General features: G+C 37.5%; 2 pseudogenes across 1 annotated transcript; one reads left to right on the top strand and one right to left on the bottom strand.

Annotated features, from left to right (window-relative positions):
- Positions 1-21,880: 21,880 nt before the first annotated feature.
- Positions 21,881-28,681, bottom strand: LOC144374620 (AT-rich interactive domain-containing protein 1A pseudogene; annotated as a pseudogene).
- A 143-nt stretch (positions 28,682-28,824) lies between these two features.
- Positions 28,825-65,863, top strand: LOC144374621 (activating signal cointegrator 1 complex subunit 3-like; annotated as a pseudogene). The gene is made up of 9 exons (XR_013433975.1): positions 28,825-29,079; positions 37,647-37,784; positions 41,728-41,827; positions 45,508-45,765; positions 55,099-55,250; positions 57,157-57,298; positions 60,466-60,675; positions 63,056-63,230; positions 63,326-65,863. The product of XR_013433975.1 is annotated as an activating signal cointegrator 1 complex subunit 3-like (transcript).
- The last annotated feature ends 6,226 nt before the right edge of the window (positions 65,864-72,089 follow it).

Below are 72,089 nucleotides of genomic sequence, written 5' to 3'. Positions count from 1 at the left end.
TCCTCACCACCACATATAACTAAATAATATAAAGGTATTGTGTCCGCCTACAACTAAAAGTGTATATATATATATATATATATATATATATATTAAAATTTTTTAAAAGAAAGCTAGTTCAGTAATATTGTCAGAAAAGAAACAATTAAAGCCAAAAAGGAATAAAAATGCATTGTAACAAAAAACTGAAGCATCAAGAAACTCTAACAATTATGAATTATATGAAACTAACAACCTACCTAAAGAAATATAAAATAAATAAAAATTGCTCATTATGAAGAGAGATCAGTAAAATCACAAGCATAGAAGTTTATAATATAAAAGAAATTATACCTACTGTTATTACTTCACCAAAACTACAAACTAACCATGGTACTCATCCCCTATCATTATAATCAAATCAGTGTGTTAAGATTGAGCCTAAACTGTGTGTACCACTAGTGTCCAGCCATGTCTGGACATATCTGGTAGGGAAAGAAATGGAAAGTGTGTGCTCTTGAAGACCAGAGAAATGTACTGGGAGAAAAAACTGCTCCAGGTGATCCTGGTGCTGCCAACTTGACCATGTCCATTTTGGTCTCTTAAAAAAATAGGTGACTAGGATTCAAGCTTTATGTCTGTCCTGAGGCTAAACTACCAGCTCAGAGTCCCATAAGCCTTCATCTGTGGAGTCCTATGGAGAAGTAGCTCTAGTTGCAGGGATGATATTAAAAATAGGTAGCACCTTGTGTGTTGTGACTAGACAAAACAGGCACCTCTGTTTTGTGGTACTTCGTCAGGACGTGCTAGATGGTTTCTGTACTGGGGCACACCTGATGGATTTCAGCCTGTCCACAAGCTCTCCTTTGACACTTCTAGGAGGACAGGGGAGCTCTGATTCCCCTTTGACAGAGTTGAACACACAAAGGGGGGAACTCTGCCTATTCTGACAAATGGGATTGCAGTGCTTGTGGGAGAGGGACCAGCAGCACCAACCAAAAGTAGCAGCGGGCTAGTTATGGGCTTCTGTTCTTCTCTTTCCAGAGATATCATTTCCAGAGAGAAAAACTACAAGACCTCTCCCCAAGACCATTGTAGTCTATTGGTAGTCACCAGGATGGATGAAGTACACACTATGAATGAAGTATATGCTGTCAGGGGAGCTCAGAGCAGGTGCCTTTGACTCCTAACTTACACCAGTGCAGGTGAGGAGTAGATAAGAGCTAGTAAACAGAACCCTTGGACCATCACTAGCTTTCTGATCGGGTGGCTGACGGTCCCCTCACGAAGAAAATGCACAAGAAAAGCGTCATGGCTAGAAGAAGGACCAGCAGGTGTTAGTAGAAGGAATATAGCGGGAGGAGATGGTAAATGTAACACTTTCACTTCACTTTTAGCCATCCTTGGGCCAGAAGGATCATTTCAGTGCATGGTGGTCTGAGGGACTGAAGTTCAGAGAATTGGTAACTTGCCTGAGTCGCTAGGACTGAAATCTCAACGCAGTACCACTTGCATTAGCTCGCCTCCCGCAGGCAGCTGCCCCAACCTAGGAAAGGGAAAGTCCAGTCCTTGTCATTGCCAGAGAGTTCTGATTGCTATTTACTTTCTCATCTATTTCATATTATGATAATGTTTTCCTGGAATTGGATGATATAATACTAGAAATTGAAGATGTTTATTCGCAACAAAGATTACATATGCAGGCTTCCTGTCATAGCCTAGGGAAGTTGCTCACATCATTCATGATTTCCAGTCTTCTCTGAATATGATAATGTTTATTTTAGGAAATCTGGTTTTGCTGCTGATCTTCCAAAGGAAGGTAGGCAGAGGGGGGTGGCGGTGATATACCCTTTGGGTATTTATTGAGCCTGGAGTCCTCCCCAAATTAGCTTGCTGGGAAGTATTGCATGTGATGAATGATACAGTATTTAAATGATGCTGTAGACATTTTTCTTTGTAATAAAGCAAATTATTCTAACAAAACTATTTTGTTTCATTTCTTCATGCAAAATTCATGTTTGAATTCCATCTAGGCCCTAAAACTTTAAATTTTCAGAACAAGTTTTGTGCATTATTAAATTTATACACCACTACATTATGCTTTTGAAACTGATTATACAATCTAATTAATTCAGAATATTAACTACAATTTCTGTAAAATGAATAGGGTAATGTTGATGGGGGTGATGTGTATAGATCCAAGCATCTCTTCCCCTCTTCATAGCATCCCAATTATATGTATACCAAAAACTGTGTCTCTGAAGTCCCCCATCCAGTAGCTTCTATCTGAGGTACAGCCAAGACCAAAAGTCAAGTTTTGTTGATGTTATTGATGTTGTTTGTACTGGGGATTGAACCCAGGGTCACTTTACCCTGGGATACATCCCTGATCCTTTTTTTATTTTTTTATTTTGAGATAAGGTCTTGCTAAGTTGCTGAGGCTGACCTCAAACTTTCAAACCTCCTGCCTCAGACTCCTGAGTTGCTGGGATTATAGTTGTGTACCACTATGCCCAAAACTTGAGTTTAAATACTTCCAGGTAGATTTAAAAAAAAAAAACTTAAAAATTTGCACTTCACTCCTAGGCAAACCCTGCCAACTCTCTGCCAAAAGTTAAAACCCTGACTGGGATATAGCTCAGTTGGTAGAGTGCTTGCCTTACATGTACAAAGCCTTGGGTTCAATCCCCAGCACCACCACCGCCAAAAAAATAAATTAAAAAGCTAAACCCCTGGATTTTTTTGTTTGCTTGTTATACTTTTTTTTTAACTAGGATTTTCACAAGAGTCACATGATTACTAAATCCAAAGCAGATAAAATGTCCAATTAAAAGTGTGATGAGAGTAATGTAGACGCCAAGGAACCACCTCCCTAAGAGAAGTAAAAAGAATGTATTCACAACCATGGACAGAGAATAAAAGGGCCAAAGCTCCAGGTGGTAGTCCAGGACCATCTGGTGGGGTTGCCAGGCTGGCCTCAGGTCCCTGGAGACCCACCAGAAATGATCAAAATCATTTATACCCTTTACTAATGAAGTTAGTGAAACAGCACACAGTGTATTTTGGTAGACCCTCCATAAAAATTAAAACATTAAATAAAAAAACCTAAGGAACAGACACCATTTTTAATTTTTTCCCCTCTTACCTCACTCCTCCATTAGAAATATTACAACATTCCAAATCTAAAAGACCATTTTGGTTATCTAGAAAACAGACTGACTTACAGTATTCCATTTCCTCATCATGTAAAACAAGGAAAGATGTTCTATATCATGATCCAATTCCCTTTCTTCAGTTTAAAATAAAGGGCCATATCTGGAGTACTTGATATCAACCATGTTGATATCAAGTACTCCAGATGTCTCACGGTCCCACCAGCCTCTGGATACAAATGAAGTTAAATTTCCATCAATAATCCAAAAGGGGGCTGGGTTGTGGCTCAGAGGTAGAGTGCTCACCTACCATGCATGAGGCACTGGGTCCGATCCTCAGCACCACATAAAAATTAAAAAATTAAAAAAAAATAATCCAAAAGTTCTGTTCTCAGCACTGTCCCCATCATGGCAGGGCAAAGGCACACCCCATCCAACATTGTCCTTTCATATTCCACTGTGACCCTGCCAGCCAGGAGAAGGCTTCCTCCGAAGTCACACAGCCTCCAGCCCCTTGGCTTACCAAATGCCCCAGACCCTTGTGATCTGGCCATGCTGGATGTCTAGCTGAAGTGGGAGAGGGCATCCACCATCACCGTGTTCCAGAAACATCACTGTTCATGCCTCAAGTCCTACCAAGTACATTTAAGAAAACTACGTTGTCTTCAGGCCCACCAAAGAAACAGACACCATTTTTAATTCTTTCCTCTCTTACCCCGCCCTCATGTGCTCCCCCCCATCACAGAAAGAAGCACAGGTTCTTGAAGCTGCCAGCCAGGGCTTAGCAGACAGACTCAACTGAATCTGGCTGGGATTATTCTAGAACATCAAGTACTATAATGGATATTTTTAAGTTCTTGGGGGAAAAAATACCAGAATTACATGGAGCATTGATTTTTAAAAAATACCAGTGTTTTTAAAAAGTAGTTTTGCATTCTTATCAAGAGGAGCACGCCTCTCCCGCCTCTCTGAAGTTGCTCAGTGCTTGCTTTTTGAGGGAAGAGTGTCCTTTTGTGGAGGGTTACTATTTTATCTGTCACCTTGGCATCAAGCCTTCCCCTATAACTGGGTTTTGACATGTAAAGCGGGAGTCAGCCTTCAAGTCTTTCCCACATGGATGGATGTCATAGCCCCAGCAGGACTTGTCAAAACAACTACCTGGTGTCCCCTGCTTTGCAATGAGGATTTCCTCACAGTCCAGTGTCACACATCAGTTGTGGGCCCTTGTTTTCTATACTTTTAAAGATCATTTTTACTTTTAATTAACAAATATAATTATGTGTATTTATAGGGAACAATGTAATGCTTTGACATATATTTACAGTGTGGACTGATTAAATCAGTCCAATTAATATATCTGTCACCCCACATACTTATTTTATTGTGGTAAAAATGTTTTAAACCTACACTTTTAACAATTTGAAATACACAGTGTGTTTCTGTTTGTTACAGTCACTCTCTGTGCAGTAGACCACTACAGCCTTAGGCTACCTTGTTCTCTTGGTAAGAATCTACCTTCTCCCTGTCCACACCCACTGCCCACCTCCGGCCTCTACTCTCTACTTATGTGAGTTCAACTCTTTAGAGTCCTCACATAAATGAGACCATGTAGTATTTGTCTTTGGACTGGCTTATTTCATTCAGCATAGTGTCTGTACATTCATCCATGTCACAGGGAACAGGTTTCAACTGTGTATCTTTATTCACTACGTTTTCTTGATCTGCTGATGGACATTCAGATTGCTTCCCTATCTTAGCTATTGTGAATAAACGTATAAACAGAAGAGGGATTGTTGAGTCCTATGGCAATTCTACCTCTAGTGGTCTGAGGAACCCCCATACCGTTTTCAATAATGGTTATATTAATTTACATTCACCAAATTGCACACAAGAGATCCTGCCCAGCCACACCCCACCAATATGTTTTGTCTTTTTGATAGTAGCCAAGCCAACGTGTGAGATGATATCTCACTGTGATTTTTCTCTGCATGTCACTGATTATTAGTGATGATAAACATTTTTTTCATATCTATCTGTTGACCATTTGTATGTCTTCTTTTGAGAACAGTCTGTTTAGGGTCTTTGCTTATTTTTCAGTTGGTTTATTTCTCTTGCTGTTGAGTTGTTGAAGTTTCCTGTGTGTCTGTTAGCCCTTATCAGACATAGGGTTTGCAAACTGCAGACCTTTTTAGCTCCATGCATCCCCTTTGCCTGTCCTTTTGTTGGAAAGAGAAGAAGAGAGATAAGAAATGGAATGCTTGCCTAAGCCGATGTTGTGCAGGATTCCCCTCTACTGTCTTCCAGGTGTTGTGGAGGGTCCCCTCTACTGTCTTCCAGCTGTTCTATGGTTCGGTTCCCATCTGGCAGAACGATGAGTCTACTATTGAAACTCTATTGAATTTTTCTGTTCTGCCATTATATTCTCCAGCTTCAGGGTTTCTGTATTTTTTCCTATTTATGATATCAGCTTTTTTTATAAAACTTCTAATTTTGTTAATTCATTGTTTTCCTGATTTTATTTAGTTATTTATCTGTGTCATCTTGCATTTCATTGAGCTTCTTTAAGATATTTATTTTGAATTCTTTTTTGGTTAATTTGTTTATTTCCATTTCTTTGTAGTCAGTGATTGGAGTTTTGAGTTTCTTTTGGTGGTCTCATGGTTGTGTGATTTTTCATTATGCATGTAGCCTTGCATTGGTTTCTGTGCATTTGAAGGATCATGTCCTCCTCTCAGTCTTTAAAGATTGTTTTCTGCAAGTACAGGTTTCCCTTTAGTCTCTGGGCTAACGGAATCACCCATAGGATCACAATTGAGTGGGGTTTGATCCAGGTCATGTGGTGACAACAGACCATAGTTGGCAGGCCTATTCCCAGGGTCTCTAGGGGTACAGGTGCTATCTTGTGCCCGAGGAGATTGTTGTGTCTCTAGGAGTTTGATCTGTGGGGCAGGTGCTGAGATAATGGTCCCCGTGATGTTCACTGACTATGGACCCATTACCAAGTGTGCTGATGGATCTGGCTTCCTCTAGGTCTCTGGAATAGCTCATTGGATGGGACCCTGGGCTGGCTATACTGCCAGTGATCATGACTGAGTTGGGCTGGAACTGAGACACAGGGAGATCATGTGGCTGGCTGTGAGCTGCAGTTTGCTGCCACTGCCCAGTGTCCAGAGCATATCCTGCCACTTATCACTAGCCAGAGGAAAGATCAAAACTCAAAATTCAAGGTGTGTTTTGTACTGAATGTGTACAACTGTTGTAGCATCATAAAGTTGAAAAATCATAAGTCATCATAAATCAGAAACCGTCAATGATGATAAACTTGGCATAGAGGAAGCAGATAAATGAAGAATAGTGATGGGGTGAAAGCTGCTCAATAGCTTCCAAAGAAATTCTAATCTTTGGTATAGAAATAGAAGTATTTGCATTGAGATTAGAAGTTTTCTGAGCTGCTCAGAGCCCTGAAACTCAGAGAGGTGTCCCATATTCATTCCCAGCAGCTGAGGAACTCATGTGATGTCACGCTGCCTCCCATACCTGCTAGAAGAGCAACACAGAAATAGCTGTTCTCGCAGTTCATTTCTTAGGTAAAGAGTGAAAAAGAAACTCGGCTTTCTAGACCTTGTCCCAGGGCTGTGAATCTAGGAGTGATTAGATGCATCATGTGTCCCTTTTGGGAATGTCAGTCGTGGGGAGAGATGGAGATAATCAAACACATGTGTAAATTGGATTGTTACAGATAGTGAACATTTTTATGAATAAAACCAAGCACAGTGATGTAATGGAGAAGGATGGGGGTACCTGGGGAGTTGTTTTGTTGGGGTCCCTGAAGGAAAGCCTTCTGAGAAAGGGGTGGCACCAACACCATCCACCCTGCTGAACCCCTTTGTCACAGTGGGTCACCTTGTCCTTCATGTCTGGTGAATCTGGAGTACCCAGGGCTGAGCCTGACACCAGAGAGGCTCCTGAGCACGTGCTAGATGTCATGACAGGAAGTGCGTGACAATAAAAGGCCTTATTTAAAAATGACAGGTCAGTGGAAGAGAAATCAACAGTAATGACACAGTCTGCTAAAGGTCACCAGGCCTGCTTTGCCAAAGGAGATCCCTTCATAAAGACTGCTACAGGATGTCATTTTAACTTCAGAACTCTCTGAGACATATGCCAGGAATCAGGGATGACTCTTGATGAATTAGGATCCTGTGGTCACCCAGGTAGTAAATGGTCTCTTCCTAATGAGCAGCAGGTGACCCACACGTGTTGTGTTGTCAGTGACGAGTGTGGTACTTCTGTGAAGTGCTGGTGCTCATGTCACTGACACGGCAGCCTGGACTGGCTCCCAAGTGAGTGCTTTTGTATCCTTGCAGTGGTCCAGGGGAAAAGAAAATGCAGATCACATTCACATTTACAGATGGGGAAAGAGACTTCGAGAAATTCTATCTTGATGAACATCATCAGCTACAACAAGTAGAAAACTGGTGCTTTTAATCTAGGGTCAAGCGCTTGGAGTCTTTACTCTCATGGATTTTCATTTAGCCAAATATTTTTTCAAAGATTCATACCTGGTTGCTTTACTTTTTAAAATAATTATATTGGTTTCCTTTTTTCCAAAATATGAGCTTTTTATTGTATAAGATTTAGAAAATACACAAAAGAACAAAACAGGAAAGAGCTCAATGTATGAATAATTTAATTTTTTTCTATAAATTTACCAAGATGATATGTTTTTATTTTCAATAAAGTGTAAAGAAAGATTCAGATTAAATCTATTTTTAGTTAAGTAATAATAATTCATACTTCAAATTAGAATGCCCATGATGTAATTTCAAGCAAGATAGCATGAGGAATGTTTTCCCTATTATTTACTTTTTATGTTAATTAATCTTAATTTCACCAACTGCTGCATATTTTATCCAAAAAGAGATGTAGAGATTAGAATATGGACTGGATTTCTAGAAAAGATTGTCAGGTATCCCTGTGTGCTGTATTTCCTTAACTGTGTTCTCAGTCTACCTGTGTGTGCTGTGCCCCTGAGCAGTGTGCTACTCAGTAACACTGGAGCAATGGCAGCTCCTTAAGCAGCACTAGAGGTCCAGGCTCTCCTTGGTGCTGATATCCCTTATCTCATTTAAATATACCAAGAAAACTTGGTAGGTACTTTAATCATCTCACGTTTACTGATGTAGAAATAGGGGCCCAGGGAAGCTAACTAATTTTCCATAATCAAACAAGTGAAAGGGACAAAGCCAAGATTTCAACTCATGAGTATCATGCAGGACTCATGCCTTCTTTTAGAACTTGATAGTGAGCAAGAAGCAACCCTGTTTAGAAAGTCCTTTCCAACAGCAGCCAGGTAAAGGTGAAAAATGGGATAGAAAATAATGAGCACGATACACCTTGGATTTTAAACTATTTTTTCTTCTTTCAACAAATTAGAATAAGTGGTGCATCTGTAATAGAGGGGACTGTTAGAAAAATCTGTTTTACTCACAGTTCCCTACTAACCCAGACCATCAGAGATATGAACTTACAACTTAATTCTGGACTGAAACTAATTTTATTTAGAAGTATCAGATGAGACAATTGTAGCAACCTGACCAACACTAAAATTTGTTGTGACTGCCTGTGTTATCACCTTGTGGTCTGTGAGTCTTATAGAGGAAGTGATGGCTACAGTCTTCTCCCAATGTTTTGTTATATATATATATATATACACACATATATACATACACACATACACAATGTTTTATTGTTTCATATGTTTCATCTTAGTTGTAAAGGTTTTCTTAGTGGAAAGAATGTATACATATGGTCACATATAGTCATATTTGTATGTGTGTGAAAAATGTGTGTGTGTGTGTGTGTATTATAGTTATACCTACCAGTGGGGTTCATTTTGATGTATTCATAAATGCATATAATTTGTATGATTTAAACTACCCAATGCTTCCCTTTTCTTACCCACACCTTCCCTCTTCTTCTTTCTCGACTCTATTCTTTTTCTTCTATTTATTTATTATTTTTAATTGGTGCATTATAATAGTATATAAAGTGGAATTCATTGTGATATAGAGATGCATAACACAGAAATTTGCAGAATTCCAGATGTTTGGTGAAAAGCAAATGTTCCTGTTTACCAAGTAATGAAGCACCAGTGGATTATGTAGAGCCATGAACCTGACAGTATTCCACACCAGATTACTGAAAATAGTCTTTGCAAAAACTCAGAAAGGGAGATGCTATTATAAGGAGCCATGGATTTCAATACAAGTAAATTAAATGAAATAAGATTTAGCTACTTAATCTATCAACATGAATTGAAAAAGCCCTCTGACCTATTTTTTAAGATTTTTTTTAATACCATAAGGTCTACCCTGTCATAGGGTCCTTACCTTGCAGTGGTTTTTAATACATTCACTGAGCTGCTCATGTTGACCCTTATTTTCTCTCTGTGTGTTCAGGAGCACCTATCTCAGTGAATTGTGCATTGTTGGTAATCTATCAGTATTTGCTTAATAATCCAGTTAATGAATGTAAATATGTAGCAGGAGGAGCCAGATAATCCTAGCTGATACAAGATGGAATAGTTTGTAGAAACTAGGGGATAATTAAGTACTCAGATACAGATTCCAGAAGGTGGCAAATCAAAGATAAAAGAAAATAGTTGTTGGTAAAGTGAGCTGACATATAAATTCCTACACAAACAGCATGGGTTTGTCAGCATCAGGTGAATTGTCAGGGATGGCATTTATCCCTTATATGCGTTGAATGACTTTCTGTGTGGCTTACATTCACAGGTACCTCTCAGCATCTTTAGAGGAAAGTGAGTTAACATTTAGAATTTTTAAAAAAATATATCATCACTTAAGAAATGGCAACATTATATTATTTAATGATAAAGTACAATGTTTTCCCTGAGGCATTAGTGATTTAGCAACTCTTAAAGCCAAAGGAAGGAAGGTGTGATTGTTATGTTGGAATCCCTTTTGGTGATTCTAAATTGTAAGTATAGCAAGACATTTTCACAGCAGCCTTCTATATCTTAAAATTGAGTGGCATTTGGTGAGGCAGCTCTAGTACTTCTGACATGTCTCTTGCTGAGGAACCTACTAGTGCTCAAAGGCAAGGCCACCAGGGAGCCTCTCCTATTCTGTTTCACCTGGGCCTCTGAGGAGCTCAACTCGCAGGACTGGGGTCTTCCTGACACCCGTGGCCATCCCTACACACATGCCCAGGCCCTGGCCACCTACAGGGGGCCCTGGTAAGTGAGGTTCTCTGGGGCTTTGGTCTGGGAATGTGTATGTTGCAAACTCTGCCCAAGGAGTCTGATGCATAAGCCTGTTAGAAACCACCACATCATCACGGATGAGGGGCTTTCAGGTTTCTCAAATCCTCTCCAACATTGCTATGATCTATTTTTTGGATTATAACTATTCATTCATTGATTTTGATGTTCAGATCCTTATTAACTAATGGTTTTAACATCTTTCATGTGTTCTTTATCCATTCATATGTCCTCTTTGGAGAAAAGTCTGTTCACATTCTTTCCATCTTTCTAAATTGGGTTATTTACTTTTCATTCTTGAATTGTGAGAATTCTTTATGGAGCCTGAATATAAGTCCCTGTTCAACACATAATTTACAAATTTATTTTCCCATTCTGTAGGGTTTTTTTCATTTATTTAATGTTTTTATTTGATGCAAAAAAGTTTTATATTTTGATTAAGTCCAAAGGATTAGTCTTTTATTGCCTGTGTGTGTGTGTGTGTGTGTGTGTGTGTGTGTTTTCCTAATGAATCTAGATAGATTTCTACTACTGCAACCTGTACTAGAATTATGATGGGTACTACAAGATAGTAAATCTGAACACTTAGAATTGGCTCTGGTTGAATTTTATATTATAAGCAGCATGAAAAGGCCTGAGATATAGTGAAAGATCAATGAATTCTTGTTGAACAGATTAATTCATCCCTTAATACTCTTCTTCAATAAGAACATTTAAAACTACCCAGAACAAAATCCTGAATAATTCAAGAAATAACAGTTTTTGCTCTTTGAATAACTAATTCTGGAAACTTCTTGTTTATCAAAACTGCTGATATACACTCCTTAAATTGAAATTTTAATTCTGCAAGCATGCATAAAAATATATTTCAACCATAACATCAGGAAAAGTGAGTTCCTGATTTTGCCTTGGAAACACCAGGATAAGTGATAAGAGATGCTTCATTTTTTTAATTAAATATTTATTTTTTTGTAGTTGTAGTTGGACACAACAACTTTATTTTATTTATTATTTTTATGTGGTGCTGAGAATCGAACCCAGGGCCTCGAACCTGTGAGAAGAGTGCTCCACCGCTGATCCACAACCCCAGCACCCTTGTTTCTTTTTCTTTTTTAAAAATGTGTTTGCTGGGGCTGTGGATGTGGCTCAAGTGGTAGTGTGCTCGCCTGGCATGTATTTGGCCCGGGTTCGATCCTCGGCACCACATACAGACAAGGATGTTGTGTCCGCCGAAAACTAAAAAATAAATATTAAAATTCTCTCTCTCTCTCTCTCTCTCAAAAAAAAATTAAGAAAATGTGTTTGCTGCCAGGTGCAGTGGCACATGACCATAATCTCATGGCTCATAGGGATTGTAAGTTTAAAGTCAGTGAGGCCCTAACCAACTTAGTGAGACCTTGTCTATAAAAAGGAGAAACTGCTGGGAATATCGTTTGGTGGTTAAGTTCCCTTGCGTTCAATCCCCAATCCAAAAAAAAAAAAAAATCATCCATTGATGTCATCCTACTGATAGTAAGGTAGGTACAAGAACATACTGAGAAAGAGTAAGAAAGTATTGGACCAAAAGTCAACCATGTTACTTCAAAGTAGTCAATAAACATTTTAAACTAAACTGGTCTTTTCCATGACTCTGAGTCTAACTTCATGTTTTGCATAAGCACAAAGGTGTTGTATCTGATTCTGCACCATTTTTTATTTCTATCAGGAGAGTACACTTTTTTAACCATTGAAAGATTTCTTCAAAGTGAAATATTTTTTAAAAATGTATATGATTTTTTTAGTTTTTCCACTAAAAACTTTACTTCAGAGGCTTCAGCAATGAGAATTAGGTTAAAAAACAGCATCCCATGTGAAAACACCTTTTAAAAAAATAATAAATTTCTTTATTGTTTGCTTCTTTGCTTTTGACATTTAGGTTTTTTCCTCCTGCTAGTTTTCTCTTCACCCAGGGTTTATTCTTAGGATTTTCATTACTTGAGATGGTTTTACCAGTTGGCGGTTTACACCAGCTCCTCTCTGCTGCTCTTTATTTGTGTGTGTATACAATAAAATGTATAGTGCAGTGGGCCAATCAGCTTTTAAATCCTCCAGGAGGCATACAGCAAGTGCTGACTCTATGGTAGGCAAAATTTAGAAGCAAATCTAAATTTTCCTTGTTTGAAACTTCTAAGAGAAGCCTTCTAAGTTTGCTGAAATAGAATTTCTGAAGGTAATTAATGCACAGAGCACTTTAAAAAGTTTTTATTCTGTCACATAAGTTAAAGATTTTCTCAGAAGACATTTTACCTTTTAGATTCTATAAAAGTGGTATTCATTAATTTTTATGGATGAACATGTGTATGCATTTTCACGTAAATGAAATCTGTTATAGTTTGAGATTTAAAAAAGACCAAAAACTCTACAATGAGATTTTAAAGTTTGACATAGCAGTTTAAAAGTATAAGGGAATAGAAGCGATTCTATTAGTCATGTTTTAGTTGCTGTGACCAAAATTTCTGACATAAACCACTGAAGGGAGGAAGGTTTCTGTTCTAGCTCATGGTTTCAGAGCTCTCAGATCCGAGGACAGGACTTCCCTACCTCTTCATCATTTTCTACTCTTTAGAAAGACACTTAACACAGCCTCTGATTTGTTCTTCTTGGGTCAGATATTCCCACTGGCTGCTAAACTTCGCACAGTGTGGGTTGGGCTCCATGTGCCCTGTATTGAGTTGGCAGATAGGAGAGGTGACGTGGGATGTGGGAAGTGGGAAGTGGGAAGGGGAGGTTCAGGGCGAGGGAACTTAACTCACAGGCACACCACTGAGGGTGTAGATAAACTGTCCCCCCCCCTTGTTGTGACTCTTAATTTAGAGCAGTAATTCACTAACTAAAACTCAAAAATTATATAAGATGTCTGGTTAATGAATGCATCACTGTGGCCTATGTACATGTTAGCCATTGCCTCGATAATTTTGTGTAATAAAGAGCCACAATGTCTCAAAGTCCCTCAAGGGAACACATGCATTGAGGTATCACAATCAGGAAGCTCTAGGCTCAGGTGTAACTGAGAAGCTCTGATTTGGGCTGCAAATCTTTCAGCTGGGATTCCTGAACAAAAGATCCATGGTCCTCTTTCTGGAACTAGTGGGCTAGCAGGGCCATATTTTTTTAATGATCATGACAGAGGTATACAGCAAACACATTTCAGGCCTCTACGTTGTCATATTTCTAAATCCAAAGCATGTGTCTTGGGTGAGTTCCAAGTCATGAGACAGGGAGGCCCCTCCACCTTTAGTGGGAGGCACCCTGCAGGTGCTCCAAGGGAGGGGGCAGACTATGGCCAATAATCCAATCTATCTCAGCCTGTAGCTCCAGTACAAGTCAAGCAACTCTTCTGTTTTCAGCAGTCTTAATAGAGCTTTCTCTATTTCATCATGTCCAGTATCTATTAAGTGAGGAAAAAAAGTGAAGAAAACATTGATAAACTGAAACTACATAGTCAATAACCTCTATCCTTTCCATCTGTCCATCTCGAAGATTCTAACAGATGGAAAGACTGCTATCATGGCCTTTTGGATTGGACTATAGAAAGAACAAAGCAGGAAGTAAAGCAAAGCATGTGGGAAAAAACTCACATTCAAGTTTTATTTTTAACCAGGTTTTTCCTACTTTTTTCAATTTTCTAATTTTATTAGCTTTTAAAATTATTTCCATTTTATATTTTTTGGTAAGTTTCCCAATATTTAACTAAATTAAATATATTTTAAATTTTCCTCTGATTTTATCAGTGTGGATACTATTACCCCCCTCCCTCCTTTTTTCTTGTAAACATGAGAAGGCAAATTAATCTCATTTGCAAATTTTCTGTCATGCTGCTCTGATTATATTATTTCCTTGCTCATAGACTTTCATTGGTTCTTTATTGCTTATTGAAGTAAGTCCAACTACCTAGCTTGTTAGGAATCTTGTATAAATTAAATGTAATATGAGATGTGATCTATTTTGTGGTTCAAGAGGGACCATCGGGTCTAGCAGCAATTATGATTTTATTGAGACTTGAATATACAATTTTCTTTTATGAGACATAATCATATAATTCTAAGATTTATAATCAGGAGAAATAGTTAATACAGACAACAATACTTTTTTGGTGTTCAGCCAAAAAGTAATTTTGATCAAATTTGAAAAAATTCAGTAATTTGTCATTGCTAAAAACATGGATATAACTTTTCAGATTCATGTTATATAAGGATAAGGATCCTTTCTTATATTTAATTGTTCTCTACTATTAATTTTGAAGTTATAAAACACTGGTCATATACTTTAGAATAATGATTTCTCCTGTCCTCTGTGTCAAAGCAAGACATTTGCTGAGTTTTGAAATTTTTCTTCTCTTTTTATATTTGCTTTCTTGGCATTGGTGCTGTTGATCTTCACAGCTTTTGTTGTTTTCATTGTTGTAGAGCTGGGTTATTTAAGGTTTTGATTTTTTTTCTGTTTTGATTGGGAATGGAAGGTGATTATGTTCAATCTCTTAAGTGCCTGAGAAACAGGTAAGTGAACCTCCAATTTATTTTGTATTACTCTGCTAGAGAGAGCTCCATCAACCTTGGTTGTGAGGGTATGGGTGGCATTGGTGCTTATAAACTCAGGTCACACTCGAGGTTGATGTTACACTGCTTTCATTTCCTTGTCTCTCAAGGGTTTTTTCTTAGTATAGAGTCAATTGATTATTTCTCTGAGAATATGTATATATGGTACTTAGGGCAAATGGAGTTGGATTAATATTACATGTGTTCAGGTTGCAGTTTTATCTGGATATTTGTATATTGTATGAATGACTTACTATTGCTACCTTTCTGCATAAAATCTGAGAATGTCTTTATTTTATCTTCATTCCTGAAGGACTTTTTTTTTTTCTGGAAATAGGTTTGTGAATTGTCAGTCTTTTCTTTCAAGCCTTGATAATGCACTACCACTGTTTTCGAGCCTTAATAGTTTCTAAGGAGAAACCCAACCCATTAAAGTTGTTGTTCTTTCATGTGTAATATGTTGTTTCTGTTGGGCTGCTTTTAAGATCCTTTCTTTGCCGTCAGTTTCTAGAAGTTTATGTATGGTGTGCCTTATTATAGATTTCTTTGTGCTTACCATGTTTGGTGTTTCCTCAGCTTCTGGAATCTGTTGATTTTATCAGATTGTTTTTCTGTGAATTTTTCTTTTGTCAGATTTGGGAAAGGTTGAGCCTTTATTTCTTGAATTCATCACCCTCTCTTCTTTTCTTACTGAATTCATTGACCAGACTATTAGATCTTTTAATGTTGTCTCACAGGATCGAGAGATTTCTTTTTTTCTCTGTTGTTCAGTTTAAATAATTTCTATTGTTCTCTTTTTTATTTTTCTATTTTTTCTTGGCGGGGTTATTTTTTTTTTGTCTTTTGGAACTGGGGCTCAAACCCAGGGCTAAGTGAATGTGATGCAGACACTTTGCCACTGAGCTACATTCAGCCCTGTATTAATCTCTTTTTTAGTTCATTGTTTCTTCTATTATCTACATTTTGCTCTTGAGCACTTCTAATGAGTTTTTAATTTAGGTTATTGAATTTTTCAATTCTAAATTTCTATTTTTTTATATTTGTGTTTCTTTGATGAGATATTTTATTTTCTCATTTGTTTCAAGGGTGTTTGAAGGATCCTTGAAGAACTTTTTATACCTTTTGTCTTTGTACTTTAAAAGTCTTGTCATATTTTTCCAAAATCTTTGTCTCTCATATTGGCATCTACTGTGTGTTTCTTCTGAGTTGAGATTTTTCTGATTCTTGGTAAACATTATTTTAAGTTGATTGTGGGATCTTTTCAGAATTAGTTTTATTATAAAAGTCTAGATTGTGTTTAAATCTTGTTACTTGTTACTACCTAGGTGAGACAGTGGTTAGGACTCTGTACCTATTCCTACCCCACTGTACCAGTGTCTGCAAACAGTTGGGGAAGGACCACTGTTTTCTCTTATGGTTTTTGGCTCTTGTCACACAGATTGTGTTTATTGGGTTTGTCCTCTCTTTGCCTTTGTATAGAGAGAGCAGTCTCATCTTGTTATTGTTGTTTTTCTATATTTTTTGGATTGTTTCAGGAGGGAGTACCACTTCATTGACATTCTGAGCTGTAAGCTGCTTTGCCAGTCTGGGATATATAGGCAGCAAAGAAAGCAAAGCCAGCTACTCACTGCCAGTTCTTTTCTGGAGGCCTGAGGTCTTCATATAGTCCTACTTCATTTCCACTTTTTAGAGCTTCCTGATGTCCATTTCATCCATTTTCTCTAGAGTTTTTAAATGTAATAAGCAAGAATAAGATGAAATGAACCAACTCCATCTGCTCTTGCCATGCAGACTAATTGTAAGGTAGTTAAATTTGTCAACTCCTTTATGGTTTGTACCTTTTTTGTTTTATTATGTTTTCTCATAATTCCTAGTGTATACCAAGTTTATGAACTCCTGTATTTTTCTTCTGATAGATTTAAAGTTTGTTTTCTACATTTAAATCTTAAATCTTTCCTAAATTTTTTGTTGAGATGAGGAAGCAAAATTCTGCAAAGTTTTGGGAACCTAGTAGGTAGAACGATAAGGATGGCAAAATAAACATAGAACCCCAATATTTTAATATATTTCAAACTAAAAACTAGGAATTAAAATATTTATCAATTTGATGTTTTATAATTTGTTGTTATAAAATTTATTTTAATGTTTTTTTAATCAAGTGAACTGTATTTTCATACATAGCAGATTAGAAACCAGCTTGTCCTCTAGTCCAATTCTCTTTATGTTACAGATTTTGTCACTAAAGCTGCCATATTTCTGTATTGATTATACTTTGCTCTCGAGTATATTGCATTGTTTTATAGCTTACTTACATCTTTAACCCCTTCATCTCTTACCCAGTATTCTTTTTTGTTTTGAAGAATTATAAAGAAAAGAAATTTAAAATGCTTGTGAAAGTGTGGAATAAAAATCTAAGACATGAGAAAAATGATTTGTAGTGTATCTTTCTATCAGTACAGAAAAATACATTTTAACTTATATATTTTGTGAAAGTCTCAGCCTCTTCCATCATAACTTAACTTTATCCAAGATAAAACCATTATCTTGCTCAGTACAATATTATATACCTCTTTCATAAATCAGTTATGGATGATTTTTTTGAAAGTTTATAGTTCACCAAGGTGCTTAAGTGTAAATATAATTTTTAGGTTTAAATCTTTTTTTTTTTTGCCATGCTGGGGATAGAACCCAGGTTTTTCCACACACTAGGCAAGTCTTACGCCACTTGACTCCATCCCCAGTCTAGTGTAGATAGAGTTTTTAAAAACCAGTTGAAAACCCCAAAGTTTTTCATTAGGCACTGCTATCTAAGCTAGAGAAAGAGTAAGAATAAAGGCCAAGTTGGGTAGGAGAAGGGTATTACTGTAATACAGCTGATAAATCGAAAGAAAATAGAAAAATTGTGATCTTTAGGTATAATTAAGGACAAAAAGTGGGCTCTAACAAAAGAGGTGAAAGATCTATACAATGAAAACTACAGAACCCTGAAAAAAGAAATAGAAGAAGACCTTAGAAGATGGAACGACTTACCTTGCTCATGGATTAGTAGAATTAATATTATTAAGATGGCCATATTATCAAAAGCAATTTACAGATTCAATGCAATTCCCATCAAAATCCCAATGACATTCCTTGCAGAAATTGAAAAAGCAATCATGAAATTCATCTGGAAAAATAAGAGACCCAGAATAGCTAAAGTAATTCTAAGCAGGAAGAGTGAAATTGGTGGTATCGCGATTCAAGATTTTAAACTATACTATAGAACAATAGTAACAAAACAGCATGGTACTGGCACCAAAACAGGCAGGTGGACCAATGATACAGAATAGAGAACACAGAGACCAATCCACAAAATTACAACTATCTTATATTTGACAAAGGTGCTAAAACCATGCAATGGAGAAAGGATAACATCTTCAACAAATGGTTCTGCGAGAACTGGAAATCCATATGCAACAAAATAAAATTGAATCCCTCTCTCTCACCATGCACAAAAGTGAACTCAAAATGAATCAAGGAGCTAGGAATCATACCAGAGACACTGCGTCTAATAGAAGATAAAGTTGGCCCTAATCTTCATCACATGGGGGCAGGTTCCAAATTTCTTAATAAGACACCTATAGCATAAGAGTTAAAACCAAGAATCAACAAATGGGATGAATTCAAACTAAAAAGTTTTTTCTCAGCAAGAGAAATAATATGTGAGGTGAATAGGGATCCTACATCCTGGGAACAAATTTTTACCCCTCAAACATCAGATAGAGCTCTAATCTCTAGAATATACAAAGAACTCAAAAAGTTAAACAACAAAAAAGCAAATAACCCAAACAATAAATGGGCCAAGGACTTGAACAGAAACTTCTCAGAAGAGGATATATAATCAATCAACAAATACATGAAAAAATGCTCACCATCTCTAGCAGTCAGAGAAATGCAAATTAAAACTACTCTAAGATACCATCTCACTCCAATAAGAATGGCAGCCATTATGAAGTCAAACAACAATAAGCGCTGGCGAGGATGCACGGGGGTGGGGGGGGAAGGTACACTCATACATTGCTAGTGGGACTGCAAATTGGTGCAGCCAATTTGGAAAGCAGTATGGAGATTCCTTGGAAAGCTGGGAATGGAACCACCATTTGACCCAGCTATTGCCCTTCTTGGACTATACCCAAAAGACCTTAAAAGAGCATACTACAGGGATACAGCCACATCAATGTTTATGGCAGCATAATTCACAATAGCTAGAATGTGGAACCAACCTAGATGCTCTTCAATAGATGAATGGATTAAAAATGTGGCATTTATGCATAATGGAATATTACTCGGCACTAAAAAATAATAAGATCATGGCATTTGCAGGCAAATGGATGGCATTAGAGCAGATTATGCTAAGTGAAGTTAGCAAATCCCTAAAAAACAAATGCCAAATGTCTTCTCTGATATAAGGCGGGTGACTCAAAATGAGACAGGGAGGAAGAGCATGAGAAAAAGGCTACCATTAAATAGGGAAGAGAGGTGGGAGGGAAAAAGAGGGTAAAGGGGAGTTGCATGAAAGATGGAAGAAGAACCTCATTATTATACAGAATACATATATGATGTTGTAATGACAAAAAGAAAAAAAAGTGTGTCACATTACATTAGAAAGAGAGAAAGGATGTGAGAGGAGGGGAGGAGTAATGAGGATAGGAAGGACAGCAGAATAGTATAGACAATATGATTGATGTATGTACATTCCATGTATGTATTATATGTCAAAATACATTCTGCTATCATGTATGACTAAAAATAAATAAAAATAAATAAATAAATAACTCTCTCTCTCTCTCTCTCTCTCTCTCTCTCTCTCTCTCTCTCTCTTTAAAAAAAGAGAAGAAACATTAGTTTGGCAAACTTGAAATATAGGAGGCTTTAACCAGAAATGGGGATGTTTGTGCTGTTGTTTCTGGTAGTATAGATAGGGATTGATGACACCACCTGGAGTCTGTACAGCTACATTAGCCTGGGGTTTCAATCTCCCTGCTCATGCTGTTATTATTAAGGTAGGAGCTTACTTTCTTTTTATACAGATTCGTGTGAGTGTTAAAACAAACCTATGGATTGATTTATTTAGAAAAAATATTGTGATTTGGCTGTTTCTTTGAATGTTAATTTATATAAGAGAAAAAATATTTTCTCCAATAAAATTCAGTTTATATTGTAAAAATGTAACTATCACAGATGATGAAGGGATTAGTTAAAATACACTTTTGAGATCTTACTGTATTTGTCCAATTTCAGTATTCAGCTCTTCAGAATTATATTTATGTATATTTATGTAAATTTTTATTAACTTTTCCTTATCTAGGGAACACAAATATATGCTGCAAAAAGAGGCTCCTTTATTGACCTTGGAATTTTAGATGTCATGCAGATATTTGGCCGAGCTGGACAACCACAATTTGACAAATTTGGGGAAGGAGTCATTATAACAACACATGATAAACTCAGCCATTACCTCACTCTGCTCACTGAACAAAACCCAATTGAGAGTCATTTTCTTTTTTTTTTCCAAGATTTAATGTACATTTATTCTTAACACGTGGAACATATAGTATAAAGATTTCATACTGAATACATGATATTCATTAAGCCAAAAAAGGAAAAAAAGGAGGAATTTACATCAAGTTTTAGCTACATTGTTGAAATACAAATATGCAGATTTTATCACTGAAAAAATCTCAATTGTGTTTCTTCATCAGGAATTTCAACTGAACCTAGAACTTTTTCACACCTCGATTAGAAAGAAAACAAAACAAAACAAAAACCCAGAAAAAAATAAACTATAAGTTGATTGGCTGCAGAGACAGCAAGGACTTTTTACAGAGACCTGTACAGCATTACACCAAGAGGGGCGATGTCTGGCAAGAGACTAAATAGCTGTGTCTCGCTTTGTGCAGGTCACCAACTTGTTAACTCGTCATACTATAAAGGGGTAGCTGGGAGAGGGACCAAACTGTGGGGATCCAAGGGTATGTGCAATGTACAACGTCATATATATACACACGTGGCAGCGCAGTCGCTGAAGGTAAAGGTTAAAACCAGTTCTAAGAGGTGATCTCAGGGTTATTCATACAATCAAGGAGGAGAGAAAGAGGTCAGGGTGTTGTAGGTTCACACATGATACTTTGGGGGAAAAGCCTTTTTTTTTTCTCCTCAACGTTTAACTAAAAACATTTTTAAAAACTACAGCTTGCTGCTGACCCAGCGTCTTCTCTCATTTCCATGTGAGACATTATTATTACAGTATGTTTACAGTATCAGGTGTACAGTACAGTACATGAAAGGGTCTATACTCTACTGCACAGGCCTCTCCAGTGAACAGGGTCTGCTCACAACTGCGAACTTCTCGGCTCCTGCGAGATTGTGAATGTACAACGATAAACCACACACAGTTCAGCAGTCACCTTTTTGTCCTTCAGAGTTTTTTTTTGTCTTTCTTTCTTTCTTTCTTTCTTTCTTTCTTTCTTTCTTTCTTTCTTTCTTTCTTTCTTTCTTTCTTTCTTTCTTTCTTTCTTTCTTTCTTTCTTTCTTTTCCATTAAAAACAGTTATGAAATGTGGCATCCCGTTGATGCAAGGACCGGGGAAGCCATTTTTAGTTTGTTTTTTTGTTTTTTTTTTTCCCCAAACTCACTGTAAACAACAGTAACTTTGGTTAAAATAAAAAAGTCTTCTATGTAGGCAGAGCTTTGTATTTTCAAATAGGGTGGGGTCCTGAGGGGGAGTAAGGTAAGGACAGGAACAGAAGGGTGTGAGGAGTGGGGAAGTGGGGGAGGAAAGAGAAAACAGGAGAGACTTTTTTCCCAAGGGAGAAGCTGGACAGCACAGGGTAAACTGGATTCTGAGGTGGTTTTGCATAAATAAAGGGCAACAGTCAGTTTCTAAGTTCTCCACACACGCACACACACACGGGGGGTGGGGGGGAGGTGTCCCACGGCTGTCATGACTGGCCAATCAAAAACAGTACATCACAAATGACTTGTGAAACTAATGAGTTCATCAATGGTGACACTGAGATGTCCAACAGCCGCGACTCATACAGAGTGAACTCGGAGTGGTTCTCGTCCACCTTGGCCAGGGCAAGCAGTGCGCGAGCAGCCCGCCGCATCATGTCCACACTAGTTGGCTCAAAGGGTGGGTTCTGCATGTGCAGGAGGCTGGCCTGGCTCTGTTGGAATTGCGTGGCAGCAAGGCTGTCCTCGAGGAAGCCCAGGAGGTTGCCGATGCTGCCCTTCTGCACTGCAATGGCACGGGCTGCCAGGCTGTCCCCCTGCGCCAGGTTGGCCAGCAGTACCACGGCCATCTCCCGGCACACTGGGTTCTTTCGGTCACTGAGGAAGCGCACCATGGTGCTATATAACTTCTCCAGGCGGCTGAAGGGGGGTGTGGCCAGAATCAGGTCCACATTGTTGTCCTGGATGCTGAGTTTGCTGAGGGTTTCCAAGACCAGTCTCTGGGGGGAGAGGACGGCATTGGGGCCCAGGGTGGAGAAAGGGTCCTGGGCTTCAGCTGAAGGCCAAACTGCCCAGTGTAGGAGTCCGTCCAGGACAGGCAGGCAAATGCTCTCAGGGTATGAGGAGAGGTCCAATTGCCCCGAGATGTTGGCGAGCGTGACCAAGGTGTTTTCCCGGAGCATCTCCAAGCAGTCCCACCACCACTCCACTTTGTTGCAGCTCACCCCTTGGTCCTGTTCCTCCTCCTTCTCATAAGTTAGTGGTGCCTGCTCTCGTTCTGGTGCTTGTGGTGCAGCAGGATCAGCTTGCCTAGGATGAGCAGCAGCCCTGGGTGTTTAGACATCTCAAAATCATTGCCTGGCACAAATGACAGGCTTCGGATGGTATTGGAGACACAGACACAGCGCTTGGCAAGGGAATCCTACCAATCCAGAAGGGTACACAGTGGGGTCTCATCCTTACTGTGGGGTTCATCCTCTAGGATCTTGATGTTCCGGTGGCTCTGTGCTGGGTTAATGCCAAATGGAAATTTGCTGCTTTCCTTGGTGGCTTCTGCACTTTTAGCTCCCTCCTCTGTCAACGTGCTAGATCGAGTAGACAACATGTCATCCATAGTGGTTGTGATCCGTTTTTCTGGAGGGCCATCAGGTGGGGGTCCCTCTTGTTCTGTCGTCCCTGGCACACCCTCTACTGTTATGACATGTTTCCGGGGGGCTGTTGGACAGGGCACAGGAGGCCGGGAAGGCAGCAGCTCTGTCTTGCTCTCAAAGTGGGTCTGGATATGCTCAGTGGTGTCCCCCCCACCAATCCGCCAGTGCAGCAGGCCACTGTCAAACTCCTGTACACGCCCAAGCTTATCTGAGCAGTCCACCACAAACGGGTCATTCTTCTGTACGATCTTTACCGGAAGCTTGTCAAACTTACTGATTAGCTTCTCCTCACAATTCTCGGGAGCTGGCTTGTCCTTGCCTAAAAAGGCCATCTCCTCATAATTTTCAACTGTCTCCTCTTCTTCTTCTTCCTCTAGTTTAGGACCTAGAAGTTCTTCTTCTTCTTCTTCCCCCTCCCTGGGGGATGGACTAGACACCTTGCTGAATCTCCCAGGATCCAGAAGTGTTCTCTGTCCTGGGTCACCCACCTCATACTCCTTTAAAATGCCAAAGATCTCAATCAGGCTTCGTCGGAAATATTCCACAAGGAGCTCCAGCAACCCTGGGAGCTGACTGAGGTTGAAGGACATAATGCTGTTGTCATCATATAGCAGGATGTTAATGGTGTCTAATGCCCACGTGCTCTCTGCCAGAAGCCCAGACTTGAGGGACATCATTACCCGCCATGCCTCCGGGGTTCCAATGTCTTTCATTGTGAGCCGCCTTCTCTGCTTCAACACAGGCTGTGTAGCTTCAACAGAGCCAGGTGGGAAGGTGATATCGCGCCGAATCATGGGGGGCTGAGGAATGTGATTCTGCATGCTTGGTGGGGGCTGGTAGTTGGATGGAGGGGGCCTTGTCATGGTGGGCACAGGGGCAGAGGGACCATATGGAGGCTGGCGTGTGCCATGGGAAGGCCAAGGGCCTTCGTGGTTGGCCCTCTGATCCGTGTGCAGCATTTCATCTGTTCGGTTCACACCATGATAAGCAGGACCCTGGGGGGCAGAGCCTGTGCTCTGCCTGTTGGCATAATTATAGGTCATGTCATTACGCCCCTGCCACATGGTGCCTTGCTGAGCAACTTCAGCTGATGCCTGTATGGGGCCACCCATCATTTGCGGTGGCATGTTCTGCTGGGCATTGGAGCCAGGGGGTGCAGAGACTCGGTCTCGGCCAAACTGGAATGGAAATTGGTTCTGGGGGCTGCCTGCTGGTCGGCGCTCAGTAGCAGCAGTGGCAGTAGCAGGATAGGCATTGCCGTACTGGTTGTACACATCTTGCTGAGGGGAAGGCTGGGCAGCTTGTTGCTGGGTGGCAGACTGAGACTGGGCGGGGGGCAACTGCTGCTGTTGAGGCTGCCCCTGCCCAGTGCTGTATGGCATGCTGTACATCTCTCCTTCATGCTGTTTGGCAGGAGGGCCGTATGTGCCATCCATTGGCCGCTTATAATTCTGCTGTTGCTGCTGATACATTGTGGTCTGCTGGCTGGGAAAGGGGCTACCGGAAGGGGTGCCTTGGGTGGAGAACTGATTGCCATAGGAATCATGTCGTTGCTGCTGCTGCTGTTGCTGCTGCGGGGGGTAGTGGCTAGGAGAATACATCCCTGAGTCTGGGGTAGAAGGCATGAGATTGGGCTGGGGGGCCCCAGTGCCCATATTTCCCTCAGGCCCTATTCCAGGCTCCGTCCTCACTCTGTCATAAGGACCTCCATAGGGGTAATGCTGCCGTGGTCCCATAGCCACATTTCCGAGCCCAGGGCCTACAGCTCGGCTGTAGGGGTCACCCATACCGCCAATGGGGCCCTGCCCTGAGGACATGAAGGAATCACTCCCTGGAGCTTTCCTCATGCTGCCATAAGGATCCTTATTTGGCTCATAGGACATGCGCCCCATCATGTCAGAGGTATTCATACTGGGCTGATACCCAGGGTTTGGAGTCATGGAATTCCGTTTATGGAATGTGGGGTCACTTCCATCAGGAAAGGCATCCTGGATCCCGACTGAATTGCTCCTACTCATGCCTGGCAAGGGGGGGATCTGACTGTGTGGTGTGGATGCTGGAGTTGGTGGCTTCAGGTCTCCTCCTTCTGCCATGGAACTGCTGGTTGACTGAGGAGTCTGAGGCCCCTGCATAGACCCTGATCCCGCAGGAGAGGGGGTTGAATCTTGGGCTGGGACTTCTTGGAATCAGCAGCTGCAAAGATGTCTGGGGGAGGATCTTCTCCCCGCTCACTCTTGCATTCAAAGGCATAGAGACATTGGATACACTGCTTTTTCAAGGAGCTGGCAGCACTGCTTGATGTGCCCACATTGAGGTTGGTTGCAAGTTCCCACCATTTTTTGTTCTTGTTGACCTGAGTCAATCCACCAATCTCCTTCACAGACACATAGAGGCGATAGAGGTCCAGAGGTTTCCTACCCACTGCTGGCAGATTTGTCATACCCATGGCCTTCTCCTCTGTGAAGGCCAGATAACGGTCCACCCACATTTTCCTCTCAGGCTCACCACCAAGCTCATACAACTTGGTGATCTTCTCATTAGTTGTAGTAGAAGAACTGGACTTCTTGGATTTAGATTCTGTCTTGGGTGTCCCATCTGCCTTATTGTTCATTTTGGTAGCTGGAGTTAACTTGACGTCCCTAAGACCCATCATCTCTGGGCTGGCTGCCATCCCTGCTGAATTGTTGGCCATGGTTCCACCCATGGGATATGGGGGTCCCTGAGGGTTGATCATGCCAGCCATACTATTAATTCCTTGTCCATAGGGAGGTCCAGTTCCCATCATGCCCCCTTGACTCATATTGGGATAGCCTGGTGGCCTGTTTTGGATAGAGTGGCCAACTCATGCCGCAACATGCATGGCGACAGCAGATTCTTGAGTTTTCCGGTTCATGCCCCCTGGTGGGGGACACATCCCTGACCCAACCTGAGGTGGCATATTGGCCATATTTGGGCCATAAGGCCTGTTTCCCATGGAGGCATGACTCATTCTCCCTGGAGGAAGTGTGCCATAAGGTGGGATGCCTGGTTGCCCATGCATCTGACCTCCAGCACCCATGGGGTTCATGCTTCCAGCCATGCCTGCACTGGGATAGTTGGCATTGTGCAAGGCATTGTAGTTTGGCTGCCTGGGGTAGCCTCCTTGTGGGCCATACTGATCCCCTTGGGGACCATAGCTCCCCATGGAATTTTGCTGGTAGGAACCCATGCCTGTGTGCATCTGTCCTCCAGAAGGCTGACGCGGAGATAAGGCCGAGCCGGGCTGCGGGGAACTGTACTAGGGCATCTGGGGGTTCCTCTGCATATAACCTCGATCTTGGGCAATGCTTGATTGGTTCATGGAAGGATGTATGATGCTGTCTGACTGGCCACTGGGTGGCCGAGGTGGCATCTGGTTGCCTGGCACTGCAGCAGGCGAGAGTGGTCCTGAGCGAGACTGAGCAACACTGACAGGAGAGCCAACAGGGGACGGGGAGGGGCCTTGGATGCCAGGTAGGTGAGGGGAGGTATGAGGAGAGAAAGGAGACTGAGCTGGATTACTCTGCTCTCCTTGGCTGCTGGAAATCCCTGATGTGCTCACTCCAGGACTCAGAGCTCCTTCTGTCCCCATGGGGAGATCATCTATTGAACCAGACAGATCAGGCAAGCTGGAGGGTCTTGACTGAAGACTCAGGTTCATATCTTCTTGCCCTCCCTTACTGGAGGTCATTGAGGGGGCTGAGGCTGCCTGAGACCCAAAAGAATCTTGAGAAAGCTCCTGTGGTGGAGGGAAGCGCTGCTGGGAGTAGGCAGTTTGCTGGGACTGCTGAGACTGGGGCTGAGGATATGCAGCCTGCTGGGAGAGCTTTGAGGATGCTGGCTGCTGAGGTTGCTGCTGCTGGTAGGGAGACTGTGCCTGCGGCTGCGAGTAAGGGGGTTGGCTCTGGGGATGCTGCTGTGTCGTGGACTGCTGGGAAGGGTACGAAGTTGGGGATTGCTGATGTGGAGGCTGAGATGGCTGCTGGGAATATGGAGGCTGAGAGGACTGGAGCTGTGGTGGCTGAGACTGTGGCTGCTGTTGATATGAAGGTTGAGCGTGAGGGGTCTGGGATGGTGGTTGCTGGGAGTAGGGTGGCTGCTGCTGCTGAGGGTGAGGACTTTGCTGGTTGTAATATGGAGTCTGGCCCTGTTGACCATATCCACTGGGGCCTTGTTGTCCATAAGGAGGAATCTGCTGTGCATAAGAGAGGCTGCCCATGGCACTCTGCGCCCGGCCCTGCATGGTCATCGGGTACCGCTGCGGAGTCTGGGACCCATATGGCTGCCCTGGGTACCCATGTCCTTGCTGCGGTCCTGAAGGAGGTCCCTGTTGTTGCGAGTATGGGTTAGTCCCGCCATATGGCTGAGGTCTCATCTTGCCCATCTGATCCATTGGACTGGATGGCTGAGGGGTCCGGGAGAGCGGCTGCCCCCCGCCGCCGCTGCTCCCGGGGCTCATGGGCGCGTGGTGGCTTCTTTGTTGGGCCCTGCCGCCGCCGCACCAGCAGCAGCCCCCCAGCACTGCGAGGCCATGTCCGCCGGGCCCTTGCCCGTGCCCCCGTCCTGGGGCCAGCCGCTGTAGTCGCCCCCGGGGTAGCCCTGGTAGCCCCGGGCCGAGCTGGGCGACGTGAGCAGTTGGTTGAGAGTGGGGGTGGCGGTGGGCTGGGGAGTTCCCCCGCCGGCCGCTGAGGGGCCGCCTCCCCCCATGGCCCCGAAGCGCTGCTGAGCGAAGGACGAAGGAGGCGGAGGCGCTGGAGGAGGGAGGCGGCTTGGAGCCGGCGGCCGCCGCGCTGGAGAGCCCGGAGTGCCACCTCTCGGGGAGCTCAGCGCGTAGGCCTGGGGGGCGGGGGGTAGGCGCTGCGGTTGGGGTAGTAGGAGTTGCACTGGTGGTTGGGGAAGCCGTGGTCGTGCGAGTTCTGCTGGGGCCCCGCGTAGGGCTCCAGGCCCCCGCCGCCGCCGCTCTGCAGCGCTGCCAGGCCAGGGCTTTGTTGTCCGCCATGTTGTTGGTGGAAGACGGCGGCCGCCACCGCGGCGACGGCAGAGGGGCTCCGGCCGTAGGGTTGCCCGAAACCGTAGGCTGGGGGCGGCAAGGCAGCGGCGGCTGAGTGAGGAGGCGCCCCCACCCCGTCGCTGCTGCCGCCGCCGCCGGGCGGCTCCGTGAGGTTATTGTTCAGGGCGGGCCTAGGGCCCGCGTTCCCGTTCGAGTTCTTCAGGTCCGGCTCCGCGCCGGGCCCGCCGCCGCCGCCGGCCCCGCCGCCGCCACCGCCATTGCTCTCGGCCCCGTCCTGCAGCTCCTTTCCCAGCGGCTGCCCCACGGCGGGGCCCTCGCTTTCCTGCCCGGCGGCTGCCTTCATTTCCCCGCGCTCGGCCGCTGCCGCCTCGCCCCCCGCCTCCTCCCGCTGCTGCTGCTCGGCTTTCTTCAGCTCCGAGGGCGGCGGCGGCGGGTTGCCCAGGCTGCTGGCGGCGGCGGGGGCGACCTGCGCGGCCATGATCCCCGCTGTCTCGTCCGCGGAGAGACCTGGCCCTGTCTTTGTCTTCTCCCCCCCTCCCACCCCGCCCCGGGCCGAGTCCCCCGGGCTGCCCTCCCCACCCGCCCGGGCGGGCCTCGCGGGGCTCAGCTGCTGCGCTGCGCTCGCTCCTCCCCCCCCCCCCCCCCCCCCCCGCCCCGCCGGCTCAGGCTCCGGGCTGGCGGCGGCGGCGGAGGAGGCGCCAGCGGCTCAGCTGCTCCTGGCTCTGTAGGCCCGGGACCCGGCTCTCCCGGCTCATTCCCCCCAAGCCCTTGCCTGGGAATGAGGGGGGCGGTGGAGGCTCCGCTCCCCAGGGCCTGGCCCCGCTGTGACTCTCCGCTTTCTGCTGCCAGAGAAAGGAGGAGGGAGGGAGCTGAGAGTCATTTTCTGGAAAGTGTTGCAGATAACCTAAATTCAGTGGTAAGATCTGATCAGTCAAAAATTGGGATAGAATTGTCAGCTTTAAGAATAACGATAAAGGTTGAGTTGGTTTTTGCTTTGTAGTATTTAGGAATACAGATTATGCTACATAGTCATAAGACAAAAGAGGCTGGGGTGGTGGGGGGCAATATTGTTGATTAACTCACAGCAGTATAAATGTAGACAACTATACTGACAGGAACTCATTGTTAAATGACCACACTTGCAATCTATGAGGTTTTGCTATAGATCAGAAATGCAATCCAAAGTTTACAAATCAGGGAAACAGAAATAGCAATAACTGATATGTTTAGTGCTCAATTGATTAATATTTGTATGAAGTTTTTTCTAAGGTTTATGAAGCTTTCTTGTCTTTATTAGGTCATTTGATTATCTTTGTTATTTAAAATGTGATTGCCTAAATTGAGCAAGAGTATAATGTTTTATTTCAAATGTGTGTGTGTAGGCATGTGGGAGTGTGTGGGGGGAGACTTTAATAATAGGATTTAAATAATGGACCTGGAAAGCATAGGTAACATCTCAACTGGTAAAGAAATTAACATTTTTACAGTTTAGAGTATATATATATCAAACATTCAAATGAATGTTCAAAATTAAGTGCAATGTTTTCATGACATTTTTAATGACTGCACAAGTATTCAACGCTTTCCTACCGCAGTATCCTTTTTTTTTTTAAAGTTAACTCAAATAATTTAGGTAATTTAGCTAAGATGTAAATATTGAATAAATGAATAAAATATTCACAATCATATTTACAATCAAATATTACTTATTGTGTGCAAGTCTATCTGGCGTACTTTGTAAACAGCCTATAGAAATTCTATTCAGGTTATTTACAAGACTCTTTATAGAGAATGAAAGACACACTCTACATTATGTAGTTCTTCTGTTAAGAAGCATATAGTCCAAAAGGAGAAAAAAAGACATGGAAAGAAAATGACAACTTCCATAGAAGTACTTGGTAGAAGGAGAAAATATGTTTGACCTGGGGCTATCAAAAAAGGCTTTTTTCATGATGATAGTAAACTTAGTCTGAGTTCAGAGGATAGATAAGTTTTGAAAGATAAGTTTGAAAGTAAGAAAAAAAAAGCATGAAGAGCACTGGTTTACCTTAACAAAATTACAGGACAACAAAAAGAGATTAGAAAATAAAATTTGACTCCAAAGAAAATATTATCATAGCTCAGTTTTGGCCTCATTGCCTACCCTGATTACATGGTGTAAGTAATTAGGTGTGGGCCAAGAGTGTTTATAATGGGATAAAATCTATTACTGCAAAGTGATGGTAATAGTAGCATAGACTTGAGACTGCCTGGTGCTTCATGTACATTCTCTTATTCTGTCAGAGCTGCTAAGTAGATATTATACTCAGAGAGATGTGTAACTGCCTAAGGTCACTAAGTTATAATTTTTAGAAATAATATTCAAACTGTGGTCTATTTAGCTCTAACCAAGATCTTTTCATTGCTGCTTAAGACTTCTGTAATCTTATTAAAAATGTAATAACTTAAAAAAATACATTACCCTACATTAAGATTCTCCCTTCTTTTCTTCTAAAACCTGAACTAAACATTTTCCAAAATGGTAGCCATAATTTCTCTTAACATTTACAGTAAAAAAGAAAAAATAATCCTGTTTTTCTAAAATTTAGCTTAAAGAGCATGTCAAGGAATACTAAATCTTAGCACACCTAGAATTGGTTCTTGATAGTTTTTGTAAGTGGTAGTCACAATGTGTTGATGTTATTATGCAGAAGACACAAAGTAAGTAAAACAATGCTTTTGTCCTCAGGGAACTCTTTCCTGGGAACAAAAAAGTAGGACCAGTGAAACTGTGTGATCTATCCCTGCGTATAAAAATAGCGCTTAAGTTCATCTCATATTAATTAAAGTACTTGCTAGAAATGTCATTTTCAGAAATGTCAACACACTCTGAGCATAATTCCATTTAGTGATATAAAGGACATTTAAATAATGAAACATATAGATTGAAAATTTTTAGTTACTATAATGAAGTATAGCCATTGCTAAACTTGCTCATATCTTGGTTTACTGGAAGAGCTCCCTGTTACAGTAAATTTTCCTGTTAATGAAACAAACTCCTTTAAATTATAGTTGAATGTGAAATTAAACGTAGTCATCTGTACACATCAAGTGTGAAATTGGTTTATAACATAAATCTGTGCTGCATTCTTAAGATAATGGATTTGTAAGTCCTTAGACTGCAAAAAAATCTTCGCAAGACTCTAAAATATCACTAATCAACATAAAGATTATGTTAGGATAGTAATGTTGCCTTTATTAATATATTTGATTTCATGAATATCAATTTTGACCATGAATTTATAGAAAAATTGGAGAAAATATTTTATGAAGTATAATTTAATGCAAACATTTTATGAGACATCTTTGCTGATTGATGCCTAATGGGGCTGACTCCATAATGATAAAGTTGAGAAGTAACAAATCCCTTTCCTATAAAGAGCCACTTAATTTTGCACTGTGAGAAACACTGATATATTTATTTCAGGCTAATTAAAATGTATTCATGTTGCTCAGTGTATACTCTGTTCTAATCCCTATATTCCATACTTTATAACTTTGTTAATTATTCTATATCCTAACATATACATTCTTTGTGTACACAGAGTTCTTGTCTCTTCAGGATGTTGTACATATACTGGCTCTTGAGTTAAAACCTCCACAGTCTGATTACCCTTCCCACTTCTGATTCTCATTACTCCTCAACATAGGCCTTCTGCCCTAGGAAGCTATTACTCTACTCACTTCACTTATAAAGGCCCAATTTTCTTTTTTATGAAATATAGATGCTCTCATTGTGAAAATTCAGTAAGTGCCTGTTCCAAGTTGGTAAGCAATATAGTATCACTATTTTCTGATGATCCCTTCATATGTAGCCCTACTTAAGCAGTATATATATATATATATATATATATATATATATATATATAAAATTAAAAATTATACTCATGATTATATTTGCTTATTTAGTTTCTAAAAAGTATATAAAGTTGATAGAAACCATATGAATGGTTTTAACTAGTTTTTTAAAACACACATATAGTAAAAATAAATAAGATAACCTTAAAGACTAAAGTTTAAATAGATAAATATTAAGTGACACTTGAGTCTGACTTCTGAATTACCATTGGAGTTGATTTTATTATTGTTAAGGAAGAATTAATTTTATTACACTATACTCTAATGTCACTTTTACATGTTATATTTTTGAGTATCCAGTATTTGCTAGACTCTGGGGATGTTGGGCTTCTATTTGTCATCTTAATTACTTATACATGTCTCACCTCCATGACTAGAGAAGTGAGGTCAGGGACTATACTATTTGTTACCATATCCATTGTACCTTAAAATATACACAGGCTTTTCAGTGATTTGTTATGATTATGGAGATAAATGAATAAATTTCAAAAAGAGGGAGTATGGAAAAAATACTTGTTTTATGAAAGGCTCCTGTTTCAGATAGCCACTAGGCGACAGCAAATATTTTCAAGAAAATTTTTATTTTTGTCACTAGGTGGCATTCAAGGATTAGTCTCAAAATAAGGTGTACCTTTACATTTATTTTTTCTGGATAATCTCTTCCCTTTTAATGAATTTTTAGAAGATTTCCATTACATGATCTAATTTTTGATACCTACTTTTTCTTCTACTCTTATAACTAATAGCAATAGGTAATTATTGATGCTTATTTGATAAGTCTGATTTTTAAATTGTCCTTTATAAAATTTTTGTCTCTTGAGATTTGTATAGTATTTTAAAAGAGCATCATAAGGTCAAAACGGAATGAATATAGGTTGTTATTTTAAAGTAATAACATAAAGTAATAAGAAAATATAGGTCACTATAAAGGAATATATGGGTTATATGACAATACATTTTTTTACTTGCAAATAATAAAATCTGAAATAGGTGAGACTCTCAGCTATTTATCCGTATCATCAAGGCTGGGGAGGCTGAGACAGGAGGACTGCGGGTTCCAAGCCAGCCTCAGCAAAAGCAAGGCACTGAGCAACTTAGTGAGACCCTGTATCTAAATATAATTACAAAATAGGGTTGGGTATGTAGGTCAGAGGTCAAGGGCCCCGAGTTCAAGCCCTGGTACCAAAAAAAAAAAAAAAAAAAAAAAGGGGAGGCGAGAAAAGTAGCAAGAGACGCGCCGGGCTGGAGACACCAGCAGCGGCCACCACAGCGGAGCCAAGCCAGACTCGGGCGGGCTCCTTGGCGACAGGGAGACCAGGCGAGCGCTGGCGGCCTGGAGTGGCCTCCGATGCGGCGCAGCGTGAAGAGGCTTACAGACTCCACCAGGACAGTCCCCTAGTGCACTTTACACGGGCGAGGAAGTCCCGGGATGGCCTCCCTGCCCCGCGCCCCCGGGATGCGTCCCCGCGTCTGGAACTCAGGGACAGGTGTACCCTCTGCCGCCTCCCCGCACCGCGTCTGCGAAGGAGGAGACTGCAGGACTCACAGGGGAGGTCCCTTTGCTTCCGAACCCCAGATTGAGAAGTCTCCAGGACTATAGGGGCAGATTGGTTATCTCCCGAACGGACTCTACCTCACTGGTCTGGAAGTCCTCCGAAGAAGTCACTCTTTTCCAAAGGAATTTGTTTTCGTGCTTGTGTAATAAAAGCCAGAATTTGCTTGCTCTTTAACCCCCGCCTTCATTTTTCTTTTTGACTGCCACCCCTCTTTCTGGACCGAAGATCAAACATTTTTTGTGATGTTGCACTAGTTTGTGCTCAGGGTATTCTGAATCCCACTCGTTTCTGAATTTTTACTGAATTTCAAAGCTTTGACCAAGGATTTTTTTTTTTTTTGAGAGGTTCAAGCTTGACTGTTAGTAATGCAAGAATTTATATGGCTTTGATTTTCATGGGCTCAGTGATTACAAACAAAAGAGATGTAAAGTCCAATTGCTTAACGTTTTAAAGGTGTTTCTAAAAGATTTTATATTGAAGTTTAATGTTTATATTTACTGAGCTCCTAAAGTAAATGGTAGCATACTCATACAAAGTTTTGTTTATGAAAAGTTGACTTGTTGAATTCTTTTTTAATTGAATAAAAATTGAAGTGCATTGAAACCACATGGCTTGTGATTGGGGGAAAAAAGAATCGTGAAGAACTGGTGGTGTTGCAGGAATGACTGGAATTCAATTGGAGATAATCTGGCAACATGTCCTGGTCATACATAAAAATCCAAGAATGTTAATGAGAAGATAATAATTTTAAAATTGAAGTCACATAGGAGAGATGAATGTGTGTAAACGTTATGAATAAAGTGACAAACAGAATACCCATTAGAAACCTCAACATGATCTATAGAGAAGGGTGGGGACATTTCTTGGTATCAAGTAACTGGTTGAAGTTACTTTGGGCAAAATAGATCCCTTTGTTTTTATTGTTGGATAACAAGAAATGCCAAGACTAGTATTCAACACATTTGTAAACATTATGACAATTAGTTGACATTTTTGTCCTGTGAATTTTCTTTTTTTCCATTCATAGTTACCTTTGCAGTCTTTGTTTGATAGCTGAAGGCCACAGAAATCAAACAGGTAAGCCACCCAGAGTACTGACCCTTATTTTACACTTTTGTAATAGTGTGTATACCATATAACCTAGTGTGGAATTCTTGATTATCCAAGTGCCTTTGGTCAATGGTGGCAGCTAGACTTACTGGTTATTAGACAGTGATGCCACAGCCAGCTTTTACTGCAATACCTAAAGGGTCAAGTAGTGTTTTTGTACCACAATTATTTCAAATTCAAGTATTCTGCCATGTAACTATCCAAACTGGGCTGGAACTTGGAAACCCTCAGTACAAAGGTTTAATCTCTGCTTGGCAGCTTATTAGGAGAATAATGAGAGTTGTGATTTTTACTCTTGTTTTCCTAGAATTCAAATGGCATAGCTTTCTGAAATAATTATTTTAAGTTTAATAGTCCATAGTAGAAATGTTGTGACTTTCATTTCAGTATTCTTGTTTTGAAAAAAAATCATATATATATATATATATATATATATATATATATATATATATATAACTTTATGCCAGTTTCCCAGTAAGCCTCATAGTCTTTTATTCACTACTCAATGATGATGCATCCTTACAAACACTGTCATATGGGTAAATAAAAAAGTGAATAATTACTTAGAAGATGGAGAGTGTTAAATTATAGTTGTGTGATAGGAAGCTGAGACATTTTTGGGTTATTAGCTTCCATTGCCAATTGTATTTCATACACATAGGAGTTTTCTTTCCAAAAATATATTGTTAACTTTTATAGCTAACTAGCACCTGAAAAAAATGTATTGTACCATTTCACTATTGTATATAGTTTTATAATAATTTTTAAAGTAAATCCAATGGCCATATTAGAATGTAATTTCAACATGTAGCTTATCTAGATAGTTTTCCTGAGGATTTTGAAATTAGCTGAGAATAACTTTTCTCAGCACACAACTGAAACATAACCAGTGACACCTTGCATTTGTTTTAACTGATATTCTTGACATTTTTTTCCTCTTATGCCTTGTTACTTTAGTGCACTTGAATGTGTCTAAATGCTTTTTTGGCTTATTTGGGTTATCTGATTTCAGTTTGAATCTGATTGCCCATCTTGAAGTCAATATGGTTCATGTGGACTATTAAATAATGCCGTTTCTAGTTTGTGAAGTAAGATGTAAGAAATATTTTTGCCAAGTTTTCTTTAGCAAAACCTATCTTGCAACTTCTAAAATGTGGAGAAACATCTGATATAGTTGACTAGTATATTAATAGGAAAGTGAAAGTATTTTATGATTACCTTTGGGCAGAGTGTGAAAAGAAACTTGGCATAGTGGCCTTTATGGTGAGGCATCCATTAATTGTTTCAGAAGTGAGTCTGTAGCTTAGCTTGTGTATAGTTTTTTTTTTTAAAGAAGTCCTATTTGTTTGTTCTCTTGCCTTCATTTATATCTCATATGACACAAGTAGAGGAGGAAGCTAGGAGGAATTTTATCACCTTGATATATTTCTGTTTGATTTTTGACTTTTGGGTGCCTAAATGTGACTGGCACAACAAATAATCTTTTTTGGTATTTTTTACATTCCTTCCTAACAACCAGCAACTCATTTTCTATGTCACTAAAACCAGTAATGTCATGATTCTGAGGGCAAGCTTCATCATTGATAGTGCAAAGTGTTGCTGTTGTGGCGTGTATTTATTTTTGTTTGAGTACACTATTAGACAAGTGTAACTTAAGCTAGTGGCACATACTTGTTGATTTGCTATGAGCAAATGTTAGTACTATTTTTCAGAAAACTTTTCAATAAAATCTTTTAAAATCATTGAATACAAAAAGTCTGAGCACTTTTGAACTCAAAAGGTTTTTTTTTTTTGGTTGTTTTAAGGGTTGGGTTGCCACAGCACTCTTTAAATTGATAATTTTTAATGATTATATATACCTAACATTTGCTTTATTGGTGTGTTGAAATATTTTTTTGATAAACTGTTATGTCTTAATTGCATTAGAAAGCAATTGTTTGTAGTGGAACTGAAGTGTTTCCCTGGGCAGTTTAATGTGCATATGATTAATATTTACAATTTGGTTGTACTTTGCTTTTTAACTTATTAACTGTAAATAAATTTTAGAGAATAAAAAAAAGAAAAAAGAATTCCAAAGATGTTTAGAGAGCCTGAGATAGTCATTACATTTGTACTCTAAGAAAGAGTAGGAAAAAGGGCAGAAAGTATTAACAAAGTAAGTTGACTGTACACATACTGCACACTTGATGCTTTAAAATATGAGCTATTTTCACTTAATTGCTCAAATCAGTTAGTCACATTTGTTTTTTAACAGCCTCTACCCTTGGTATTCCCATACATGTCTGCATTCCAGAACCTGATTATTTTATGTTTTCTAGAAGTAGGCCTGGGTGGATGAGTTGTATTTAATTCAACTAAGTTGTATTTAATTCCTGAAGCATTTCTCATGATTTTAGAGTTCTAAAGTAGACCGTGAATAAACCAGTGGCTATGTACATAAAATGTTAAATATTTCTGTATGTGTTCTAAACTAACTCAAAAGGAAGTAGTTCTGTTTATAGTAGTTTAAGCACAATATCAAGGCTCAGAACCCTATTAATACCTAAAGGAACCTTGATACTGATTTCCAGAGCTATTAATTGCTGCCCAAGGCAGCAAGAGCCACCCTATTGCCCGACAGTAAAGGTCAAATATACAACTCAATCAATCCACAGCAATTATACATAGCTTAACTCAAATCATCATCTCAATGGTTCGCTGGCCGTCACCTTTCAAACATTCCCTCTGGCAAATGCCAGGCATCATTCTGACTGGGCTGTGGCTCTCAACAATGCCAGGTCAAGAATGTCATCTATTCTACATAGCAAATCATAAAACAAGCAATAAAATCACCTACTCTGAAATCCCACTTACAAGTCAGATTATATTGCTTTTTTTTCTGTCTGGACACATTACTTCTATGTGATATTTTTTTTTTCAGGTCACATTTTGCATCGTGAATATTGGACAAAAGGTCAAACAATGTGTTCATCAGATTCTTTCTGTTATGATGGAAGCATCCATTCAGCCTATCACACGGACTGTCCGCATCTACCCTGATTTCACATGGAATGATCAGGTAGAAGTGGAAAATATCTATATCTATATTAAACTAAAATGTCTGTACCTCAGATTTTACTACACCTCCCTACATCTTTCCTCAGAGAGCCTAGGGAACTTAACATTGCATCACTGGACACTATTTTAGTGGTTTCAAATCCATGAGAACTTTGCCATTTATTTTTGCCCTCTCTATTGACTCTCATTTTTGCTTACCAAAAATCCATTTTTAAATCATGATGTCTCTCAAAATACTGTTCTCTCCTTTTCTTAAACATTAGACTTGTATAAAAGGTATTCTACATTTTCTTTCTTGTCACCAGTTTCTTTTCTGCTGAGACCACTTCCTCAAGGATCTCTAATATCTGATTGACCAGTTGCCATAACCAGCAGATTTTTCAGTTATTTTTCTTCTCTGATTAGATAGCATTTTATACGGAGCCTCTTCCCTAGAATGTCCTTTCTTGATTCTTATCATGTTTCTATTTCTACTTTTATTCCTCCTTTTCCTGCTTGAATACTTAGATGATCTTCAATATCTTATATGTGTTTACCAACATACTGGTAAACATACATGTAAAAACCTACTTTGTATCCTCTTATTCTATCAATAGTTTTTCAGATATATCTTTTGACTAGTTACTGTGTTAGAAATTGTACATACAAAAGGCAAATAGAACTCAGTCTTCAGTTTCAAAAAACTAACTGGGGAAGGCAAGTAAATCAGAAACTGCTATTCTGGGTCTTTTGTTTTTCCATATGAATTTCATGATTGCTTTATCTATTTCTACAGCAATTCTAAGCAGGAAGTGTGAATCTGGAGGTATAGCGATACCAGAGCTCAAACTGTACTATAAAGCAATAGTAACAAAAACAGCATGGTACTGGTACCAAAACAGGCAGGTGGACCAATGGTACAGAATAGAGGACACAGAGACTAATCCACAAAGTTACAACTATCTTATATTTGATAAAGGGGCTAAAAACATGCAATGGAGGAAGGATAGCATCTTCAATAAATGGTGTTGGGAAAATTGGAAATCCATATGCAACAAAATGAAATTGAATCCCTTTCTCTCGCCAGCCACAAAAGTTAACTCAAAATGGATCAAGGAGCTAGATATAAAAACAGAGACACTGCGTCTGATAGAAGAAAAAGTTGGCTATGATCTACATATTGTGGGGTCGGGCTCCAAATTCCTTAATAGAACGCCCATAGCCCAAGAGTTAATAACAAGAATAAACAAATGGGACCTACTTAAACTAAAAAGTTTTTTCTCAGCAAGAGAAACAGTAAAAGAGGTAAATAGAGAGCCTACATCCTGGGAACAAATTTTTACCCCTCACACCTCAGATAGAGCCCTAATATCCAGAATGTACAAAGAACTCAAAAAATTAAACAATAAGATAACAAATAATCCAATCAACAAATGGGCCAAGGACCTGAACAGACACTTCTCAGAGGAGGACATACAATCAATCCACAAGCACATGAGAAAATGCTCACCATCTCTAGCAATCAGAGAAATGCAAATCAAAACCACCCTAAGATACCATTTCACTCCTGTAAGATTGGCAGCCATTATGAAGTCAAACAACAATAAGTGTTGGCGAGGATGTGGGGAAAAGGGCACACTTGTTCACTGCTGGTGGGACTGCAAAATGGTGAGGCCAATTTGGAAAGCAGTATGGAGATTCCTGGGAAAGCTGGGAATGGATCCACCATTTGACCCAGCTATTGCCCTTCTTGGACTATTCCCTGAGGCCCTTAAAAGAGCACACTATACGGATACGGCCACATCAATGATTATAGCAGCACAATTCACAATAGCTAGACTGTGGAACCAACCTAGATGCCCTTCAATAGACGAGTGGATAAAAAAATTGTGGCAGCTATACACAATGGAGTATTATGCAGCACTAAGAAACGACAAAATCATAGAATTTGCAGGGAAATGGATGGCATTAGAGCAGATTATGCTAAGTGAAGCTAGCCAAGCCCTAAAAAACAAATGTCAAATGTCTTCTTTGATATAAAGAGAGCCACTAAGAATAGAACAGGAAGGAAGAGCATGAGGAAAAGACTACCAGTAAACTAAGACGAATGGGGGGAGAGAAAGGAAGAGAGAAGGGAAAACATGGAAATGGTAGGAGACCTTCAGTGATACACAAAATTATAAGAGGTTATGAGGGGAAAGGGGGTGGGGGAAAAAAAGGGGAGAGAACTGAACAACAGCAGAGGAGGTAGAGAGGGAAGATGGGAGGGGAGGGGAGGGGAGGGGGGATAGTAGGGGTTAGGAAAGGTAGCAGAATACAACAGTCACTAATATGCCATTATGTAAAAACGTGAGTATGTAACAGAAGTGAGTCTGTATTATGTATTTGGGGAGTTCAAATCTCAATTGAGTCGAATGTATGAAAGATGATATGTCTTGAGCTCTGTAATGTTTTGAACAATCAATAAAAAAAATAATAAAAAAAAAAATCAGAAACTGTATATAACAATGCTTACATCAAGTAGTCTTATAAAATTTTAGTTAAATTTATTTGGATACTTCCTATATTAGTTAACATTTGTACATCTTTAATGTAAATGAATTTTGTTCAGCAGTGTGTTCTAAAATCACCCATCTATGTTTTATTTTAATTCCACATTGTCATTAAAGCATTCAGACCTTTAATTCCTAAAGCATTCCTAATTCCTATTTTTCTCACAGTATATGAGCACTAGTTGATAACACTAAATTACAGTTAATATTTTTATAAATATGAAATTTTATATAAAATATAAAATTATATTTAAGTATAAGCTCATATTTGAAATTTTTGATTGTTTTTAAAGGAATGGAAGTTTCATTATTTTTGCACATGGTTTTCTACTATTGCTATTCATAATACATCCTAATTTAGTTTTATTAATTAATAGGAGAAAGTACTTGATTGTTTTTATAATTAACTCTCTTATAATGCTATTAGCTTCAAGAATGTAAAACCTAACTTGCCTCAGTCTGATTTACGTAAGGTAATATATCCTTTTGTACAATAAAAGGTCCACAGATCAGATGGGCCCTAAGGAGGGTCCAGTCTTGAGGTTAATAGTATTGTTCAAGGCCCAAGATCTTTCCACTTCTTTGCTCTGCTCACACTGTTCCTAAATGTTTTCCTGCTTCTCTTTCACTGTTAATGGAGTAAGGGGAACACATACCCACTTCCTCAGCCCACAACATAAACTGTAAGCCCTCTTTCCACAAATACATGCCCCCCCCAGTCTAACTATGCCAAGTGTTTGTTATGGACTTCTCCTTTACTATAGATATTGTCAGGAGAATGCCATGAGCTGATTGGCTTTATGTGAATTAAAATTATCCCAGGTGTTATGGTTTAAATGTGGTGTCCCCCAAAAGCTCATGTGAGATAGTGCAAGAAGATTTGGAGGAGAAATGATTTGGATGTGATCTCCTTTTCATGAGTCCCTGAGGAAAAAGTGAATACTGAACAGTATTGGACCATATAAGGCAAAAAGAGAGATTGGCTTATATAAACAAAATATGATATACGTGTCCAGTAGAATATTATTTGACAATAAAAGGAAGCAAAGTACTGATGCAGCTTAAAACATGGATGAACTACAAAAATAGTATGGTAAGTTTAAAAAGCCAGTCACAGAAGACCATATGTTATATTATTCCATTTAACAAAGTGTTTAGAATAGCCATGTCCATACTTCTAATGAATATAAGTACTCTCATGGAGGTGATAAAAATGTTCTAAAATTAGATTATGTTCATAGTTGTACAACTTTGTAAATATTTTAAAACCATTGAACTGTATACTTTAAATGAGTGAACTTTGTTTTATAAATTATATATCAAAAAAGTTGTTAGACTAATAGGTGCTGATATGTAAACAGTACTGTTACTTGAGTTATGATTTTCATAGTACTAGGATAATTTTTCTTCTAGGTCCATGGGACAGTAGGAGAACCCTGGTGGATTTGGGTGGAAGATCCTACAAATGATCGTATTTATCATTCAGAGTATTTTCTAGCTCTTAAAAAAACAGGTGAATATAATCTTATTATTTAGCTATCATAAAAAAATATATAAACAATTTTTGTTTTTTACTATCTCTCTGATTTCAGAGTGCCATGAAAGTTTTGTTATGTTCTGTTTTCCTGTTTTGTTTCAAAGGAACATGGAGATTCAGTGTGACAATATTGATTATTCAGTTTGATCCTAGTTCAAGAAATTCATTTATAATTTTTACCATGGTTTAAGGCATGGCTTCTAGAGGCATGGAATATATAAAATAAGGGGGGTAAAATAATTTCCTGCAAAATAATAAATTGCTTATTGAAAAGATCATTCCTTGTAAAATTATCTGTAAAGACTCAATTGTTGCTGCATCTTTAACTCATTTTTTATTTGTAATTTCTCTTTTTATCAAAGAGAAAGCAAGCTACCGATTGAAAATGTTGAGTAGATAGCAAAAGTATTTTATAGCAATATTTTGTTTTCATGCATTTATCTTCTTGATAACTATGTAACCTATATATTTTAAGAGATTTCAGATATTCCACTTAAGATACTGATCAGATTTAAAGAAAAATATTAAGTAAATAATAATATGGTACTTGAAATTATAGAAATCATGAAATAATTGCATGAATCATGTTTGGGAAATTCTTATAATGAATCAAACTGGTAACATGTCATAATGATAACATATATATAAATAATATAAAGTTAGTATAATTTTTTACCTTCTGTTATGTCAAATAATCCTCAGAAGGAAATCACCTACAAGTTACTGTAGTACCTGAATATCTGAGCTATTTAGAAATACAACATAGTTTATTTTTATTACATCTGGTATAGATACTATTAAGAATTGACTACTAAGAACTTTATTTATTTTAGACTTTATTTCACATTAGGTCATTAGTAAAGAAGCTCAACTACTGGTATTTGCAATCCCTATTTTTGAGCCTTTGCCTTCCCAATACTATATCCAAGCAGTTTCTGATAGATGGTTAGGAGCAGAGGCTGTTTGATTATCAGCTTCCAACATCTGATTCTACCAGACAGGCATCAGCCCCATACAGGTAACAAATTGAACATTAATGTGTTGATGTGAATTATTGACTTCCCAAAATTGTTATTTTAATTAATGTTGACAAGTATAAAGTTGTTTTATTCTGAATCAAAGTCCAACTTACTTGACAAAATTGTTTCTAAACTGTATGTTCAAAATTTTCAAAATCAAATATGTATATGTAGATAGTCAAATTGTGGACCTTTAATTTTTGTTTATTTAAGCTCCAAAAGCATTAAAGTAGGCTTAGTCAATTCTGATAATCATAGTAATGAGGAGAGTTACTATTTCTGAGTTACTGGACTTTCATCTGTACATATAATCATTATTTCTCCATATAGCCTTCCTTTTTCATTGCAATTGTCATTTATCATTTAATCTGTATTCTCTGTGAAAGTTTTGAGAGATCTCTTTTTTCTTACATTTAGTCCAATTCACATAAACTTAATTCTAGTACAGGTTATCTTTTATCCAAAATTTTTAAAACCCGAAGTGTTTCAAATTTCACATTTTTTTTTTTAGATTTTGGAATGTTTGTATATATATAACAAATTATTAAAAGAGATATATAGTAAGAGCATTCAGCAGCATTTTTTATTGTTATAATGTATAAACTCTAGGTTTTCATAAAATGAACAAATGCCTTTCTATTTTGATTTATTAAAAAAGCAAAATTTCATGAATAAATCTTTGCAGTGATACTTTCAAGTACCCCTGAAATCTATTTCAAAAACATCTTGAAACTAGTATACTAATTTCATGTTTTGAGAATTCATAATTGATGAGTATTGATTTTCATAGGTCCTTAATTTACTTTACAGACGTAAATTAGGAGTCAAATTTTCTTTCCCATGTATATTTCAGACAAACTGCTTGACTTTTCAGAATAAAAATGTTATTCTGACTACTTTAAATAGCATCCTACTTGACAGTCCTTTCAGAAGTGAAAGAAAACCTAAATATGACTTTATAATCTTTCATTTTGTCAAATGTAACCTTATTTATACTATTCATTGAGATATTCTTTATACTACATCTCAATTTCTCTTTGATATCTTGGCATAGCAAAACCAAAAAAATTTATCAAAATAGAATGATATTGAGACTGTATAATCTAGTAATCTCCTTATTGCAGAGGGTCTTTCTGGTCTTATTTCATCAAATGTGTTTATGTGATATCTAGAATCACATAAGTTCAAAATATGTGGAATTGATGATGTTTTAACTTAAAATATATGCTTCCAATATCATTGCTAGGTTTCTTTCTTTCATTAAAGTACGTAATTCCACATATATTAGCATTATATGTTAATGCCAATTTAATAATTTTTTTTCTTAAGCAACCAAATACATATCAACTTATTTATATAATTAGCTGATGTAGTATAAACATACCAGCTAGGTAAAATCACTGTAATATATTATCTTAATTTAAAATTGTCAATAACTGTGCATTTGACATTGTACAATGTTTAATTTTTAGTCTTTTATTTAAAAAAAATATGTTTGATTAACATCGCATGCCTTATCATGCAATGTCTTCCTCCTTCCTGGATTTCCAGAGCTATGGAAAATTTAAACAATCATAATCAGACATAGAGAGTATGAAGTTAGCTCTCAGCTATCCTTGTAATGGAATAGAGCAATGGGTGGGGAAAAGATAACTTCTTAAAGTCGTCTTTTTATTTTGTTTTTGTTTTTTTTCCTTTAGGGACAAGGTACCCAGGATTGAACCCAAAGGGCACTTAACCACTGAAGCACATCCCCAGTCTTTTTATTATTATTATTATTTTGAGAGATAGGATATCACTAAATTCCTGAGGCTGTCTTTCAACTTGGGATCTTTCTGTCTCAGCCTCTGAGCTGCTGGAATTACAGGCCTGTGCCACCATGCCCAACTAAGTTAGTTTTTGATTTTAAGTATATTTTTTAGAAGAAAATTTACCATATTTTTCATTTTGCAACCATACTATAAAGGTGAGATCAAGGTGTCCTCCTAACTGATTTTTTTATATCTTCTTTTTTAAGCTTTGTAATAATTATCTAATTTCTTCAGCACCCAGTCCATATAATGAGAAGCAACCAAATCTAGTGTCTTTTAATACATAAATTTATTTTACAGACATAAATTTCTCCAATGATTAGTGTAAGTAAGAAGACCTGTACCCTTTAAGGAGAGTTTTTGTTTTGTTTTGTTTTGTTTTACTCAGTCATGCTGTGTTCTGAAACTACTATCCTTGTTCCTTCCTGAATAAGGCTAAATTCATTTTTGTTTCCATTGGCTGTACCAAAAGATCCCTCAGCTACTCAGTATTGGTCAGTGTGTAGCAGATCAAATCTGTTGTTAGTGACCCTTCCAATACTGCTCTTTACAAATACTTTTCATTGATTTATTTTTGTACCATAACATACATACTTTCATGTACTTTTATTCAAGTTATTTCCCCTTTTGGAAGAGAAATATATAGTTGGTTTATAGGGGATTCTTCAATAAAAGTGTTTTATTTATCAGTTATGTTAAATGTAGTGACTGAATAAGATGTGTCACTGGTGTACAAGAACTTATATTAAATATGTTCTTCTCTAGAGATAATTAGGAAATGTTATTCTTTAAAATACAGTATTCAGTATTATGCATGTTTTTTCAGTTTTTTTTTTTCAGAAGTACCTGTTGGATCTTTTCAGAATTACTGGATCTTCAGCCTTTGCCAATTATGGCTTTGGGATGTAAAGCATATGAAGCCCTCTACAACTTCAGCCACTTTAACCCTGTGCAGACACAAATATTTCATACACTGTATCACACAGACTGTAGTGTCCTAGTTGGAGCACCCACTGGATCAAGAAAGACTATTGCAGCTGAATTAGCTATTTTCAGAGTCTTCAACAAGTATCCCTTCTCAAAGGTATGTTGAACATATTGTGTGCTTATTATATTCAATTAGAAAAGATAGTTAATGTTTCTAAACTAGCCAGGTCCAAATATCCTGACATACCCTGGTGAATAGCTTTGTTATACTCTCAGTGAATTTTCCAGGGGGCCATATCAGTATTAAAATAATTTTTTGCAAAAAACTTGATATCAACTTTGGAGGATTCTAGGTGAATTTCTCATTCATATAGTGCTCACACATCCTCATATCTATAATTCATGGGTACTTCTTTTATGAGGTAATTGATTCTTAGCTGTACTTGTTAGGTATATAATGATTCATAATCATTCTTTGGATATGAATGAAATGCTAACACTTTGATTATACACAGGAAATATAGACATAATTTATGCTACATTCCTCCAAATATTGATATTATCAATTAATGTCAAATAACACCGGAATCAAATAAGTATTGATTTTTAATTTTTTTAAAACATAATATTTAGTAAATTTTCCCCAATACTATTTTATTTTTAATAAGAATGATTTATATTTGAGGTGTTCGATGTGGTACTTAAATATACATATAAATTATAAAATAATTGCTAGAATCAAGATAGCTAGATATCCATCACTTCAGATAATCACATATTTTTGCAGTGGGAACATTTAATATCTAGTTAGCAAATTTCAACTCTATTAATACGATATTATTAAATACAGTTATCCTTCTGTACCTTAGATGTCTAGAACTTGTTTTACATAAATGAAACTTTGTATCCTTTAAGCAATACTCCTCATATCTCCCACTTTCACCCCCTCTTAACCATTATTTTAATCTGCTTCTATGAATTTGACTTTTTTATTATTGCACCTGTTAATGAAATTATTCAGTGTTTTGTTGTTTTCAGCTTATTTCTCTTAACACAATGTATAGTATTGCAAATGGCAAGATTTTCTTCTTTTGTAAAGCTGAAAGATCTCCCATTGTGTTTCAGTTTCTTTTTCATCCATCTTGGGTCACTTAGACTGTTTCTTTATCTTGGCTTTTCTAATCAATGATGTAATAAACATAGAGTGTACATGTCTTTGGGATATTGATCTCATTTCTTTTGGATATGTATTCAAAAGTAGAATTCCTATGATGATGATGATGTTTTCCATGTGTAATTTCTTAAGGATGTCCATGTGTATTTTCCATAATGGCTTCCCCAACTACATTTCTACCAGCAGTGTGTAGCAGTTTCCTTTTCTCCACATCCTTGCCAATACTTTCATTGTTTTAATAATATTCGTTTTAACAGATGTGAGGTGTTGACTCATTGCGATTTTTTAAAAATATTTATTTTTTAGTTGTTGTTGGATACAATACCTTTATTTTATTTATTTATTTTTATGTGGTGCTGAGGATCGAACCCAGGGCCTCTCACATGCTTGACGTGTGCTCTACCACTGAGCCACAACCCCAGCCCTCACTGGGATTTTGATCTGGATTTCCGCAATGATTGGTGAAAGTAAGCACCTTTTCGGGTCTCTTAGCCATTCTGTATTTCAACAGAATGATATCTATTGGCCTCATTTGTCCCTCCAGCTTTTTTTCTATAATAGAATTTTTAGCCTTTTTGTCCTTGGGCTATATAAGTTCCTTATAGGTTTTGGATATTAACACCTTATTAACACCTGCAAGTATTTTCTCCTATTACATATGTTATTTTTTAAATTCTTTGATGGCTTCCTTTTCTGTGCAGAAGGTTTGTAGCTTTGGTGCACCCCTATTTGTTTATTTGCACCTTTTTTTCCTGTGTTCTTGGGAACATATTCAAAAACTCATTGCTAAGACCAGTGTCAAGATCTTTTCCCCTGTTTTCTTCTAGGAGTTTTATGGTTTTAGATCTTACATCTAAGTTTTTAGTAAATTTCGAGATGATTTTTGTATATGGTGTAAGACAAGGTTCCAGTTTCATTCTGTTAAATGTAGATGTTCAGTTTTCTCAACACCATTTATTGAAGCCTATCCTTTTCCTTCTTGGTATTCTTGTCAGATTAGTGACAGGATGTGTGTTTATTTCTAGACTCTATTCTGTTCTGTTAGTCTATGTGTATATGTTGGTGCCAGCACCATACTATCTTAACTATTGAAGCTTTGTACTATAATTTGTAGTCAAGAAATAGAATGCCTCTAACTTTAATTTTTTCTCAAGATTTCTTTGGTTTTTTGGTTCTTCATGATTCCTTAATAATTTAGATATTTTCTATCTCTAAGAAAAATGCTATTGGCATTTGTTAGGGATTACATTGAATTTAAAGATTGTTCTGGGTAGTTAGTTTCTTACTTTTTTTTCAGTTAAACATTTAATTTTATTTTATATGCTTATAAAACAGCATAATGTGTCTCAGATTGCAATAAAGTCTACTGGAAAGTGGAAGCTAGAAAAGGAGACTGTGATCCAGAATGGGTAGACACTTTTTTATTCTATATGATGGCAAGTTTCACAACTTCACTGGACCTTTATTCCTTGGTGAAATAGATGAACTGTGATTGCACACGTTTATTCTGGTTCTCATTGTTGAGGAATTTTTTCTGTTGTTGTCAGTACTCCTTGAATAAATGTAGGAACAGGGCAAACTTAATTTAACTAAAGAAAACTCCAAAGAAAACATGATTTCATTACATGAAATCAATCAGGGGCTTCCAAATTTTTCCACAGTTTGTCAAAGAAAGAAAATCAGATTTTTGTTCTACCCCCACTACCAATTTATTGTGTGACACAAGGGATACCACAACTTCTCTGGAACTTTTTCCTAAAAAAATTGTATTAAATCATTTCTATATTACCCATCATTTCTGAAATTCTAGAATTCTTTGATTTCAGCTATAACCTTATGAAAAAGAAAGTTTTTTTCTTTTTATCATTATTATTTTTTACATGACAGTAGAGTATATTTTGAAATATTATACATACATAGAATAAGTGTAACTTGTTACAATTAGGATATTGTTATTGTGGCTGTACATGATGTAGTGTTACACTGGTCATTTATTTATATATGAGGATAGGAATGATATTCCATATTCATTCTACTGTCTTTCCTATTGCAGTCACCCCCTCCCTTTGCTTCATTTCCCTTTGTCTAGTCCAGTGAATTTCGAACCTCCCCCCCTTTGTTATGACTTATCATCCATGTATCAGAAAGAACATTCTGCCTTTGGATTTTTGTGACTACTTATTTAATTTAGCGTGATATTCTTTAGTTCCATTTACTTACAAGCAAATGCCATAATTTCATTCTTCTTTATGACTAAGTAGTATTTCATTGTGTATATATACCACAATTTTTTCATCCATTCATCTCTTCAAGGGCACCTAGGTTGATATCATAGCTATTTTGAATTGAGCTGCTATAAACATTGAAGTAGCTATGTCACTGTAGTATGCTGATTTTAAGTCCTTTGGATATACTGAAAGGAGTGGAATAATAGGGTCAAATGGTAGTTCCATTCCAAGTTTTCTTTTTTTTAATTATTTCTTACATACATGACAATAGTGGAGTGCAATACATTCATAAGTTTTTGTATTACGATTCTTAATACACCTTTATACCACAATTTATCAAATCTCTGTATTTATAGTGTTGACTCTAGCTCAGCAGTTCCTTTGACACAGAATGTACAACCAGTCCAAGTTTTCTTAGGAATCTCCAGACTGCTTTCTGAGTGTTTGCACCAATTTGCACTCCCACCAACAATGTATAAATGAACCTCTGCCATTCTGACTGGGGTGAGATGGAATTTCAGTGTAGCTTTGATTTGTGTTTCTCTAATTGCTAGAGATGTTGAACATTTTTTCATATATTTTTTTACCATTTATATTTTTTTTCTGAGTAGTGCCTGTTTAGTTCCTTAACCCATTTGTCAATTGGATTATTTGTTTTTGTTGTTGTTGTTGTTATTTACTTATTTATTTGGTTAAGTTTGTTGATTTCTGTATATATCCTGGAGATCAATGCGCTGAGATGCTGGTGGCAAAGATTTTCTTCCATATTGTAGGCTCTCTGTTCACATTCTTGATTGTTTCCTTTGCTGTGAAGAAACTTTTTATTGATTTTTTATTGATTCTTTATTTTATTTCTTGTGCTTTAGGAATCTTATTGAGGAAGTCCTAAGCCAACATGGTGGAGCATTGTAATGCATTCTGCTATCATATATTTAAAAAAATCAAAAGGAAAAGTTAATACTCTAGTTTGAGACATTTTTTAAACAAGTGCTATTTTAGTGAATAATGTATTTTATAAAATTGGAAGAGCTAAAATATATGACTGGAATTTTTTAAGATCTGCATTAATCCCACTATTGGGATTTTCTATTTCTGTCATTCCTGAAATTGCACTATAAAGTTGCACAAATTTCTTTCACATTTATTTACTTTATTCAGTTACATAACTATAGAATCATAGATGTTTGTTTTATCCTATTGGCTAAACTGCCTTGCTGTCATTTTTATTTTGCTTCTCAAATTGTCTCAGATTAAAATTTTCTGTAAAGACTGATTGATAGTTCTAATTTTGTGCCTTTGTTCTCATTTAGATACATGGGTACTCTTAGTCATAGAAAGTATTGGCTCACAGTTTTCCAAGATATAGCCCTCCTAGCGATGAAAATTATACTACTGCGTTCATGGGAAAGCAACCTGATCCTGTCCTTTATGGATGGGACTTGGTCCACCACCTCTATAATTTATTAGACCTTATCTGCCAGACAGACTACTATAAAGATAAGGAGATAAAGTCAGTCCTTCTAGGCTCAGTCATATAAAGGTACATACTACCAGGATCCCCCAGCTTGTTTACCTAGACCACCCCCATCCTATTAGTTAACACACTTTGGAAGAGTAAAATGAACTTGCCCACTGAATTGAGAAGGCCTCCACCTTCCAGTGTGACCTAAGTTGTAGGATTGGATTTTGACCTTCTCTCCTGGCTTTCCTATAACTGCACACTTCTTTTGATGGACCTGTACTTTCCATCCCATGAATCTCCTTTGCCCATCTACTACTGCCCAGTGTAGAAATCAACAACAAAAAGATCAAAGAAAATTCCTGTTATAAAGAATGGGTTGATTTAGGATGTCTTCATCTTATCATAGAGAAACTTTAAAATAGGCATTTGTCCATTAGTATCCACTCTGTAGCATAGTATATTAGGTACTAATATAGTAAGTAGAAAATTTCATGTTACCCTCATAGACCACCTAAAAGGAAATATGATTCCTTTTTTGTGGGGGGGATTGTTGTTGGAGAACTCAGGTTTATGAGTCTGCATACCCAGATGAGCTAGTGCTCTGAAATTCTGGGCCCCGAGCTGAGGTTACATGGAACTTTTGTGGGAAATTTGATATCATTTCTTTTAACCATTACAACATTGGTGGGTTTGAATTACTGAACTGTGTGGCCAAGAATCATGCACAGGAATTCTTCAATAAGTAGTACACAGATGCAGAATGAATGCAGTGAAATACCTCCAAGCGACATCACAAGTGACCTTCACCACAGGCAGGAGTTTCTCAAAAACTGTAAGCTTACATTTCTAAGAGCTATATTAAAAAACAAACAAACAAACAAAAAATCTAGCACTTGAACTACACTCTTACAGGGACCAGTAATTAAGTAACACTCTTACAAAGACCAAAACTGTAAAGTAATGTAATGTAATGTAAACTAATGTTTCTTCTTCATTTCCCCCTCTGATGCCTGTATGTATCATATAAGGCATCAACCTTTATAAAGCTGGATATTTAAGGTCTTCCTGTTCAGAAGTCAGGACCATCTTTAGCTTTGTTGCTTTTAGGCATGACGTTACAAACTGGACCAGGCAGTTTAACATGTAAGGAGTGAATATAAGGCCTATGAGTGTCATAGCAAGGGGTCTTGCCAGAGGCAAGAGCCAGGCTTCCCGGGGCCAGGTTCACCTCTTGAATTTTTCAAGTTTCTGTTGTCATGGCAACTCCAGTTCACCTTCACCCATGCTGACCTGTTCCAACTGGATTACAGATTTTATGGTTAGAAGGAACCTTTTTTTTTTAATCTCCCAAAGTTTCAGGATCTGGTCACCAGCAGTTAACAGAGAATTTGCTAAAGAATGTGACATTCTGTCCACTTAGGCCAGGCAGGGATGCAAGTATCTTGCTTCCTGGAAAAGAAAGCATGTGGAGGTGAAATATGATACCTTTCTATTAGTGAGAAGCTTAGGTTCAGTAAGGTAAAGTGATCTTCCTGAGTTATAAATGGGACAGAATTAGGATACAAATCTGTGTGTGTGTGACATCAAAACTTAGGTTTTATCTTCTGTTTTGTACAGTAACTTAGGCAGAATTTATTATAATTCTTATAATTTTTTTAACATATATTCTTTTGTTTGTTGGTTTGTTACTGAGGATTGAACCCAGGGGTGCTTAACCACTGAGCCATATCCCCAGCCCTTTTTATTTTTTAAGACATGGTCTTGCCAAGATGCTTAGGACCTTAGTTACGTTACTGAGGCTGGCTTTGAACTTAAAATCCTCCTGCCCAAGCCTCCTGAGCCACTGGGATTATAAGCATGTACCAAGGGCTTTCCAGTGTTCTTTAGTAGAACAGGTATTTTTTGAGTGTTCTTTTCTAGGACTGAAGTTATAGAAAATAATTCCAAATTCTTGCTGTCAAAGAACCTATAGTTCAAAGGACAAATATGTAAACAAAAAGTCATGCTATAATAATGATGGCATTCCTCAAAAGCAGCAAAGGCATAGAGAAAGGACTAAATCCATCTGAAAGAATCAGTGAAGGGCTGGGATGTGGCTCAAGCGGTAGCGTGCTCGCCTGACATGCATGCAGCCCAGGTTTGATCCTCATACAAACAAAGATGTTGGGTTCACCGAAAACTAAAAAAAAAATAAATAAATATTAAAAGTTCTCTCTCTCTCTCTCTCTCTCTCAAAAAAAAAAAAAAAGAATTAGTGATGTTTCATAATATCAGTAGTGTTTAAGCTAGACCCAAAGAATGAATAGGAATTTCTCAGGTGAACAAAAGGAATATTTGTTTTACAAAATAAATAAATAAAAGCAAGGGTAAATGTGAAAAAAATACCAGTAATTTTCTAGTGCTCTATGCTAGAGGATGGCTAGAGAGAAAAGTAAGGACCAGATAAATCAAGGACCAAATAGATAGTGGGGTGTTGAACATCTGTAATGCAGAGAGACATGTTAGCTTTGTTCTTCTTACCAAATGATGGCATTGAAGAAATTTAAGCAGGGGAATGACATGACCAGTTTTACCCCTTTAAAAATTCAATTTGAAAAAATATAAAGTACAAATTAAAGAAAAATTATGAGATTGAGAATAAAGGAAATTTATATAACGTTCCAGCAGAGACAAGGACCATCATTATCAAGTAGTGGGGAGGAGATAACAGGAACAGAGCAGGGGTGAGCAGAGAGAAAAGGGGAATAGCATTCAGTTCACCACACAAGCCTCAAAACCTTTTATCATCCTGGATTCTTGATCTACCCACCTGCCTTTTCTGTAAACTAATAAAATATAATAGTTTTTCAATTCATGATATGGCCTTTTATTTACTTCACATGATAAACACTTATTTGTTTTTTTTTTTTTTTACATTTTCACATCTGGATCATAAAATGAAAAATTCTGGGGAAGTCTCATAAATTTTATGCAATCTTTCAACTTTATCGTCAAAACTTCAAAGTTAAAAACATGGTTCATTCATCCAGCTCTCCTAGTATGTGAATTTTTGGTCTAGAATTTATTTCCAGTCATGTTGTAATATAAAATCACACGTAAAATTGCCATACTTACTCTACATTACAAGTTATGATATTGAATTAGGTATAATTATTCATTTTTCTTTTCCTTTTCCCTTAGCAAGTCTCAAGAGTTACAACTAGTGAACTACTTTTTTCTGTATGTAGCATATATTCATCATAACCTGCTTGTTTTCTATACTTCACAGAAAAAGTGCATTTTTTTGTAAAGAAAAATATAAATATATCTTCTCTGGATTAATAAATATGTACATTATATGTGTATACACAGTCATACGTGCACATAAAGACACATATTTAGTACACCAACATTCAGGCTTTATGATGTATAACTAGCAGGTTATCAGGAACTAAAAATCATTTTGACCATCCTTTAACACTAATTAGGGTATGCAAAAACTTTATTCTATTTCCCTGTAATGTATATAAAGAGATCATAGGTTAGTTTAACCAAATTTATTAAAATAGTTTACTTTTTGTAAATTAGAAAACACAGAATTGGAAATTTGCAACTGAGAAGAAGAATGTGTCTCTATCAAAATTCTTAGAAGTACAGGAAATTGATTTTACTAGAACAGCTTAAAATTATTTCAAAATTAATAGATTTTTGTTCAATATTTTTAAAATATTTTGCTGTCAGTGAGATATTTACCATTAAAGTATCATTGTAATGCTTTGCTAGGTACATCCAAAAATAAGAGATTGGAGTCTTAAAACTGTATGAAATAACTGCCTAAGATCATAATGTTAACTTATGTGTCTTTAAGACAGCAATCTCCAGAATCTAATTTAATTGAAATGGCTTTGCCTGTGTAAACTTCTAAGATTTCATTGTTTAAACTAATAAGATTTCATTGTTTAGTTTTGCCTTAAGCAAATGCAGCATTTTGTTTGTTCATAAAACATTGGATTGAATGGATAGAGTGATATGAATAGCTCTCCATCATTCCACATGTACCCTTTGCCTGGGATGTGGTGTATTATTGTCATTGAGAACAAGACTCTATTCTTAACTTGCTCTTTGGGGAAAATGAGTGTTTCACAAGAAAACCTTCTCTCTCCCTACCATCATAAATTGTTTTCAAATTTAAAAGACTCTGTGAAGGGCCTGGGGTTGTAGCATAGTGGTGGAGCACTTACCTAGCATGCATAAGGCACTGGGTTCAATTCTCAGCACTGTGTATGAATAAATAAATAAAATAAAGGTCCATCAACAACTAAAAAGAATTGTTTTAAAAAATAAGAAATGCAACTACTAGTATTCTTGATATAGTGAATTATTAAGTATTTGTTTTAAAAATACAATGAGTTTTTACTCTTAAAATTAGCTTAGGGTTTGAATTTTTGTAGGATGTTACAGGAAATTCATTTTGCTCTCCCCATCCAACTGTAGTTTATTCTGTTTTTATTTGGATGAATAGTAATTTAGTGATAAAATGATTGATTTTTTTGTTTTTGTTTGTTTTGTTAAAGCTAATGTAAGATTTCCAATGGGAGAGGGTGAATGCCTTGATGTTCTTGTAACATGTGCTCTTTGCCTATTCAGGCAATGCTGGATGTGGCTGCAAACCAAGGTTGGCTGGTGACTGCCCTGAATACCACCAACCTCGTTCAGATGTTGATCCAGGGCCAGTGGTTAAAAGATTCTTCTCTTCTTACACTACCAAAGATAGAACAGCACCAGCTTCACTTTTTCAGGTAATTGTCTTACTTTGCAATATAATTTTTTTAAAGTTTTTTAATGGATATTTTTGAGGAGGAGTGGGTATTTTGGGAATCAGACCCAGGGCTTCACGCATGCTAGGCTGTACCATTGAGCTACACTCCCAGATCCCCCAAATCCCCTTATTAAAATATATATAGACACTGGAATTTCATGTGGTGCCTACAATATTGATTCTTTGGAGTAAAAATGCCCCTTTCCCAGAAGGAGACCTGCCCTCAGTACCAAGCTGAACCACAATTCCTTTTAACCTTCTCCTACCTAAATTGTGTGTTCTCCCTTTGCAATATTAAATACGTTTCTATTTTAACTGCACTTATTCCTATACATTATCAGCTTTATTTAAGAAAACATTATTAAGGTGCCTTGTGATCTAAAACCAAGATAAATTGGCAGCTTCTGTTATGTAGAAGAGACTGAGGGATCTGAAATCCATTGTCCAAAGTAAACCATGGGGAGCTGGGGTTACGGCTTAGTGGTAGGGCTCGCCTAGCACATGCAAGGCACTGGGTTTGAGCCTCAGAACCACAGAAAAATAAATAAATAAAATAAAGATATGTGTCCTATATCTTTATTTTATTTAGAAATAAATAAATTTATTTATTTATTTTTAGAAAACATTTAGAAAATGTTTTCTAAAAATAGTAAATTATGGATCTGAAATGTCCAAAACTAGATAGTCAGGTGTAGTGGGAGTTCAAGATATAATCTGTACTGAGTTTATAATAGTATCGAATAATTCAACCCGTCTCACATACATGGCTGCAAATGTTTCAATAAGGAAAAGAACAGTACAGTATATAAGCTAGATTGACAGTGTTTAAATGAAAATATCCTTTCACACCAATGTTTCACAGCAGTTGAGATACCTTGCAGCCAGAATATTATTTCACAGTTACGGAGATAACCAAAATAGTCTGGCTTGCCATCATGCACCCTCTACCTCTTGTCAGCTGCATGAAGATCACAGTTATTTAAGCCATCCAAGTGCAGATGCCACCAAGAACCTCAGGAACACCTGGGGTCCCCTAAGAAAAATCCCTAATTTGAATCAAGTGTACTGGGTGACAGGGTGACAGGTATGCTTGATTCCCTACCATAGGATGTCCCTGGAAACTAACAGACACATTCAGAAAGTGAGCCATAGCAGCAACAGGTGGCAGGGAAAGAAGGTAGATATATGTACAACTTGTCAGAAGCTCTGCTGGTAAGGTTCTGAAGGTTATGTGAGTTGGATTTCAGTAGTATAGAAAGCACATTAAAGGCACAACCTCACACAGAATCATCTATGAGGGAATCTGCTGGAGGGTGTAGGAGATTTGGTCCAATTTTCTTATCACCCTTAAAAATTCAATATTAATATAATTTCGACTATATTTTCTTCTTACCATAACATTTAGGTGGCTCGTGTTCCTGTGATCTGGCACAACTTAAACTTATCTCAAAATTCTCCAAAGTGTACTTTAAATTCTGTGCTCCCCAAACTTAAAATTTAAAAACTTTATTCAAGTAATTATAGTAGACACTTGCACACATTCATCAAAATCATGTCAGGGTTTCACATCAGCACTTTTATCTCCATGGAAATATTGTTTCACATCGGTGCTTCCTATAGAAACACATCCACTGCATATGAACTCTTTTATGTATTTACTGAACCTGATACATTATTTACAGTTTACAGATTTCATATAATGATAGTGATACTGCCTTAGGTTGATATAAAGAATGTTAGCCAATATTTAAAACTTAATATAATGGCCTATAAAGAGTTATATGATAATTTGTTAACAATTGTTAATATTATACACACCAATGTTATCAGAAATCTTACTTGTGCTTTGAAAGAGTTATTTTGTTGGTGTTGATATAATTTCTAAGGAAATGGAAACCAGTTATAAAGTGCTCATGTGTAGGTGCCAAACCTCCATTGAGTGCCTCCCTGATTCATGCCTGTGTATGGAAAGACCATATATTCAGCTCCATGTTTGAGAAGGAGCTGCAGGCCACCAAAACAAAGCAGGTAAGGCCGCCTTACTCTGTGAAGTTGTACCAAGAGTTTTCTAACTTAGGGTGTGTGTCTTGAAGTCAGTCCCACCTGTGTTAAAATTCTGACTTTGTCATTTACTAACTATAGAAACATTATATATATCTTATGACATTCTTGTGAAAGTTAAGCAAAATAGTATTATGTAAGCTGCTTTATATAGTTCTTGACATAGAATAATAATTGAACAAATGATAGTAATAGTGATTAATAACATTACTGGCATTATGAGAACTTGTTCAGTATAAGGCTTTCAAGCTCACTTTGGAAGGCTCCATTTAGCCTTTACATCACCAGATTGCATTACCCAGGAACCTACTCCATCTCTTCTAGGGAGTTTTGCCCTTTTATGGTAGGGTATATTTTCATCTGATTCCTTCAATTATTTATGTTCCACTCTTATTTTAATTACATTATTGTTCCTAGATTCAAAGAGATTCTTTCAAATAAACCCCTTATTTGTTCACTATGTAACTTATAAGGAAAGTTAAATCTAAACAATCTTTGGAAGGCCAAAAACCAAATGAACAATGCCAGATACTTGGCTTTCTAGCCTTTTAAGTCTTAAGCAGTTTTACCCTAAATGTGTCAAAGTGAATGTTCAGGATTTATAACATAATTATATTGATTTGTATGTGCACATATTAAAGAAACTTTTAAAGCATGTCTCTCTTTCTTTCCAAGTAAAACTTTTTTTTGAACAAGATGTGTTATAATTAGTTCAGGGAGAATTCACAAGTAAACTTACTAATTTATTTGCATAAATTTCCATTCTGTTATCTTTAAAACCAAATGCAAATTGGCTCTGTCTAATATGATGATGGTTATTTGGCTCAAAAGTTCTTTAATTTGCAGAGCAATACGGTGTTGGCTTTGCAGTGAGGCGATCCCATACAATTCCTGAATTATTCCAGAAATTAGTATGTTTAAAGCATCAATTTAAGTGCTAATTGCAGTAGTAATGAGAAAAAGCAGTACAACTGTGAGATTTGCATCTCCTACCCATCAGTATGCCTGGAATGGTTGCTGACTGGCAGAGGATTTGGCTGCTAATTAAATAATTGTATGCATGGCAGTGCTCTTACTTGATTCAATAGATGAAGATTAATCCTCAGATAGATATGTTTGGCTGGTATTGAAATATCTTAGCAGTTTCTTTTAAAAAGCTCATGTTTTATATACATAAATACATATATACCAAATAAATATATGTGTACACATTATAAGTTAAAACATAATAATAAGTCCTACAAAAAGATGTCATATGTAAATATAAGCCAGTTAGACATTTGGAAGCTTTGTAAAGAAAAATCTCAGTGAGTTGCTAATATCAGAAAACATCATATTGTTGACTAATTTAATGGTATGAGTATAAAAGCATATGAAGTCCTGCTTTGTGTGGTAAATGTTACTTGCTTTGTTTCACAAAATTAAATGTTTTGCAGAAATTGTATATTTAAGTGTTCCCTCGACCACTTTTCTGTGTCGGCCAATATTAGAACATTAATTGGTGCAGCTTCTGAACTCAGTGACTTTTGGTTCTAGTAGGAGATAGACCATCATTTGTACTTGAAGTACATTTTGTAGCTTGACAATTTCAATTTCAGAAGTCTAGTTGTAGGCATAATTTCAAATTCACAAGACAAGTTATAGGATTGGAGTTGAATTGAAATTTTGCATTGGATCTATTTTTTTATCTTTATTTTTTTTTAATTCCTAAGTGATAGTTTGGTTCATCAGGGCTACTGCGTTTAATTACATATACCAGCAACACTAAAGTCTTAGCAAACAGAAAATTAAAGCTTATAAGGAAATCCATACCATATATAAAAGAACTAAAAGGAATACTAAAATTAAACTCATTGTGTAACTTTTAAAATGACCTTAGGGCTGGGGATGTGGCTCAAGCGGTAGCGTGCTCGCCTGGCATGCGTGCAGCCCGGGTTCGATCCTCAGCACCACATACCGACAAAGATGTTGTGTCCGCCGAGAACTAAAAAAAATAAATATTAAAAAATTCTCTCTCTCTCTCTCTCTCTCTCTCTCTCTCTTAAAAATAAAATAAAATAAAATGACCTTAGAAGGTAACAACTGATAAAACAGCTATTAAGAAGTTGTCTTGGGCTGAGGTTGTGGCTCAGCAGTAGAGCGTTCGCCTAGCATGTGCGAGGCCCTGGGTTCGATCCTCAGCACCCATGAAAATAAATAAAGATATTGAGTCAAACTACAATTAAAAAATAAATAAATGTTAAAAAAAAAGTTGTCTTGACCAATAGTTACATTACCACATAATTGTGAATGTTAAAAAAAAAAAGGTTACAGTTACCTAGTCCTAAAGTTTATTGTGTTATATATACTTTCCATGAATATAAGATTCACTCCTTGATTTGTTCATTCAGCATTGTTAAGCATGTACTATTGGAATACTGATTACCCACAAATATCTTTTAATTTAAAAGGCAAGAATAAAGTTGGTAAAATATTTCTACTCTTTTAATATGTGTGATTTTAGCTGGTACTTTCAGCATGATAATGCCAAAAAAAACCTATTTGTTTCTACAAGGAACCCTAGTCTTACAGGATTCCCTGTGTTATATAACAAGTGTCAATGGATTATACTGACATTAACAATTGCATCACAGATTTATTTTCAGATTTCCTTTATATCGCTAAGTAATGTTTTCTACCTTAAATGTCACATAAACGTTAAAATAGATGCTTCTCTTTAAAAAAAATAGCAATAAACACTTTTAATCCCTCTTTTTTAAGTATAGTCAATAACCACTCAATATGAAGAGGCATTTATAATAAGTTAAAAGTTTAGATAATAATTTTTTGGTTTATAAAAAAAACTTAAAGAGGATTTTATAAAACACTGTTCTACATATATTCACCTATGTACAAGAAAAACTAGGGAAACCTGAATAATCAGTGGATTGTGTCAATGTCAGTATCCTGGTATTGAAAAATGCCACCATTGCATGATACTGGGTAAACGATGCAAAAGATGTCCATTATTTCTTTCAATTGCATCTAATTTAGAATTAATCTCAAAATTAAAAGTTTGATTTTTTTCTAAAATTACACTATTTCTTAGTTGAATACTCCATGTGACATTTTTTGTTGTTTTTCCTTTTTTTTAGGCATGGAATTTTTTATCTCATTTGCCAGTGATATATGTTGGCATAAGTGTTAAAGGCTCATGGGATGACTTAGCTGAAGGACACAATGAACTCTCTGTCTCAACTCTGACTGCAGACAAACGAGATGACAACAAATGGATCAGATTACACGCTGATCAGGAGTATGTGCTCCAAGCCAGCTTGCAGAGAGTTCACTTTGGGTTCCACAAGGTATAGTATTTGGTCTCCATTCTCAAATATTTGGCACCAACTACCAGCATGTGCCACCACACATATCTTTTCTATTACTAATGTGTCCGTGTCATTCATGAATCCTGCTTTCTCAACTGGCCTTAACCAGCAAGAGTCAGTCTTTGACAGTAGTCAGTCAGTTCTCATGTGCTATTTTCAACCCCAGAATATCCACCTTACATAGTCATATATTGCCTGGAGTACTATTCTCAAAGTGTGGTTTACACACTCAGTCTAGCAGAATTTCCTGGAGTGCCATTATAGTGTAGATTCTTGGCCCCACTCCTGAATGACTGAATCAGAATCTCAGGGTATGAGCGATTGGCAAAACTAAAGCTCTTTTTGGTGCCCCACTTGATCCTTTTTTTGTTTTGGTTTGGTTTTTTCTCGTACCTAGGATTGAATCCAGTGGCCTCACACATACTAGGTAATGCTCTACCATCCCCAGTACCCCCATGTACACATGATTATTAAGGACATTAAAGTTTGAGAAGTACTGCACTAGAGGCACTTTGGTATAGGAAACACATCAGGCCAGATGCAGATGAAATTGAAGCTTTCCTTCTTAGCTCTATTGAATTTGAATTAGAAGCTAAGCTTTTCTGAGACTCAGTTGCCACATCTAGCTGCTTCCTTCATTATAATGCACATGAGAGAGCTTTGTCAATTTCATACAGACCAAAAATGTACAGTAGTTTTATTTTAAATTACTATGCTCTTTTCTGTAGCCTCTGACACCAAAATCAATTATTTAGTCCTCTAAGAATATTAGTACACATAGTGTGAGCTGATTGGTTTTTAATACCATAGTAATTAAAATAAGAAAGAATTTGTCCATTTTTTTTCTTTTTATCCTAGTGGATTCAGGGTTTTTAATATCTAGAGTAACCCTCTGGGATGAGTAAGCTTCTCTGTTTTCATAGAATAGTCATGTGTATTGTTACAATGTCCTTTCAGTACAGGTCTCACTTCATTTCATTTCTAATACTAAATATCAGCCAATACGAACATGAACTGATAGGCCTCTAGCATTTCAGAGCTTCAATATGAGCATTTCTAGATGACTTACTAAATTCCAGCTTCCAAAAATAGTAATAATCATAAACTAATCATATAAATAGTTATAAAAATCATAATAATAAAGATAAAATCATGGAGCAAAGGTAGATTTCTTTTTTTAACCTTCAAAATCTACTTTAAAATTAGATGTAATCATGTTCAAAAAAATTGTAGATGTTATTCCTAACTGCTATGGAACTATATATTACTTTCTGGCTCTGTTTTAAAATGCTATAACTGAAGCATCTCCCCTTGGAATACAGAGTGAAATCTCAATAGGAACATGTCATTATTAATATGTTTTATGCCATAAAGTCAATGTCTTAAAGACACATTATAGTAACCTTGTTTTTGTAAAAGTTGATCCGAGATAAAGACTCCAGATTCTGTCATTACATTAGTACTAGTCTTTTGTTTTTAATTTTTTAAAAAATATTTTTTAGGTATAGTTGGACACAATGCCTTTATTTTATTTACTTATTTTTATGTGGTACTGAGAATCAAACTCACGGCCTTGCACGAGCTAGGCAAGCGCTCTACCATTGAGCTACAACCCCAGCTCCGACTTTGGTGCTAGTCTTAAATTGTGGTGATTCCTGTGTGTTACAAATTGCATGACTTATAGTTCCTCACTCCTCAAAGAAAGAAACTTTTGATATACTATGTGCTTTTTTATGTGTATTTTATTCTTGGGTGGAAAGAAGATATTGATCTGATATTGTGCTTATTATCTTGAGTTACACAGTCTAGTCTTGACTGGTTTTTGTTTGTTTTCCTAAGCATCGGTTCTTTGTAAATAAGACTGGGAAGATTTGGTTCACATGGCTATATCTCTGTTTGTTTGTCTATAAGTGGGGTATTAATGTTAATTGGAGGAATGGCTTGAGATTTTACTAATTTGATGTCAGGATTCAGAGCTTTATTCTTTCTGAGCCAAATATTCTGGTAGTAGTAGCTCAAAGGGTTTTCTGTATGCCCTGAAGAAACATACAAAAACATATCAATCACCACAAAGGAAGGGAATTAAAGACATCCCAGATGGAAGTGCTGAACTCTTTTTTTATGGCCTTCTGGTAAGACCCTAGTGCCTTTTTTTTAGTTGTAATTGGACACAATATCTTTATTGTATCTATTTATTTTTATGTGGTGCTGAGGATCAAACCCAGGGCCCTGCACAAGCTAGACGAGCGATCTACTGCTGAGCCACAATCCTAGCCCCGAGCGGTGCCTTTTAACCACCTCCAAACCATGTGAAAAGTGTAGATGTAGTCAATAGTTTATCTTTTTCTGTGGTTTATAGGGAAAGCAAGAGAGCTCTGCAGTTACCCCTTGATTTCCCAAATCAAAAGATGAAGGATGGTTCTTGATATTGGAGAAGTGGACAAGAGAGAACTTCTTGCTTTAAGACAAGTAGGTTATGTTCGAAATCATCACATTGCTTCCCTTTCTTTTTTCACCACTGAAATACCCGGAAGGTAAGCAGAATCTTACCACCAAAGTTATAAAAGAATTAAGTGTGACTCTGATTAGGAAACCAGTTTTACATTTTTGTTCTGTTTTCTTATTCTAGGTATATCTACACTCTCTATCTCATGAGTGACTGCTACCATGGTCTGGACCAGCAGTGTGACATTTATCTCAACATCACACAAGCAAGCATTTCCATGCAGGTCCACACAGAGGTCTCTGATGCCTTCTCTGACCTGGCAATACAATAACCTGACACAAACAGTGCATTTGAAGGAATTTGTTAAGGAATCTGGCTGTTCAGTCATCTGGACAAAGTTGAATTACTTGATGTCTGCCTTGACAGAATCTACTCCTAACCTCAAGACATCCAGGAAATTAACAGTGGCTGCAGTACTGACTCCAGCGACACCAAGTTAGCCACAGTGGCCTTTTAACAAATGTTGCCTTTTATAATATTGTCTTCTTTCTTTACATGTAAAATGAATGAGCATGTATAATAATCTTATAATTTGTGTATATTTGAGGTTATATGAGTTATCAATCAAATTTTACATCTCATAATGTACTGTTTACATGAATACTGGTTTTTCCTTTTTTAAATACAAACTACATTGAGGTGTGACCATGTTAGAATTTTAACTCTGCATCATAAAATGTATAAATCTATGAGGTGATATACAGTGTGTCTTATGAGCAAAATTTATACTGTGATCTGATCACGATGAAATGATTTCAAAAATTTCTTATAAATGTTAATAATATATGATGTAAAACTATATTTCAGAGTCCAATGACAATTAAAAAAAGATAAAAGAATATACTGATCTTAGAAAGGTAGATACAATACTGGTGGAAATAAAATATACAGAGTGCCACTTCAAGACAAGCTGACTTAAGTTTTTCTCCTGCTTCTCTGGCTGACTCAGGTTTTTCTCCTGCTTCTCTGGCTGACTCAGGTTTTTCTCCTGCTTCTCTCCCTTTATATCCCTTTTTCCTATTCTGCCCTCTTTTTCTTTCTCTTCTACTTCAAGACTACTTCTCTTTTTGACATATTTATTTATGCAAGGAGAAAACTACAGTCTAACTTATGAAGTAACATGTGGAGACAATTTTTGGTCTTTATCATCCACTTCCACAGATAGGTTCCCAAGTATAATCATGGAAATATCTATTTCCATAAAGTTCCTTTTTGGAAAAATATTGTTTGAAACTAAAATGTTGTTAAAGTTCAACATCCACATAGTATATATTTTAGTGGAATGCAATTCTGTCTTTGAAAAGTGATTCCTGAATGAATGACCTTTAAATATTTTTTAATTGTCACAAGTAGTAAAATATAAGTTTTTCTGAATTCGAAATTTATGGTTTATGTATATCTCCTCTTTCATGCTAAAATAAAAAGAAAAGGAGGAAGAAGAAATAAAAGTAGCACGAAGGGAACCAGCAGTCACTTTCCAAAAATAAAATCTAAATAACTGAGATGAACATGCCAAGTAATGAGGGGATGAGGTGTCCCCAAAAGCTTTAGATAGAGTGAGTTCTCTGTGTTTTTTCTTTTGGAAGTTTATTTCCTAATTGAGATTTGTGCCTTCTCTGTAGTTTTAGTGGAATTTAAAGAAAATGAAGTTTACATGTAGACAACAGTTACCAGTCCATACAGAAACTTGCAAGGATACAGCCTCACCTGAAACTTCCTGTTTTTAGCATCATCTCTCTGTTAGGGAGCACGCAGGCTTTGGGAAGTAGGAAATCTGTTTCACTGATAATGACACAGGATGTAGGAGGAATTATATCCATCAGAGAGAAAAAATAGTAACATGACAAATCTTTTACGTTTCAAATTAAGGCACAGAGGGTACTAGTCAAGCAGGGTGCACTTGGATACAAAAGTTAATCTTATTCTGATGGGTGTATGATGGTATCCACACTGATTACTCACCCAAAATTTTAGTGTTATGTGTTTCGTGAATAGGATGTATAATAATCAGATTAGTCCTATTTTTAGATTTATAAATCATAAATTTCTCATAACTTTTCATGGCCTAAAAATTCATCAGTATTTAAAATTATTCAAATACTGACTGCTCAGAGAATTATTTGTCCTAAAATTTGTGAGGAGTATTTTGTTTTCTTAGGGAGAAATGAAAAAAGATTTCAGTTAATTGCCATAAAATGATTTTCTTAACTAGACTCCCCACAGCCCCCTTCCCCTCAGATACTGCATCATCTCTGAGTTGGCTATTACATTGTACAACCCTAAAATTCTATGGTAGGTCATTTTCATATTCCTTTGGATTTTATCGATTCAAAATAGTCACAGTGTCGATCCTATTTGTCCTAGGCACCTTGTTGGGTACTCTAATGAATTAAAAACATACCCGCCCTTCAGACGAGATATTCTAGTGATGAAAACAAGATGTACATAATTGTGATAAAGAAATCAAAATAGTAATAGGAAGAAAATGCTCTGTGGGTTAGAGAAATATTACATAAAAATATTAAGGAATATTTAGACCGGGTTTGTTGTAGTTTTATTTTTACTTTATGCTCTTTTTACTGACATTATAATTGTACATCTTTATGGGTGTTTGGAACATTGATACATTGTGTATTGAATAACTAAGGATATGTAGTTATATTTATCCTGTTTGGCTGTGACTTTGTACACATTAACCAATATCTCCTCCTCAACATCTCCCCTAGTCTCCCAACCTCTCATAAACAGTATTTTGCCCTCTAGTTTTATAAGCTCAGCATTTTTAAGATTCCACAAGTGAGTGAAATCATGCAATATTTGTCTTTTTATGCATGGCTTATTTCACTTAACATGATGTCCAACATATTTGTGTTTCCACAAATAACATAATCCCTTTCTTTTATGGCTGAATAATATTTCATTTGTGTGTTTGACATTTTATTTATCAGTTCATTCATTGATGGACACAGTTGATTCCATATTTGAGTATTGTAAATAGTGTTTTAGTAAACATGAAAGTGTAGGTATCTCTTTGATATGCTAATTTCATTTCCTTTGGATGTATATATAGCTAATAGTAATGGGGTTACTATTATATGTACTGGTTCAGCTTTTAGTTTTTTGAGGAAACTCCATGCCATTTTTCATAGTGGCTATTCTAATTTACATTCTCACCAATAGTGTATAATAGTTTTCTATTCTCCACAATCTCATCAACATTTGCCTTTTTGGTATTTTATTATTATTATTATTATTATTATTATTACTATTATTAGTATTGTGATTCTAACTGGGTTTTGAGATATCATTTTGGTTTTGGTTTGAATATCCCTGACAACCAGTAATATTGAGCAGTTTTTTTAGGTAATTGTTAGCCATTTGTAATCTTCTTTTGAGATGTCTGCTCACATCATTTGTCAATCTCATTCACTATAGCTACAAATAAAATAAAAATACCTAGCGATAAATTTACCCACAGAAGCAAGAGATCTCTACATTGAAAACCATAAAACATTAGTGAAAGAAACTGAAGAACATATCAAATAAATAAAGACATTCCATCTTCATGGATTGGAAAAATTAATAGTGCTAAAATATCCATACTATCCAAAATGATGTATCCATTGAATGCAATTAAAATGTTAAAGTCATACTTATTTCAATAATAGGAAAAAATCCTAAAATTTGTACTCTTATTCATATGGAATGACAAAAGACCTAATATAGCCAATCTTGAGCAAAAATAACAAAGCTGGAGGCATCACACAATCCAACTTCAAAATATATTATAAAACTATAGTGACCCAAACTATCTGTGGTGCTAGCACAAATATACACAAAGACTAATAAAATAGGATTTTTCAAACCCAGAAATAAATTCATGCACTTAAAATCAAATTGTTGGCAAAGACACCAAGATCATGCTTTTGGGCAATTACCCTCTTCAGTAAATGCTGTCGAGAAATCTAGATGTCAACACATAGATGTAGGAGATTAGATTCCTCTCTCACACCACATTAAAAAATTAACTTGAGATGGATTAAAGACTTACATATGTAAGATCTGATACTATAAAACTAAAAAACACATTTTCAGCAAAAGATTATAAGTAAGAGTGAAGAAAAAAAAACAAACAATGGGAGAAAATATTTGCAAATTCTTCACCCAACAAGATCTTAATACCAGAATATATAAGGAACTCAAAGAAAAAAAGAGAGAGAGAACTAAATTGAAAAGAACACAAATAAATGGAAATACATTCTATCTTCATGGATTGGAAAAATTAATATTGTTAAAATGTCCATATGACCCAAAGTGATCTACACATTTAATCATTTAATGCTGATGATTAGAATTGGGAGGGGAAGATGAAAGAGGATTACAGTTAAAACAGTATTAGCAAGACTCTGAAATAGCCCAACCTAGAGTGTCTAACTGGTCTGCATTTTCTTTTTCTTTTTCTTTTTTTTTTCACTGAAGCAAAAGTAGAAAATTTATGGAAAATCAAACAGAAAAATAACCTGAAACAAGTAACAAAGCAAAGACCAAAAGAAAATAAGAGGAAAAATACCTAAATTAAGACAAAGCTCCAAACTATTTCAAAATGATGAAATTATATTGGATATAGTATCTAAAAGATGGAGGTGGGGGATGGGATCTGATGTGGGTGTGGCTGTCAGCAGAGGACTGTGGGAAAATCCTTGGGGAAAGCAGATGTCCCTCATTCCTGGAGATGCAGGCAGCCGCGGCACTGGGCTGCGGGCAAAGATCCCCATAAATTAGGAATGAGTGATAAAATTGGCTATGGGCGGGGTCAGCATCAAGGGAAGGAAATGCACCCAGGAATTGCACTCCTGGACTGGAGACTCAGACACTTCTAGGTGACTCAAATGACAGGTGGGGACAACAACTAGATGGAATAGTAGCCGGAGGGAGGACCTGTGGGACCTTTGGAAGGTGGCAGGTGCAGAACTCCCATCCACTCAGAAATCTGCTGGATATGATGATTTGTCTGGGTCTTCAAGGTCACCTTCCTCAGGCTCTGCAGTGTAGAGTCTATTCAAGGCGGCTTCTAGTTCCTCATCCTCTCCCATGAGGGGCCAGGCACTCTCCTGGGCCTGAATGGAGAAGCTTCTGGTTCTTCTTGGGCTGGGGTAGTGGACATCTTTGCAGGATGGGCATGGACAACAGAAGCTTGACCAGAATGGGCCTGCCCAGGTGGAGTGTGCCCAGGATGAGCGCGAGGCCTCCCGAGGCATTGTGCAAATGGGTGACAGCCTCGTTCAGAGTTGGGTTATATCTTCTGTTGCATCGTAACCCAATTCTGCACCAGTTGCTCCTCTAGGACGAGGCTGGAGGCCATGGCCACCGTGGTACTGTGGGACGGAAAGGGGTCCTTCAGGAAGTGTGCCTCCAGCTCCTGCATCTGCTGCTTGCTGAGGGTCAAAATAGATCAATCTGAGGTCGATGGGCCCAGCATATTGGAAGGCTTTCCATCTCATCCATGGCAGCGGAGGCTCCGTTCAGAGGAAAGGGAGGTCTGCATTTTCAGAGTCCAGCAAACAAAAACCCAAGTCTGTGAAGTAACCTTGAGTTAGTAATGACTGCAAACTTCATGCACATGCCATGGAATTCTCGGAAAATTCACGAGTGCTCAGGGCTTGACACTGGAGAAACTTTCTTTAGAAAATCAATCTGATTGTTGTACATGTAGGAATGGTATGACTAAGAAAGTCAAGGAAAAAACATTCTGAAAATAATTTAATATATAGTATTCCTTAGTAAGGAGTCCTGAGGGGCCAGAGAAGGTTTTGAAAAGAATATTTTGAGAGTAGAACAAAGAACCAGTAGAAAGAGGAGACACCCAAGAGCCTAACAGGGCAAGCATCCATGTCTGTTGTGGGTAATGGGTACTAAATAGGCAAGAGGTCAAGGAAGCATGAACTAAGTCAAGGGTCTTTGAGTGTAGTTGTCATTAGTGATGGTTAAGTATTTCAGCAAAACAGGAAGACAGAAACTTTGTGAGTAGGAGGTAAGGATCTGGGTGGGCAACTAGAAAGGATAGGTAATGAATAAGTAAATTATCTGGCTTCACTCCTCAAAGATCCCATGCTATCACCTGTATTGAGGTGGGTGATGATAGGGCAGACACTAATTGGTAAAATTCAGCCTTTTTCCTTCCAATATTTCCCCTTGCCACATCCATTAATGTAAATTAATGTATTTGTATGTGTACATATATCCCCATTATATATTTGTAATTTATTCCTATTACATTTTCTATTGCATGTAGGAGCAACTAGAATTCAAGATCTGAAACCACCTTCATACTCCATAACCCTTGATATAAGAACACAAAAGCTTTATCAGCATCTAAAGGGGAATATACCTATTTTCTTACATGGATAAGGAACCCTCTTTTTCCTGTTCTTTCAAATTTCACAGATGGCTTTGGTGGGAAGAGGATACAGTGACATGAGATATTTGGTCACCAAATATTACACACACAAGTAATACAACAAAGTCAAAACACAAAATCGGCCCTCCCCCTCAAATTTCAGCATGCCCTTTTAGTGAATCACTAATCAGCATCCTTGGAAAACTGCAGTCGTTTCCCAAGCACATCTTCCACATCTGTCAGCAAACCTTTTCAGCTACACCTTTGAATTCGTCCAGACACTTCCACCTCTACCACCCCTTGCATGCTACCTCCTGATGGGCTTCCCACCCATCGTGCCCCTTCACAAATCTTTTCTCTACACAGTCAGCCTTTTGAAACCTAAGTCTTAACAGGAGTCTGATTTGCTCAAGAGATTCCAATGCCTTTCTCAGAATAAAAGCCCAGATCCTTACAGTGCCTTCCAAGGCCCTGCATGGTCTGCTGTCTCCTGCCTTCACCTCCTTCTCATTTATCTCCTTACTCTCTCTCCTGCTCAGTTAACATCAAACCATGGGTCACATTGCGGCTAGTTGAAAACCCTCTTCCCTTTCATTCCATCAGTCGGAAAGCTTTTCCCTGCCTTGTTTGGCATGTCTGACCATCTTAGTTTAAGTGCCAAGACCATCAGTCATACCCATTCTCCTGTCCTGTTTGGTTTTTCTCCATCATTTCTATCACCACTATAAAACTATCCTTTGGTTTATTACTGAAGCAGGAGTCTCTCCTGACTAAGATTCAGGAAGGCAGAAATTTTTGTCACTTTTGTCTTTTACTGTAAAACCAGGACTGACAGCATGTCCTGGCTTGTGGTAGTGTTCTAGACCACGTTATACAGGCAAAGACCAAACAGACTCCATCTTCCCCTGAGACTCCCTGTCACATAAAAACTGCTTCTCCTGTGGGAAAGCCTCACTTCTGTATCCATCAATAGTTGCTTAGCAAAGCATATTTGACAACACAAAATGGCAATTCTTATACAATGTAAAATTGTTCTCCCTTTGGTTCTCATTTTTCTTGGACAATGTACCCTCTCCAAGACTGATTGTCTAAATGTGAGTAACCATTCAACTTGTACTCAACTAGGGACATTTTGACCCACTCCCCCTTTTGCTTATAATTTTAGATCTCATGAAATTTGTTTGGAATCACAGCAGCAGCTACTTATGATTAGTATAGTTTGGGACTACAAAAAGTGTCCTCAAATCCCAGGAGGGAGTCAAAAAGTACACACCTGCAGCCTACCCCTTGGCCTGCCAGCTGGTGGATCTGAACCAATGGCTGATGAATAAGGTTTCTGTCTCCTGCTTTAAGATCGACTTGGTGATTTATTGCAATCTCACCTAAACAATAGCTCAATAAATATTTCTTGAATCATTAAATGTTCATGGGCAGTCAGATGAATTATAAAGTACCCACACACCTCCACCTCATTCTAGAAATCACAGCTATGCTTAGAGGCTCAACAAAAACTAACCAGATCTTCTTATATCTTCTGTCAAGGAAAAGTATACTTAATTGGTATTTTGATGATAACAATGATGGTGATTTAAGGAAAAGGAGAGTGAAGTTTTTTATATAGCAATACATCTTGGATATTACAAGTATTCTAAAGTTGCAAATGAATATGACCATTTTAGTTTGCCTCCTAAACAGAAGCTTCATATATCTAAAGAATAAAGATTGGTAAAAATTTGGGCCTTCTGTCTTTCAGAAATAATTCAAAGTGAGTAGGCAAAAAATATGTCATAAACCACCTTCTTTTTAAAAAGAAAAACTAACTTGAATTAAGGTTTTAGCTTTCAAATGAGTATTACTGAATATAGAAATTTGTTTCAAAGACATGCATTGGATAAGCTTTTTTTTTCCTGCTTTCAAAACTAAAAATTTTAGGGGTTGGGGTTGTAATTCAGTGGTAGAGCACTCGCTTCTCACGCAGGGGCCATGGGTTTGATCCTCAGCACCACATAAAAATAAACACATAAAAATTAAGATACTGTGTCCATCTACAACTAAAATAAATAAATAAATATTTTTTAAAAATAAATAAAAAATAAAAATTTAAAATCTAGCCAACACAAGAAATTAAAAATTTGAGCTTAAGAAGTTTTGTTATATTATTTCTTTCCAGGTTCTCAAAAATTCTGAGAATAATAATTGATTTTTGGTTGTCCTGAAAGTCTATTTTTTTTAGACTGCTACAGCGAATTCTGGAACTCCCCAAAGCCAATGACCCATTTTTCCAAATGCCCTTAAAGGTGTCAAATGTTACTCCTTTGTGGTATAAATGGAACTTCTGAAATAACCAAATAATTTCTGAGAAGGAGAAGGCTGATAACACAGAGTAATGCTAACTGCCAAAAGTGAAACTACTTTTCTCATGATTTGTGAATTGACACGAAAGACAATCAGAAAAGAGAAGTCCTAAAAGTGTTCTTCATGACAACGTTT

The sequence above is a fragment of the Ictidomys tridecemlineatus genome, unplaced genomic scaffold (genome assembly GCF_052094955.1).
Source record: "Ictidomys tridecemlineatus isolate mIctTri1 unplaced genomic scaffold, mIctTri1.hap1 Scaffold_78, whole genome shotgun sequence".
Lineage (NCBI taxonomy): Eukaryota > Metazoa > Chordata > Mammalia > Rodentia > Sciuridae > Ictidomys > Ictidomys tridecemlineatus.
This window is presented reverse-complemented; position numbering and strand designations above follow the sequence as displayed.